The sequence below is a fragment of the Ylistrum balloti genome, unplaced genomic scaffold, assembly GCF_031769215.1.
Source record: "Ylistrum balloti isolate Yb309-2 unplaced genomic scaffold, AGI_CSIRO_Ybal_v1 Utg369636, whole genome shotgun sequence".
NCBI lineage: Eukaryota > Metazoa > Mollusca > Bivalvia > Pectinida > Pectinidae > Ylistrum > Ylistrum balloti.
Window position 1 is genome coordinate 347386 of NW_026781899.1, and position 72089 is coordinate 419474.

The following is a 72089-nucleotide window of genomic DNA, read 5'->3' on the forward strand; positions in this document are numbered from 1 at the left end:
GTTTTAGAATGAACAAAGGGCCAGAATTCTGTTTATACAAATGTAGTCAGATGACAATCTAGGTGATTCCAGTATGCAACACTAATATGTTCATAGAAGTACATAATATTGTTAATTCAACAGGATCTCCTTCAGTACAGTATTAATGAATAGTGAAACTTCTCATTTAATAAAATATTGATGTTTTGTTGGTTATCATGTATGAGACATTTGCAGTAGAATTTTTTTCAAATCACTTACAGTTTTTGAAGGTCCTAGGGGCATTGTTTAATGTTCTCTGACCAATGGCAGTTTGTGTTTCTCAGTAAGTTGAGAAAGTGATCAGTCTGTGCAGACGTGGTCCTTGGTAAAGGCACTTTACCCTAATTGCTCTAGACAGCATGCTACGAGCCTTGTGTAGGTTGTTCTATGGGATACAATATCTTAAGGAGTCCCCACCTCAAAACGACCTGGCTGTTCACGGGGCGATAAACGCAGCATACAAACAAAACTGATACAATATGTCTATATAGATTCAGGAATATCTAAATGCACCTGTAATATTTATTGGATCTTGACAAGCCTTTATTTCCATATATTATGATCACCTGTAATATTTAAGCCAATCTTTTTAAATGTTAACAAACAATCAAACACCGTTATATTTTACATTTTATTAGCTGTTATTACATCTAAAATAAGACAATGACTTACTCAGTATATCTGATAATGACTTACTCAGTATATCTGTATTCATGACTAAGATAATGACTCAGTATATCTGTATTCATGACTAAGATAATGACTCAGTATATCTGTATTCATGACTAAGATAATGACTCAGTATATCTGTATTCATGACTAAGATAATGACTTACTCAGTATATCTGTATTCAGTGTATCTGTATTCATGACTAAGACAATGACTTACTCAGTGTATCTGTATTCATGACTAAGATAATGACTTACTCAGTGTATCTATTCATGACTATGATAATGACTTACTCAGTATATCTGTATTCATGACTAAGACAATGACTTACTCAGTGTATCTGTATTCATGACTAAGACAATGACTTACTCAGTGTATCTGTATTCATGACTAAGATAATGACTCAGTATATCAGTATATCTGTACTCATGACTAAGATAATGACTTACTCAGTATATCTGTATTCATGACTAAGATAATAACTTAATCAGTATATCTGTATTGCCTGTTTATTGCTGAGGTATGTTCCTTTATGTTCCTTTGTCCAAACAACAGCTGTGTAGAGTTGAGCCAAGTCTGGATCTGGCATGGTCTTGACATGAACTTCTGGTTTTTATATATGGCTGCTAAGACTTCAAGCTTGTTAACTTTTTACAGACTTGTTGTCACAAGAAGTCTCTATCATAAGATCCTATTATGTTGTTTAGTTTAGATATTAAGTTTTCTTGTATAGGCAATAAAAATCAGTACAGATTTAACAATATACCATACTATTGTCTTTAACAATTATCTTTATAAAAAAAGATTCATTCATGATACTTAGAATACAGACTTTAGGTTTAAAAACCAATAGTGAAACTGTCTCCACATGTAGATTTCAGAATTTAAAATAACTGTATGAAATTATGTCAACATTTGTAACAGTATGGTAAAACTTAACAAATAGATAATCAGATACCAAGATACAATGATCTTGATAACAGCCTTACAAAATTCAATTCATCTACATTTTGTAGGATTCTTAAAACATTTGGTACATTTTCATTTCATAGGTGGTATAAATGTATATGAAATAGTTTCTCTCAGAAATCATACAAAACCATACACATAAATATTCACATACAACAGCAATACCTTCACAACATTGAAACTTAACAAGTATGAAATGTTTGTCATGATTTGGCTTCATCACCCTATCAAAAGTCAATAGGTTCGTGTTTAATTGATCGTACATCTAGAATGATAGGAAGACCTGATGTTGTAGCATCCTCTCCAGCAATGTTTGTGTTGTCTTGCACCAAGTTTGGTTCTGGACCCAGATCCTGCACAATTTTTTCATTTTGCTGAACGCCAGACTCAGACAAATGATAAACAGGGAGAGGTTTGACATCAGTCAAGACGACAACTGTAGCAGTATCCATTTCTGCCTCTTGGACCACTGATAGCAATCCATCTTTAGATGAATGGATTACAGGGTCTTCTACTAAATCGGGAATTTCACTGTTTATGTCCTCTTTTTCCTTTTTAACTTCGCAACCGAGGTAATTTGCAACTGCAATGTTCTCTGCCTGTCCGTTTATCAGCATAGTGTCATTCCCGAGATCTTCCATTACAGTTTTCACACAGGGATCACTCCACATTCCATCATTCTGTCCTTGGTTTTCCTGCCCTGTAGTGGATCTCATGACTGCAACATCATCACTATACACATACACCTTTTGATTTTCATTATCCCACTCTACACAGACCTCCTTAGAAGTGCCAGCTTTGATTGTCACTGGATTTGTAATGCTGTCCGATGTACCAACATTATTATCATTAGAGTTACTATTGACCTCTTGTAGCGAACCTGTACACAAGTACGAGTATCTTAATTTGGCATTCTCATCATCATCGATAATGTTCTGTTCAAGACATTCTGATGTTTCATTTGTGCGGATGTGAAGCGGATAATGGTGAAATACAACATTATCTTCACCTCCTCCAACCTCGTTTTGACATTGTCTATCAATCTCCTTCTTCACATGTGGATACCCCCTCGTAATATCAAAATTAGAGGTGTTTGTTGTGACTGTTTCTAGCTGAGGTATTGTCACATGGTTTCCTTGACTGCTGACATGGACTTGGATATCTAATGATTCTAGGTTTGGTTTTATATCTGTTGATACTTGTGATTCATAGGGTGCACTACAAGGTACAATTTTTATAGCATCACCTTCGTTGTTCCTTACAGAACTTATTCTTCCCACATCTTCTGTAACTTGTAAAGACTTTGTAATTTCATCTGAGAAACCTTCTCCAACATTTTGTCTCGTATTAGTCAATTCATAGGATACCGCCTTATTAATTTCCTTTGACACAACATATGTTTTAACATGTCCAACCTTTGGTTTGATATAAACATTACTGCGTTTTACAACAGTTTGTATGACTTCCTTGTCGGCTGGTGGCATTACCACATACACATTCTTTGAAAAGAGCTTGCCATCCTCACTTTCGTCACTATCACTTCCTAAGTCAATCTTTTCATATCTGTTTTTGGCCCTGTTTTTTTCAAACTCTGAAGAGAATTGAAGGTCTAGTTCACAGAAAGGACAGGTAACATTTTCTAAACTTCTGTCCACATTATCCTTACCAAAAAGTAAATCTCTCATACAAACTGGGCACTGCTGTGTCTTCTTGTTTTTGTCACTGCAACGAGTTTTTGCTTTGTTTCTCACTTGTCTCTGTTTTATTTTCTCCTGAAGTTTCAATAGAACAGATCCTTCTGTTTGCATTTTAACATCAGTTATGTTTGGTTTTTTCTTTAGGGAATCTGCATTTATTTCAGATTTTTTTCTTCTGAGAGGCCGTCCAGGTCCACGCTTCACAACAGGAACTTCACATTCTGCAAAAACAGAACAAAAAAAAATTAATAAGAAATTGTACAACCCTCCTCTGAGCCCAACTTGGCCATCAATTAATGTACAAAGGGCAATAACTCTGTACATAACAAAACTTGCAAACAAAGAATTTTGAAACATATACATACTTTATGTAAGGCACTTAAAGCTTCTCTTAACAGTAAATTTATGAAATCTTTTGAAGATAAAACAGGTTAACTTTATGGCATGTTCAAATGAAATATAGATCATAAATATATGGTTTTAGGAGCCTTATCCACAATCCAAGTTTATGACAATTTTAATTTAGTTAACAGTTCACCTTCAGATTTCTTGCCAATGGCTTGCATTGGATTCAACAAAGTATTGTGAGACTGGAACAAGTAAATTTTCTAGCCAATTATAGTAATTTAACCAATATGAAAGTATGGCCCACACTTTTTCATTTTCCAGAGAAGTCTTTGTGGGATTCTGAAGATAATAGATATTATGTCTCTTTAAAAGGTAGAAACTTTGAGATTAAGGATGCCCAGACAATATCTTTTTGTTCATGTGGATAAATGCCTTTTATTCAGCATTGTCTCAAAGAAGTGACCTGTAACTTGAGATGTCTCTGGAGCACATGACATGAATAAGTACTGATAACATGTAGGAATCTTATGTGTAAACTTTAAAAGGAAAAAATACAATTATTTTTTTAACATTCACTAGATAACATTGATTAGTTACAAAAATGCATGTATATTTGTAACCATATTAATTTCAAGTAGAATTAATTTCATTTTGCTCTGTTTTGTATTTTAGATCTGAACCTAAAAAATTGTATATACAAATTCATCTGATCAATGAATAATTTACCTTATTTCTGTTTAGTGTTAATGTGATAAGAGAAGTAACTCATTTGCCAGCAAAACCATTTTTCATGAATGATTTGTACTTAGAAAACATATTCAGAGAAAGAGGATCAAAATGGATATAACTTCTAGAAATGTACATCTTTTCCGATATAAAACTTGAAAAAAAATATAGACACGTACAAAACAGCACACCAAGACAAAGCATGACCAGTTCACTAAGTAATGTGAACCGCATCGTACGTAGATCACAGCTGCTAGCTGTGTTCTGGAACATAAATGCAAGCTCAAGAAGAAAAATACCCCTATTTATTAGTAAATACTATTTGTTATTTACTTTCTTCTATTTCTGAAACACGTACGTATGCTAAAGAATGATTTACTCTTTTTTTTCTTTCGTTATAATGAAAGTGCTGTAGATTGTGCAAAAACTGCTATTTTGTTTTCAGTTACCTAGGATTTCTTGCGACCGTTTTCCAGTCCGACTCCTTGTACTTGTAGACATTGCTATTACAACTGAGATTCCAGTTCTTCAAATTTGCATAATAACAATACAAAACAACGTAACAAGTTTACTACAATGTAGCGTGTGCTGATAGATGCAGATTGACAACCCGGAAATGGCGCATTGTTAGTAATTGTAAATTCGGAAAACGTGATAACAGTTCCGAAATGATGCGGCATCGATTATGTAGCGGGCATTTGGTCAAACCAGAGATATATACGTCTCTGGTCAAACCGATATCAAATGATGAATAAGTTTATTAAATTCATATTTTATGTGTTTTAATTACAGAAATAAATTATAAATAATATTACTGGTCACTTTTGGACAGAGCGCTCAGAGCTTCAACATCGTCGAAGTATGATAACAGCCAGTCTAGCGACCATGAGAGGTAGCGGCACTAGAGCCTAGAATTGTACACGTAAGTACTATGTGTAGAATTAGCAACTAGTAACTAGTAACTATTTAATAATATATTTGATTAAAGGCATATTTTTGTTTAAAAATAAAGTTGATATTTTGACAGTGTGTTAATTCAAATATCGGGCGTGGTCGATTTAACAGACAGGTGGATCCGAGAAAACCCTCTTCACACTGACGAGGAGGATATTTTTTATATATGTAGTATAATTGGATACCAACTGTTATTTCTATATAATTTATAGATTGATTTTACAGTTGTAATGAATATGTATATGTGGTTATATTATATGATTATCTTATCGTAAGATTGTGTTTGTATTGTAGTAATATGATGTATTTCATGTTACAGGTTTTTTGTTATTGTATTAATAAAACTTTGAAGAAAAAGAACTCAGCAGTTGTTTTGATGACATTAAAGACAACTTTTACCCTTTATGCAATCTTATGACACATATATGCAACATGAACACCTCCAATATGCAACATGCAATTGGCCAGATCAATACTGATTTTTCAAATTAGGAAAGTTTTTCATGTATTTTTCCTATAAAGGTGACCGAGTCCAACATTACATAATTACAGAATTGGAAGCTGCGGCAGAGTTGCATGTAAATACCTTTTTTTAGTACCTAAAACTACGAACAAGATGACGGTATGTGCCGTATTAGCCATATATATGCGTGCTGCGCCCCCGCATGGTTGCCACTGTATTGATTGTTTCTGTAGTTGAGTGCATTTAATGAAATACTGTAGATTTGACAGCAACAGTCAGTCTATCATATATATAGTTTGAACAAGCAAGAAGGAAAACAGAAATAACTACTTAGATGTATTATATTGGAGTGTATAGCTGTGTAGAACAGTCTATGAACTAAACTTTGATGTTTCAAATGATATACTTCTGTAATTTTGGTTTACTCTTTCTAAATAATTTTCATGTTATATGTACTTAATGTTACCTTTTGTGTTTGTCCTTTTAATTCCAGGCTTTCTCATTGTCGTCTTCCTTAAAATTGCTTTCTTTTTTATAGTCCTCTTTTCATGCTTTACCCCATGGTCATGTTTATTCTTTTTTGTCCCTGTAACCCGATCTTTTCTGTTAAATGCTTCATTGATCGTTTCTTTCTGTTTCCCTGCTCTGTCACCCAGTGCTTTATCATCTCGTGACTCATTTTCCGTGTTGACTCCGCCTTTCTGTGTAACTCCCTTATGACCCGTTTCCTTTCTGACTGATACGTTTTTGTCTGTTGCTTTTTCAATGGGGTAATTCTCCTTTGGGTTGATACAATGTCCATCCAAACCGACTTCTAACTTAATGTATTTCTTTTTGAAAGGTAGTCGTCTGGATGTCATAGAGATGCCTTTCACTTTTTGCATACATGACTCAGAAACCTCATCTGACACGATAGCTAGTTTGGGTTTCAGCATGGTGCCTTCACTTTTGTTCAGTTTGAACAAATCCTCTTTGGAGACCTTTTCGCCATCCAGTTTGCTTGTATACTGCCTGCGAGCAGGACCCACTTCGGAAAATTTACCACAATTCCGAGGCTCTGTGGTCTCTCTCGACTCTCCATGAAAATTCTTTTTTGCCAGAGTTGTCCCTTCTGTGTGTTTTCTTGGAGATTTATTGTTGCCCTTCATTCGATCGGTGGATAAAAGTTTCTTTTTTCTCCTCATATGTGTCGATAATGATGCTTGTCTCATTTTTCTCTGCCTTTGAACAGCTGACATCATGCTTGATTTCCTGCGCAAGTACTGAAGCTGACGTCTCTTGGCCTCGTCATGCATAGCATCTAGATCCATAAACCAACATTTTGGTTTTTTCCCGCTTTTCTGGAAGTTAAAGCGGAAACCCTTTGTGGCAAGAGGTAGCCTGAAGTTATCATCAAATCTGGTCCATGTAGAATGGGAGGTGGCATCACGAACAAAGGACAGGTTTTGCTTTGCTGGTAATTCACCACTTTCAGGGTCTTGATTTTCAGGATTTTGTGTGTTTTTACTAGCATCACTGTGGTCTATTCTAGTGTTCCCACCTGTTTGCCCTAAACTTACTTGATCTGCGCCAATTTGAGGTGAAGCAGATTGCATTATTTCATCTTCATTCTCTTCAGATTGTAATGGTTGATTTGCTTCCATACCAAGAGTATCACAATCAATTTGAATGTCGTTTTTCTGTTGATCTTTGTTGTCATGACAACTATGATCAGGATTGCTAACAAGATTATCTTCTTCATCTCCACTTTTCTGCTGTTCTTGTCGATATTCCTCTTTTATAGATTGTAACTGCGTGTCTTCACTCATCAAAAAGACGCAGCTGGTTACAGTTACATTCTCCTCGTCTTTTGATATCTTAATAGTGTCCTCCTTAGGATCTTTTTCCTCGAAGCAATTTCTTTGTCTATCAACTCCAGAATCTTCACAATCAGCTTGATCATCAGACCTTATTTCGTTCTCAGCATTTCCAGATGGCATCGGGTCATTTTCTTCAACACTTGGCTCCTTAACCGCATTGCTTGCGACAGAAGATAGTTGGGCATTGATAGTATCGCCAAGTGCTTTATCCTGTACACAGTACTCCATCTCGTTAATACCCTCGTGCATTTCTGTTGTGTCATCTTTGGTATCTTCCAGATGTCTATGACTCCTGTTTTCTTTTATGTTTCCACTTGAGCTGTTGTCTTCTAAAATAACCACTGACTGACCACTTGGAAAGTTGCCAGTAGAATGTACACCGTTACAATTATCTACGGAGTGCCGTCTTTGACCATTGTCTGTTTTTTGCGTATCAATACCTTTGTCTTCCAAGTGCCTACTGATGCCAGTGTCTTTATCGACCCTACTACGACTTTGCTCACTTTGACCTTTGTTTAAGGAAGGCCCACTTTGGTAAATGTCTATTGTGTGCCCTCTTTGATCACTGTCACCTGAAAGTTCACTTTGAATATTTTCTGTTAAAAGCTGACTTTGACAAATGTCAACAGACTGTAGATGTTCACTGTCATCAGCTAACCTTTCACTTTGACTGTTTTCTGTTGAGTGTTCATCAGCTGATTGTCTACTGTTACCCTTTTCTGCAGAGATCTCCATTTGTCTATAACCAGCTGACTGTCCATCGTCATTCATTTTTGTAGAGTGATCAGTTTGACTCTTGTCACTGGACTGTCCACCTTTTTCTGTTGTGTTCCCCATTTGACTGTCGCTGCCAACCGATTGCTCACTTTGACTGTCCTTATCACGATGTCCACTACGACCATTTATTATACTTGTTCCGCTGTCTAGTGAACGTCCACATTGACTTAAGTCTGTTAAGTGTTCAGTTTTAAAGTTCTGTCTGCTATCACTACCTTTCTGTCCATTATCAGTCGAGTCACTTTCAACTGTAACTTGCTTCTCACTCCGACGATTCTTTTTCGGTCTTCCCCTTCCCCTTTTTTGAGACTGCTTGTTATTTTGATTTTTTTCTGTTGTACGCTCACTTTGGACGTCTTCAGTTGACTGTTCACTGCGCCACTTACCTGTGGACTGTTCAACTTGAAAAACGTCCACGGATTGTCCTCTTTCAATGTCCTCAGCTAACCGTCCACTTTGATAGCCATTTGACGGTCCATTTTGTGTCGTTTCTGTCGAGTCCTCAATTTGAATATCGTTACTTGGCTGTTTATCTTCACTATTTTCTGTTACATTCCCAATATGACCTCTAATGTCTTCTGAGTGCTCGCCATAACTGTCTTTACCTCGCTGTCCACTGTGATTATTTAATGTGCAGTGCCTAACACATTTTGGATCCCTTAAATCTGTTCCTTGCTTCTCACCGTGATGATTCTTTTTCGGCCGTCCCCTTTTCTTCTTTTGAGGTTCCTTATCTGTGGTCTCTACTGCAATCCCATTATCTATGTTCTGTTTTTTCCCTGATTTTTTACTTGAGGTCAAATTAGTCTTCGCCTTTTTCCTTGGTCTTCCCCTTCTCTTCCTCTCAGGGTTATGCTGTTGTTCACGGGCAGCCAAGGGCGACTCACTTTTCATTTCCGAACTTTCAGTGTATGACTGAGATGCGTTTGTGTCTTCATCACTGTTGCCTTCTTGTTTAATTTGTTTCATGAGATGATTTAAACCCGTTTGATTCTCGGATGTGTCTTCATCTTCATCTATCTCCCCTTTGATCAATGTCATGTCTAATTTATCCAAGCTCTTTAATTTTTCGATCTCCTTCTTGGTATGCATTCGTTTGTAATGCAGCTGTAACTGACTGTGCCTTTTATATGGCTTCTTGCATAATTCACAAAAGAAAGCATAGTTCCCATGCATTGTACCCACATGAGCCAAGAGGTTTTGTTGAGATCTACCTCCATATGGACAAAGAGGACAGCGATAGGGACGGTTTGTGAGGTCATGAGTTACCATATGCGCTTGCTTATTTGACTTGCTAGCAAAGGTCCGACCACAAACTTCACAGGAGAATGGTCTTATACCATTATGTAGCTGCATATGCTTTCCAAGAGACGACTTGACCTTGAAAGTCTTTTCACAAATGTCACACTTAAATGGTCTTTCGGTAGTGTGCCTTTGGGTGTGCTTGTTCCTTGCTGATGGCGATTTGAAACATTTTCCACATAAAGGACACGGGAACTTCCTTTCTTCTGAGTGAACATGCATGTGTTTTGATAAATCTGATTTAGTTTTACAGGCTTGTTGACAACCAGGATGTGTACATGGAAATGATCTAACATCACTGTGCTTAAACTTGTGGAGATTCAGTTCATAATTTGTTTTACATCGAAAATCACACTCTTCACATGAAAGTGGTTTTAATGAAGTATGACGATAGATGTGATATTTCAGGTCACACGATCTCTTAAAAGAATGTCCACAAATTTCACAATGGAATGGACGGTCATCCACATGGCTCAAAAGATGACTTGAAACATTTCTCCTCCATTTTGTAGTGAAGTCGCAATAAGGGCATTTGTAATTTTTGACTTTTGAATGTTTAGCCTGATGACGCTGCAGGTCAATTCGAGATCTGGAAGCGTAAGGGCACAGTTCACACTTAAATGGTTTAGCTTTGGTGTGTTTTGATTCATGTTCCAAAAATGATCCTCTACTTCTAGCTTTGAAGTCACAGTATGAACAGTATATAAATGGCATGACATGTGTTTTCCTATGTTTTATCAGCTTAGGACGTTCCTGGAACACCAAGTCACAACGATCACATTTGAAATTTCCAATCACAGGGGGCCTGCCTATTCTATGTTTTTTCCTCCTCAATTTTTTCTGCCGACCATGTATACCTTTACTTTTTGCTAGTGAACTTGATGTAAGTTCTTGGTTATTGTCACGAGAAAAGGAAGTGTCTTGCTCAACTTTGATTTGTTTCAAAGCTGGTTTAGAATTACTCTTGTAATTCTTTGGAGGCATGCTTAAATGTCCTGTACTTTCACATTCTGTCGGTGATTGGGTATTGATATCAGCAACACGAAATCCAATTATTCTTTGCTGGTCTTGCTCTGACACACTGGTGTAGGAATCTTCGTTATCTGCTGATATAGAACTTGTTGAAGCTGTTGCTGTCTTGGTTGCTGTTTTCAGCGGCCTACCTCTTTTTCGTTGTGGAGCGATTTCAAAAGGAAGAGTTGATTGAAGCTTATTACTCTCTGCCGATTTTCCAAGATTAGCTAACTTCACGCTCTGTTCATCAAACACGTTACAGTTGCTTTCAAGTATATTCTCTGTAGCATTAACCCTAGATTCTCCTGTTTCTGTTCCGTCTCCTCCAACAAATACATAATCGGCTTCCTCTGTATCGTTTGCAATTTCAAACACAAAGGATTCTGACTGTCTCTTCTTTTTTGATTTTTTAGGTGTCACCCTTGCATGTGTTTTGTTCTTTTTGCGGCGTTTCTTACGAGCTGGACTTTCTCCGTAAGCTTTAATCATGGGAGACACTTCTTCAGTTGTGCCGTCTGAAAGGCTGCTACTTTGTGGTTCTGGCAAACAGACATTTTGTAGTGCTAGGTTACATTCATTGGCACTATCAACATCTGACAGGGTTGGGAGTATACTCCAACAAACATCTACTGTTTTCTCAGAATCTTTACTGCTCTGTTCACAATCAGTCTCTTTCTTGGATATCTGAACAGGGATGTGTGCTATATTGTAGATATTTGCAGATGGTGCCACACTGGTGTTGAATTGTGGTAAATTCATTGGAGTAACAGCCTCTGTTCCAGTTTTCATTGTCAATGAGTCATTTGTTGTACTATTTAACACCTGGAAAGGTTTCGTTTCCATTTCGTCGTCATCTGAGATGTTCTCGTACACAAATCCACTTATCTTCTGTGAATCATAACACTCCATGATCTGGAAAATTCATAAGAAATTTTTTATACATAGATGATGTTGTTTCTTATTTGGACAGCGATGCAAAAACTAATAAGGGGATTTAACATCCAAATTTTAGTTAATTTGAAATATATGAAACAAATATGAGAGGTGAAAAAGAAATGACCAGTTACATGAATATCATAATGAATTGAAATGAATGTGAAATTCTGTGTATAACTTACATACTCTTATTGAACTGACACAAAATCTTAACTGGTGATTTTCATTCCTAGATTTCTTTCCTTAGTGACATCACAATGCTAATGATTTGAAGAGATCATGGCGTCACATCTAAAACCTTACATCAGTCACAGGTCGGCTAGTAATATACTGTAAAATCACACATTTTCCTGTAGCTCAAATTTTGTGGTTTTACAAAACTGTGCAATCTGGTTGACAATTGGTTTTGTGATGATATCTGGATCACTAAATCCACTAATAATATAGTCCACGTCTTTTTTCTATTTATAGTTTAGTGGACCAAAATAAAACCAACTAAAAGCTTTTACACTAGTCTGTTTTGCATGTTTAAATGCTTTTACTGAGTGCAACACCTTGATATTTACTACACTTATGTATACAAGTTAAGATAGCTTAATACAGGTCACTTATTTCTAACACCTCAACCTAATGCAATGTAATATGTAGACACAGTATAGAATTGAAAAATTATAGGCTGGCCTTTCGTCAGGATGAGGTCACCTCGGCCTGCATGTTAAGATCTCATACAATTGTCTATCCAGACAAATAAGAATCATTAATATAAAAGATTAGGTATAGTTCTGTAATTGTTGTGAAATAGAGGCAAAGTCCGAGAAGGTTTACACACAGATACAGATATATCCTAAACAGGAGATTATACTGATATGAAATAACTCTTCAGGGTGGTCAAGTGTGACTTTTGACCTTAAATATCATAATCTGGTCAATTAATGAGCATTTCAAACTATTCAAAGGTGACTACAAAAACACATTCACGTGCATACTGTATTTACTGTGGGACAGCTCAGGGGCCAAAATCATACACCCTGGCTTGAATCAGGGCAGTGGGTTTAAACACAAAAGTTGTGAAGCTTTTTTTTTGTCTAATTTCTACAGAAAAATCAGGTGTGTTTGTTGCTAGGTAGCTATGTGGTCACATAATTATCCAGCAATAATCAATTTTGCTACAGATGGATACATGTATGCACACATTCAGACACTGAATGTTTAATACCACTGACCTAACCTCTGTGATTTCAATACCACTGACCTAACCTCTGTGAGTTTAATACCACTGACCTAACCTCTGTAAGTTTAATACAACTGACTTAACTTCTGTGAGTTTAATACCACTGACCTAACCACTGTAAGTTTAATACCACTGACCTAACCTCTGTAGTTTAATACCACTGACCTAACCTCTGTGAGTTTAATACCACTGACCTAACCACTGTGAGTTTAATACCACTGACCTAACCACTGTAAGTTTAATACCACTAACCTAACCTCTGTAAGTTTAATACCACTGACCTAACCTCTGTGATTTCAATACCACTGACCTAACCTCTGTAAGTTTAATACCACTGACCTAACCACTGTAAGTTTAATACCACTGACCTAACCACTGTAAGTTTAATACCACTAACCTAACCTCTGTAAGTTTAATACCACTGACCTAACCTCTGTAAGTTTAATACCACTGACCTAACCTCTGTAAGTTTAATACCACTGACCTAACCTCTGTAAGTTTAATACCACTGACCTAACCTCTGTAAGTTTAATACCACTGACCTTTAATACCACTGACCTAACCTCTGTGAGTTTGATACCACTGACCTAACCTCTGTAAGTTTAATACCACTGACCTAACCACTGTAAGTTTAATACCACTGACCTAACCTCTGTAAGTTTAATACCACTGACCTAACCTCTGTAAGTTTGATACCACTGACCTAACCACTGTAAGTTTGATACCACTGACCTAACCTCTGTGAGTTTAATACCACTGACCTAACCTCTGTGATTTCAATACCACTGACCTAACCACTGTAAGTTTAATACCACTGACCTAACCACTGTAAGTTTAATACCACTGACCTAACCTCTGTAAGTTTGATACCACTGACCTAACCACTGTGAGTTTAATACCACTGACCTAACCTCTGTGATTTCAATACCACTGACCTAACCTCTGTGAGTTTGATACCACTGACCTAACCTCTGTAAGTTTAATACCACTGACCTAACCTCTGTGAGTTTAATACCACTGACCTAACCTCTGTAAGTTTAATACCACTGACCTAACCACTGTGAGTTTAATACCACTGACCTAACCTCTGTAAGTTTAATACCACTGACCTAACCTCTGTAAGTTTAATACCACTGACCTAACCTCTGTAAGTTTAATACCACTGACCTAACCTCTGTAAGTTTAATACCACTGACCTAACCTCTGTAAGTTTAATACCACTGACCTAACCTCTGTGATTTCAATACCACTGACCTAACCACTGTAAGTTTAATACCACTGACCTAACCTCTGTAAGTTTAATACCACTGACCTAACCTCTGTAAGTTTGATACCACTGACCTAACCTCTGTGATTTCAATACCACTGACCTAACCACTGTAAGTTTAATACCACTGACCAAACCACTGTAAGTTTAATACCACTGACCTAACCACTGTAAGTTTAATACCACTGACCTAACCTCTGTAAGTTTAATACCACTGACCTAACCTCTGTAAGTTTAATACCACTGACCTAACCTCTGTAAGTTTAATACCACTGACCCAACCTCTGTAAGTTTAATACCACTGACCTAACCTCTGTAAGTTTAATACCACTGACCTAACCTCTGTGAGTTTAATACCACTGACCTAACCTCTGTAAGTTTAATACCACTGACCTAACCTCTGTGAGTTTAATACCACTGACCTAACCACTGTAAGTTTAATACCACTGACCTAACCACTGTAAGTTTGATACCACTAACCTAACCTCTGTAAGTTTAATACCACTGACCTAACCTCTGTAAGTTTAATACCACTGACCTAACCTCTGTGAGTTTAATACCACTGACCTAACCTCTGTAAGTTTAATACAATTGACTTAACCTCTGTGAGTTTGACACCACTGACTCGGACAAGTATCTCGCTTTTTTTTGTTTTTTGTTTTGTTTTTGTTTGTTTGTTTGTTTGAATATCAAACTAGCTATCATACACTTTACCTGAATTCTGTTGACTTCTTGAAGACTTTTGTCAATTTCACCAACTTCCTATGGTACAATCTGCAAATATATGACAAAAGTCAAAATGATACTACATGTACTATTAGCAATTAACTTGATTAAGTAAAATATCTCAAACTTCTTGCTATGTTAAAACACAAGAGGCCCATGGTCCTTAATGGTCACCTGAGTTCTAGAAATGCTAGAAATTATCTTGTTAACAAAGGACGATGTAAAAGCTGTGTAATGATATTAAATGATATCCCATCTGAAAGGGACCTCACGGTAAAAACATTGACTTTGTTATTGATTGTATGTATACATTTCCACGTTTGATATTGTTATGTTTATTTTAGCCCGATCTTCAGTCCATATCAAATGTCCAGCTTCACCACTTCTATGGTTTGGAAATCCCGTCACATTAGGAAATAGTTTGAAAATGAGCACGTTAATTTTGTACACACGAATATATGATGTTGAGTACAAATGACAGCGACAGTGGTGACAGAGTAAGCAAAATCGTGATCATATATGACGAAAAAAATTTACATATCCAGACTGTTGATCAACAGATAAGCCTTTCCTTTTCATAACCTCTTTATCAGCGAAAAACCAACTGTCATTGTTCAGAAGGTGATACACTTGATAAATATATACAATTATAAAAACAAATCTGTTAAAAAAAATAGTTTTACAAAATCTGTTAAAAAAAATAGTTTTACAAAATCTGTTAAAAAAAAAAAAAATAGTTTTACAAAATCTGTTAAAAAAAATAGTTTTACAAAATCTGTTAAAAAAAATAGTTTTACAAAATCTGTTAAAAAAAATAGTTTTACAAAATCTGTTAAAAAAAATAGTTTTACAAAATCTGTTAAAAAAAATAGTTTTACAAAATCTGTTAAAAAAAATAGTTTTACAAAATCTGTTAAAAAAAATAGTTTTACAAAATCTGTTAAAAAAAATAGTTTTACAAAATCTGTTAAAAAAAAGTTTTACAAAATCTGTTAAAAAAAATAGTTTTACAAAATCTGTTAAAAAAAATAGTTTTACAAAATCTGTTAAAAAAAATAGTTTTACAAAATCTGTTAAAAAAAATAGTTTTACAAAATCTGTTAAAAAAAATAGTTTTACAAAATCTGTTAAAAAAAATAGTTTTACAAAATCTGTTAAAAAAAATAGTTTTACAAAATCTGTTAAAAAAAAATAGTTTTACAAAATCTGTTAAAAAAATAGTTTTACAATGATGTCACTTTAAGGATTCTAAGCGAGACTGAATTTGATACAAAATGTATTTATCCTATAAACTTAAGATACTGCAGTCTCTCCCCAGAGGCCAAATGTGAGCATTTTTTGTCTATCATATGTGACCCTTGAGAAAAGGATTTGTGAAATTTGAGGCAACTTGACCCCATTATTCCCCCGCCCCTCAAGCCCCTCGCGATTGAGAACCACATACATCACAGTTTGGGTTAACCTTTGACCTCAGGTTTCATTACAATTGGTGCAGGAGTTGAAAATGTTACAACGATGCACAACACATGTTGTACAATGCTGGACATATGGCAATTGTAATGGGTCGCCATGAGAAATATTTCAGGCCATATAAAAATCTAGTTCATTACATGTTTATCTGCATTTTATCTTTTATAAACTGTATGGAACAAGCTCTAGGTGTTAACAAATATCTTCTAACTCATGGTCAGGGGGCGGGCTTATTACAAGACAATGAAATGTTTAGGTGATTACTAGGCATGGGGTTACTGCTATGGTAAGACCAACATCTTATCTAACACAACATTTTATCATCTTTTATAATGTCCTTACATAATTGCACTTTATACAAGTTATGGAACCTTAATGCCACACAATACTGTCTCATCCTTTACAAATATCATTTTTGTGCATACATTTGGACATTCCTGCATTTGGTTTAATATGGAAACAGTGCAAAGGAAAATGTGAAATTTTAAGCCAAACGCTAAATGAAACGCTAGTCTTTGTTTCTGTGAGTGATAATCTTCAGTAACTTGAATACATAGAAAAGTATCATTCTGATCTGTACCATAGTGAAATCACAGCTAAAATTAACTTTCCTGTTGCCTAGCTGCTAAATATAGATGTTAAACAATAGCTAATAATAAATAATAAATTTTATTTATTTTACAACAAGAAATGTATCTGTATCTGCACAGTACATGGTTCAAACTTTTTTAGGAGCTGTTTAAAGACTATTTTTGCTACTGAAATATGACAAATGCCATTTCTTAATGACAACCCTGAAGAAAGTTATCAACCAATTTTGGATGGTGGAGGAAAGCTGGGAGTTCCCAGCAAACCTGCAGTCAGTACCTGACAACTGCCCCACATTAGCCTTGAACCTGCGACCCAGGGGTTGAATTATTGAAAAAAAGTTCTAAATAAACGAACTCATGGACACTCCTTTCTTTAATGCTATTAAACTACAGAGAAGTATAATTTTGTTTACAACTTTGTATATTGATGAAAATTAAAACATAACAAAAGGAAAAAATAATGATCATTTGATAATTACATTAAATTGTAAGACATGACCTTAGATATATATCATAAAATCTATAATTAATTCATTTCAAAGAATTAATATATATATTTTTTTTCTTTAAAGATCAAATTAGAGAATTAAAAGAAAATTCAATATCATTTTAAGTTAATATATTGTGTATTTCAGTGGGGGCGTATCTATCATTAATATGTGTATTCCTTAATGGTAAAAATTTCAAACAGTTAATCATGAGTTACAATGTAATACATGATAAGACTTAGAAACAAACCACTGCATTCCTTTTTCACATCAACAAACCCACAATGTTATACAAAGTAATACAGCAAATGTGCATTACCTCATTTGATATGTTAAATTATAACTGTGTATGAAGATTGAAATTAGCAAATGCAATTTTCATATAAGTTTAATGTGTATGATAAATTTCCTGGCATATGTAGCTTAAAAGGAAAGTTACAGACGCACATAAGACAAAGAACAGTTTTAAAATCGATAGATCCTTTAAACGATACACACAGAGCAGGCTACTGCAAGCATCATCTGCATTCTAATTAATATGCGAGAGAGTGCATCCAATGTATATGAAATATAAGCCGGATAAAGCGGTCTTATTCACTTTAACACGTCGTGTATGACTGCGTTGCAGTCGGTCGACTATCATTCAGATCTAGTTGTTGATTTTTTTAAATGACGAAACATGTATTCTGTCGGTCTTCTGGTTAAACTGCATTAAGTATAAGATCGCTGTCTGTTCTATTTTTAGCTCACACTGCAGTAGCAACATTAGATTTCATTCACATAAATATATTTTGAATACCAAGAACTACTTACCTAAAAGGAGACTATCATTTAGATACACATCTTGTAAATATTGGAACAACAGTTGATTTTAGAGACCGGTACTTCCATAAAACATGACAAACACAGACAGCGGCAGTGATAATGCGAGTCCTTGCCGTCTGCCTCGTTTCCACCGTTCAATCCTGTATTTTTACGCATAAATTATGATGACAACCTATGTTTGTGCATATGAAACATGTATAGTATGCGATTCCTTGTGCTTTTATGGATGGTTGACTTTTCTTACCATGCTTATGAACAGAAAACACTACTGAGGTCCAGGTTGAGAACGGACGATGCACTGGCCAGCCGCCGAGTCCGCTGGTCATACTGTCGTTGACGGCATGCTCAGCGGTCGAAGGGAGGTAACTCGCAATAAGCTCATATTTGCTTCTAGGTTTTTTTGTTTTTTTTTTCCACTGTTATGTAAATTTTCAGATTTTAATATATCACAATATTTACATTACCATATACAAAGATAAAACAAGGAACATAGATATAAAATAACGTTTCTGTCGTTGTGTTTGGTTCTTCACAGGAAAAAATGTTTTGTATAAAACTTTGACGTAGTTTTAACGACAGACGTCCAAACATTAGAATATCAGTATGTAAACCTTATCGTCATGAAAACTTTATCGGCGTCTTTCAAAAACGTAATAATTAGAGACAGATTTACTTAACGAAATAATGTATACACGTTGTGTATCATTTTGAGAATTCTTGATGGCAAGAATTTAAATACAGTAAAACAATGCACATAAGGTCATTTTGTGACACAAGTTTGAATAATGACGACACTGGGCTGGCTTTGTTTCCTGATATTTCGTATCGATTTCATAAAATTCTTATGAGAAGAAAATTAACATTCCAGAGAAATTCACAAAATATGTCTTGATACCTACTTACTGCTAAGCGACTCATCAAACGGTATTGAAGATTGCTCAGTATACAAATTAAAACGTGTTTATCAAAGACGAAGAATAGGAATTGAGTGAAATAACATTAGAGACTTTAATGGTATATATTTTTTATCAACTAAAGTCATACTATTGGGCCACTACTGACCCTATTATAGTGCTATCACACTGAAATGCCATAAACTGGACAGATTCTGGGTGATGCTGGTCGATAGCATGCATAAAGCGATATATACCTTTGTAAGTAATAGCTTGTGGATAGGACCTAAAGCCTTTCTCATAGTGTACTCAACACAGAAACTAAAGTCAGGCAATATCAAGGCTCGAAAAGGAATTAAATAACGATGATAAAATAAGAAAAAAAAGTTTTTTCTGTAACCAGTAAAGAGATAAATGTGCCAATCGCTACCACGAGCTTCACTTGTCCGACATTTGTAGAAACAGAGACGAGAAAATCACATCTTTATTAAGTTAGAAATGCGATCCGTGTACAGGTTTTACTACTATTCTAAACAGGAGTCATTACAATGTCTCTCAGATTTACAGCTCAATATATAGCACATTGACAAAGAATACCTGTGTTCTAATCCATCTAGGGAAAATCAAAAGATGGCAAACGATGTACGATCGTAGGCATTGTCAAACTCGAAAATTTTGGACTGAATACTATTTATTTATTTGTTTATTTGTTTATTTTTATTTTATTTATTTATTTATTTGTTTTTTTTTGTTTATTTACCTTTTTCCTTCAGTAGAAATTACCTTTCTTTTGATGATTTTTTTAGAAATTACATACAATTAACGTTTTTAAGAAAAAATACTTTTTTCCGCCGTCGCTCTGAGATGCACCATACAATGTACATCTCTGATACAACAATCAGTAAACGAGAGTTCCACATTTCATATGCAAGGTTAAAACATCGATTTTTACAGGAGTTATTTCCCTTGGTGCATAGTTCACTCAGTAATACGTGTTCAAAATCATATTTCTAATAAAATCAATGAGACTTTATCAAGACTAAAATATTGAAAATCAACGGAAAATTAATTAAACATTCAAATGTAAAACTATTTTGTATATAGGACATTGACAGTAACGTATCATAAACCTCCTTTTTTGTTATAAAATGGCAGCGTTGCGGGTAGACACGTAAAGTTGGGTATCGATGCTGTACACTATATAAGCCATAGTTTTTATTTTCTCGTGTAGATTGTCTGTTTGCTTGATTGTCTGTTTGTTGTTTGTGATTTTTTTTACCACTAGTAAGAACATATTGAACAAATAATACTTACGTTACTTCATTTTCTCTCTTTCCTTTTTTATGCGGTAAATCCAAAATTATTCCTAAGTTTTAACATATTTGATCAAGACACATTAGTATGTATATAGTATGTACATTAATAACAAGTAACAATACCAGTTCAACAAAAAAATATTTAGAAAATCTATTAACATTATGTGAATGAAAAACAGTGTCGGATTCCAAAGTTTTACACAATGGGGAAATAAAAAAAAAAATTTCATTTTCAAAATGCATCATTCAAATTGTGTTTCATGCATAACATTTGAATTAATTTAATAAATTGATCAATTAATTAATATACGGAAACATTTCTCTATATTGATTATAGCATTTTTAGAAAGAGTGAAATTTTTAATATCGATTAAAAAGTTTGTATAGATCGCCCATATGTAAATATATCGCTTTCTGAATGTACCAAATGCTCATATCTGTTATCATACCTTGTGCTGAGAAGTTAATTTACAAATGTGTGTATGGCAGTACGGTGGCCGAGTGGTTAAGGCGTTGGACTTAAGTTCCAATGGAGTTATCTCCGCGTGGGTTCGAACCCCACCCGTACTAGTGTTTTTTACCAAAGAAAATTAAACAAAAACTTCTCTGTATGATATTAGCCCTCAAGCCGTATATATTCTTTTCATATGTAGAATAGAAATAGTTTTCACGTTAACAGTAGACTATAAAAATCTATGTGTCGGTCTCCGTTCATTTCTAGTATTATTTACCGACTATGATCTGTGTGTTCGTCCCTGGTCTGACCTTGTAACATGGATTATGATTTGTATGGCCATCCTTGGACAGGCCAAGTGACGCGGACTAGAATTTTTGTGACCGTTCCTGGTATGACCCAGTAACACGGACTGTTCTGTGTGATCGCCACTGGTCTGATCCAGTAACGCGGACTGATATGTGTGACCATCACTGGTCTGACCTAGTAACACAGTCTGATCTGTGTGACCGTCACTGATCTGACCCAGTAACACAGACTGATCTGTGTGACCGTCACTGGTCTGACCTAGTAGCACGGACTGATCTGTGTGACCGTCACTGATCTGACCCAGTAACACAGACTGATATGTGTGACCATCACTGGTCTGACCTAGTAACACAGTCTGATCTGTGTGGCCGTCCCTGCTCTGGCCCAGTAACACAGACTGATCTGTGTGACCGTCACTGGTCTGATCCAGTAACACAGACTGATCTGTGTGACCGTCACTGGTCTGACCCAGTAACACAGACTGATCTGTGTGACCGTCACTGGTCTGACCCAGTAACACAGACTGATCTGTGTGACCGTCACTGGTCTTACCCAGTAACACGGACTGATCTGTGTGGCCGTCCCTAGTCTGTGTGACCATCACTGGTCTGACCCAGTAACACAAACTGATCTGTGTGACCTTCACTGGTCTGATCCAGTAACACGGACTGATCTGTGTGGCCGTCCCTAGTCTGTGTGACCATCACTGGTCTGACCCAGTAACACAAACTGATCTGTGTGACCATCACTTGTCTGATCCAGTAACGCGGACTGATCTGTGTGACCATCACTGGTCTGACCTAGTAACACAGTCTGATCTGTGTGACCGTCACTGGTCTGACCCAGTAACACAGACTGATCTGTGTGACCGTCACTGGTCTGACCTAGTAGCACGGACTGATCTGTGTGACCGTCACTGGTCTGACCCAGTAACACAGACTGATCTGTGTGGCCGTCCCTGCTCTGGCCCAGTAACACAGACTGATCTGTGTGACCGTCACTGGTCTGATCCAGTAACACAGACTGATCTGTGTGACCGTCACTGGTCTGACCCAGTAACACAGACTGATCTGTGTGACCGTCACTGGTCTGACCCAGTAACACGGACTGATATGTGTGGCCGTCCCTAGTCTGTGTGACCATCACTGGTCTGACCCAGTAACGCGGACTGATCTGTGTGACCATCACTGGTCTGACCTAGTAACACAGTCTGATCTGTGTGACCGTCACTGGTCTGACCCAGTAACACAGACTGATCTGTGTGACCGTCACTGGTCTGACCTAGTAGCACGGACTGATCTGTGTGACCGTCACTGGTCTGACCCAGTAACACAGACTGATATGTGTGACCATCACTGGTCTGTGTGACCATCACTGGTCTGACCTAGTAACACGGACTGATCTGTGTGGCCGTCCCTGCTCTGGCCTAGTAACACAGACTGATCTGTGTGGCCGTCACTGGTCTGACCTAGTAACACGGACTGATCTGTGTGGCCGTCCCTGCTCTGGCCCAGTAACACAGTCTGATCTGTGTGGCCGTCACTGGTCAGATCCAGTAACACAGACTGATCTGTGTGACCGTCACTGGTCTGACCCAGTAACACAGACTGATCTGTGTGACCGTCACTGGTCTGACCCAGTAACACGGACTGATCTGTGTGGCCGTCACTGGTCTGATCCAGTAACACAGACTGATCTGTGTGACCGTCACTGGTCTGATCCAGTAACACAGACTGATCTGTGTGACCGTCACTGGTCTGATCCAGTAACACAGACTGATCTGTGTGACCGTCACTGGTCTGATCCAGTAACACAGACTGATCTGTGTGACCGTCACTGGTCTGATCCAGTAACACAGACTGATCTGTGTGACCGTCACTGGTCTGACCCAGTAACACAGACTGATCTGTGTGACCGTCACTGGTCTGACCCAGTAACACGGACTGATCTGTGTGGCCGTCCCTAGTCTGTGTGACCATCACTGGTCTGACCCAGTAACACAAACTGATCTGTGTGACCAACACTTGTCTGACCCAGTAACTTGGACTTAGCTAGTCCCGTTTTCAGAATCAAAGACGTTGAAAAAATTGAGGGAGTGCAGAGGAGGGCGACAAAACAGCTTCCAGGACTAAAAAACTTAACTGATGAAGATAGACTTAAGGATCTAGGATTGCCAACACTCGCATTTCGCAGCTTAAAAGGAGACATGATTGAGGCATACAAGATAATGAGTGTTACATACGAAAAGTATACAACAGCATTCTTACACCATGGAATGGTGTTACAAAAAGAAGTAGTTCAAGGACAAACTCGAACAAAATCTATCCGCAAAGAGCCAAAACTAGTCTTTGACATTTTTTTTTCTCCCATAGAGTATGGAAAGTTTGGAACAAACGAAAACGTATTCAAATCCGTCTGGATAGATTATGGAAACAGCAGGAAATGTACTACAACTGTGTGGCCGTCCCTAGTCTGTGTGACCATCACTGATCTGATCCAGTAACACGGACTGATCTGTGTGGCCGTCCCTAGTTTGTGTGACCATCACTGGTCTGACCCAGTAACACGGACTGATCTGTGTGACCGTCACTGGTCTGACCTAGTAACACGGACTGATCTGTGTGAACGTCACTGGTCTGTGTGACCATCACTGATCTGATCCAGTAACACGGACTGATCTGTGTGGCCGTCCCTAGTCTGTGTGACCATCACTGGTCTGACCCAGTAACACAGACTGATCTGTGTGACCGTCACTGGTCTGACCTAGTAACAGGGACTGATCTGTGTGGCCGTCCCTGGTCTGTGTGACCATCACTGGTCTGACCCAGTAACACGGACTGATCTGTGTGGCCGTCCCTGGTCTGTGTAACCGTCACTGGTCTGACCCAGTAACACCGTCTACTCCAGTAACATTGACTCTGTTACCCGCCTCCACCCCTTTTCTCCGTACTAGGACTATAATATGAAAGATGTACCGCGGTGCTCTCTGCCACTAATTTAATATCGCAATTTGATGACGTAGCTCTTATTTATGCCCATAAATCACTCTTGACTTGACAAGCACGCTAGATTACACATGCGTCTGCCCGTAAAACTGACTATTATCGTCATCGCGTTTGCTAGCATATACATAGAGATATACGTAAAATTAAAGACCGTTCTTATTCCCTGCACTATCCCGTAGAGATACGTTTATATGTAGCCCAGTTTTTGACCCGTGCGTACGTAGTGGAAACTGGAGATTGCGTATACAAATATTGACTGGTTCCGACGGCCTTGTCCGAAACCTTTTTCCAAACGACCTGATAAAGCCAGGAAGCCATTGATATGTGTTAGGTAGATTTGCACCGTGTCCAAGTCCGGACGATATGTAACCCAGCGCATATAGATAAATCATCACTAGAGGTAAGATATATATACACATATATCTACTTTCTATTGTGTGGACGTCGAGCAGTGTTTTCTTGTATCTTCAGGTTTTTGTAATAGTTTAATTATCAATACGGAATTATATCACCGTTTAAACACAGGTAGGTAGTACTTCAAAACCATTAATTGACTTCTATAATCTATTACGTAAAATTTAGTAACATTTTTTTTCTCTTTGCAAACACAGGTGTGTCTGCTTATATTTCCGCAAAAAAACCACCCTTTATATCACATTTCCTAAATATGAAATTAAGATCATGTGAAAAACACGATAACAAAACATTTTCTAGCATGACTAAACCAATTTTTAAACCATTTAAAATTTCCAAATAATAGTAAACAAAGTCAGTAAAGCGGATAGAAGCGCTGTAGTGCACGCTCCGGTAGAGACAATTAAAATGGGTTTATCAACTAGGTTATGCAAATTAGATGTCCCCTTTCTTGACACCAGAGGGAAGTACAACTGTAACCGACAATAGAACAAGGTATATTGATAAGGCTACCGACCTCGAAATGAGATTACACACTACTACGCTGGAATGTCAAATATTGGGAGCACTTAAAAATACGCTTACCAAGTGATGGAGGTGAGAGGTGGTGATCCCTTGTGAATGAGGTAAGGGGTGACGGTCCACGGTAATTAAGGTAAGGGGGAATTTGGTTAATGTTGAAAAACAATTCCAAGTGATGGAGGTAGGGGTGAAGGTCACTTGCGACAATTCCAGGTGATGTTTAAGGTTAGAGGTGACGGTCATTTGTGATGAAGGTGAGAGGTGACGGTCCCTAATGATTGAGGTAAGGGATGACGGTCCTTGGTTATTGAGGTAATTTCCATAAGATGAAGGTGAGAGGAGATGATGATTTTTTAGTTATGGAGGTGAGAGATGACGGTCCCTAGTTATAAGATGAAAAGTGACGGTTCCTGGTGATGGAGGTGAAAGGTGAAGGTTCTCTAGTTATGGAGTCCCTCGTGGAGGTGAGAGGTGGCAGTTTCTAATGATGGAAGTGGGAATTGAGGGTCCCTGTTTACGGAGGTGAGAGGTGGCGTTCTGTAGTGGTGGAGGTGAGAGTTAGTCCTTGGTGTTTAAGGTTAGAGGTGGCGGTCTCTCGTTCCAGAGGTGACACGCCTCGGTTATATTGAATGATGAAAGAATGATAAAGCAGATAGTTCACATCACTGTTGTTAACATACTGGTGTTTTTTTTTTCGATTATTCGATCGAACCAATCAACAATGACTCTTATAAATATATTAGCGGAACGCTATTTCGTTCATGTTGTTTGACGATGATTCATGAACGGCCAATTCGGTGTTCAAAAATATCGGAAATTTACGACCAATTTCCTACAAAAATCTCAATACTTCTTTTTGAACCGTGACCCATAGACGTTAGCCGTTATTAGAGCAGGACGACGGCTTTATGTATTGTGTACATTCGAGTCACGTGGATGGAACAAAGTTTAAAAGATTATTTACAAAATTGACCGCATTAATAGGTCGCAGTACACGGTCCATAGTATACCTTTACTAAACTGTGGGCACACAGACAGGATAGGATGAACAAGATTTATGCTTAAGAAGTTAGCGAACGTAAAAAAATTTTAATAATAATAATGATAATGATGATGATAATAACTTTTTGTATTAACACGTAATTGATAATTATATTACCACTATGGATTTTGATATGCCTCGTGAGAATTTAAGGCAGACGGGGAATTCATTATTTTATTCAAAATGTTGTGGTACTTTTTATTTCTTATTATCGCGGGGAAAATATCGTCATTAAATTCGCGATTTAAAATAATATTTATCGTTGTCAAATAAATAAATAAATAAATAAGAATTTCAAGTCAAGTGATTTTATGTTTGTTTATCAATTTTCAGGTGATCCAACATGGAAGAGAAACAGGTATTGTTTATGGTAGTGCTGGGTATTGTCGCCTTGTATCTAGGTAACCGTATCCTAGCCGGAACTGGTCACTCATATAGAGAGCGGATTCTCGCACTGGCCGAACCTGACCGTGATTTGATCGCTCATACCAAGGAGTTCGGTGAACCGGAAGTGATAAAGGTCAAGTAGTAATATACTGCGATAATTGTAATAATTGTTGAATATTTCAAGAAATGTATGGGTCGACTAAAAGATCGTTGATATAGTAACATGCAAGTTAAACATAATGTTTATACAACTGAAAGAAATTAAATAATCAGAACTCAGCCGTTAGTCATTAGACTGGTTAGTTTAATTAGTCATTAACACATTTTTATTAATTAATCAATTAATTAGTTAAATCATTAAATCAGTTGATTAATTCATTTATCTATTTAAAAAATTTCCGAAGACTGACTGACTACTTCTGTAATTTTCATTGTCTTCTTGTGATCTGTAAATCCTTGTAAAGAAAACATATTTTGCATTTAATTCTGCTCTCCCAAGTACTTAATATTTTATTTTTGTTTTAATTCTTGGTTAAGTTGGCAAAGTTTCGAACAATATGCTTCCCTTTTCAGTAGATATCGTAAATAAGTTGTGTTTCTCTCACGACAGCTAGTAATACAGAGGAAGCCAACCGTCTCCTATTCGTTTTTCATTTTTATGCTTGGATATCATCTGCCACTGGCATATGGAATACTTTTTTGATATCCTTGACTTCTGGCAAAAATAAACTTTCATTGTTCATAGCGGGAAACTATTTGTAAACGCTGTCGTAGATGAATGGAATACCTCTTTAATCGGCCAGTATGATACCCACAAAAGCGATAATGACAGTCTCAAGTTTCTGTGTTTGGTTAAGTTTATGTAAACATGTATGTAATACATACAAATGATGCCTACTCATTGTTGACCTCTGACAATTTAACCTTTACCCCAATACATGCATTACCAGTTTACTAGTGTATCAAATTTCAATCCATTATCTAACGTTTTAAACAGTTTAACAATTATTGACACGTAAATATATCTCATTTCGTTTGAAATCAGGAAAGGTAGCACAGTTTTTTGAAAGACAAATTTATGCATAACACTTTGTAAATTTGACGTTTACATTCGCTGTGAGATGTGTGCGGTACAACCAAAAGGGTTGGCGTCTGTTTCAACTGTCAGAGTTATATCGCCATTGTTTAAAAACCAATAACATATTTCGTGTGATGACATATATATCAGCTGAACTAGATCATTGCTTTCACAAAGAAACTTGGATAATTTTACCAACAAATGAAAAACGAACATAAAATAGCTAAAATTTCTGCAGTCTGATTAAATGGTCGAAATAAATTAAGAACATACGCATTCACACGGGAATCTATTACTGAGGGAAAATGCATGATTACGCGAAATTATCGCGCCCCGCGTTATTACGCGATGATGTCGTGTTATTACGGGAAGCTTATATCGTGAAACTATCCTCTTTATATAAGTGTCCATCTTCTTTTGTGAAGTACAAAAATGAAGACTATATAAAATTCACACAAAAGAATGGCATCGTTGGATAGAATTAAGTAGAATTAGATTGTTTCATATGATGAATAAACCTACATCATACAGCTATTTCGTCCTTCAGGGACTCGTCAGTATTGTTAAGGGCCTGAATTTGAAAACTTGGAAGTGACTCTAAAAAATTCAAAGAGATCGAAAAAAATATGCAAGTGTAGATGGAGCGATTCTTCACTAAAACCAAAATTAAATCAATTTAATTGTTATTATCATTTTTGTTTACATAGCTGATGAATTCAGTATAAGGCCAAGCCCATGTGTATGAATTAAACGTGGTATTTAGGTTACGGCAAACGACGCGGACTTCGTCCACCAGCAGTTTCTACCATCTGCAGTCTCAAAGATTGTACAAAAGACATTCAAGTAAATAACTTCACTAAATACAAATTAAGAATTAGCTACAGTGAAGCCAAATTAGAGAGTAAACTGCATCATTTAGCCTTTTCCGGACCACGATAGTTTAGCGAGATTTCATTTAGCACTCGTCATTTCTCAAGCTGCAATTTCTAATCAAAGTAACACTTAAACTATATTTGGAACGATTGCATTTAAGAAAAAGGTACAACCTTTTGGATATATACATGGAAACCGTTACATCGTTTTAACTTCATTCGCGTGATGATACGAACAAAATGAAAATCAATGAAATTAGCCTTACCGGCTCTTGTATTGGAGTGATATCGTCTGCTCATATCACGCCGTTAGATAAAGAAACTGTGTTTGCTCACAATCTGTCAATATGATAGCCAATGTCAATCAATGAGTCGAAATACACACACAGTTCAAAGTTACATCATTGATCAATGTTATGAGATGTTAAGGTATAAATTGTCGGACATACTGACCAGAAAGAATCCTCGATTTTTCTTCAACCTTGCATTAATATCGTAATGTTGCCCATTTAAAGTACTTTTTTGTATACTAGGAAGTATAATCATTCTCTTACTTTTTCAAAATGAAATGCTTTGTCCAGAATTCTCCCATACCACCCGCTCTTTGATGTTTATGGAACTGAAACCCGTCATTTATATTCACCCGATGAACAATGATTTTAATTTGTCTCCGAAGTCATTGCACATGTTACAGTTAACAATTCAGCTTCCACCCTGAAACAGTATCCCATACATTTACAATAATATCATACATTTTCGTTGGACTATAAATTTCGTGGTTTTCATTGATGAATCTTGCTCACGAAATCGACTAGTACTAAAATCCATGTCAATTTTTATCTGTTTATCATTTCGTGGACAAATAAATTGAATTTAGTACATACGATATGACCGAAAATAAGTTCCCCAGGAGAATTAATAATTTTGCAGTAGGTATTCAAGAGTTAATGTCTTATGTGACCCCAAAGTAATAATGGTAAAATATCTATCTTTCTAGTATAGGTCACCGAAGATGTGTATGTTGCCATTGGTTATGCATTAGCCAATTCCATTCTGCTGGAGGGTCCAAATGGCTTAGTCGTTGTGGATGTCACTGAAAGTACCCAGTCAGGGGCCAAGATTATGGCAGCCTTTCGGAACATCTCGGACAAACCAATTAAAGCCATAGTATATACACATAGCCACGCAGATCACACCATTGGAGCATCGGTAAGCTATGAAAGATCAAGTAATTATTTCCGCTGTAGTTGGCACGGTTGACATTTTGAGAACGTGTCATTATTCGATTTAGCCGATGTTTACTCTTCCGCAACGTTGTTGTGTATATTTTGGGGTGTTCTATTGTTATGTTTTGATTCATACAACACCCCAATAAAATATTACTGCATGAATCACATGTATATGCATAATTGTTACTAGAACAAAAAATCATTCCGCAGTGATGTCTTCAACGTCACATACTTCCTTAAGTGAAAACTATAATGCATTTGGCAGGTTTTTATACAGATTTAGTGTTTGGAACTCTTCCTCTTTGTCACCTGAGCATGTTTTATCCGCCTCTACGGATTCGTACATTTGATATGGTGAGGAATTGCGTTTTATTTAAAGTTAGAGATCATTTTCGAAACAAAAAGACACCTACAGTAATACTTATCATTTCTAGTCATTTATTGAGGATGTGAACAATCCTCCAGATATCTGGGCCCACAAGAAGGTTATACCCCAGATGAAGAGGGCCTTTTCGACTGTGAATGCCGCCACTTATACCAGATCCATGAGGCAATTCGGAGCTTTACTTCCGGAATCTGTGAATGCCGGGATTGGGTTGAAACTTAAGTATGATACCAACAGTTTTGGACTTGTCTATCCAAACAAATTTGTCTCCAAAGCTGTCACGGACGTCACAATGGCAGGTTCGTGAAACACATATAAAATATGTTCATTATGACCGCGGTAGAAAAGCCAGCAAACAAGAGTACAGAATTAGCTAAAGGAAATGTGAAAGAAAATCAACTAGAATGCTAATTAACAACCGTATTTTCGCATTTTAAAATGTATTGAAACCTAAAGCAGTTGGAAGGTTATTATCAAATTGAACAAACCTATTGAAATAAATTCTGCTGTTGTAATTTTGAAATTGGTACTTTATTTGCTTATGCCTTATACAGATGAATTACATTACCTAGACCGCCCGCTCCTGCTTGTGTCGTATAAAACATTAATGATGTCACGAAACGGTCAAACATTCCATAAAAAAAAATTGTGTAACCCACTTTTGAAACTATGAAATTTTGAATGCTATTTACAAAAAAAAAAAAAAAAAAAGAGAGAGAGAGAGAGAGAGAGAGAAAGGCAGAATGAAATTTATTAAAATTTATTAAAATTTATAAATATAATCCTACCCACTATGTATTGTGTGTTTTTGGTGTCTCTGTTTGTAATGCTAGTCTATATCCATCATTTCCAGGTATCCCAGTACAGATCATCCATATCCCCGGAGAGACAGATGATCAAATCGGAGTCTGGATCGCTGACAGGAAAATCTTTTTATGTGCCGACGATGTGTACCGAGCATTTCCGAACTTATACGCCATTCGGGGAACCATGTCCCGTGATCTCATGCAATGGGTGAACTCCTTGGATATTATGATAGAGTTAGGTCCGGAGTACTTGATTCCGAGCCACACTCGACCCCTCCAGGGCAAGCGCTACATCCGGGAGACACTAATCGCTTATCGGGACGCAATTCAGTATGTGCATGACCAGACTGTGCGCTACATTAATCAGGGATTCACAAAAGAGGAAATTGTGGAACTTGTCAAATTGCCCCCGCGGCTGGCCGCTCATCCTTTCCTTCAGGAGTTCTACGGCACCGTAGCCTGGTCGGTAAAGGGTGTGTTCACATCGTACATCGGCTGGTTTAGTGGGGATGCAGTTGACCTTACACCATTCACACGAAAAACCAAAGCCGAGAAAATGGTTCGTTTAGTGGGCGCAAACAAATTATTGGACTCTGCAAAAGCCGCATATAAGGAAAAAGACTACCAGTGGGCGCTTGAATTATCTTCGCACGTGCTTCATGTAAATAAAGACAATACAGAAGCACGCGACATAAAAATAGATTCTCTGTCGTCACTTGGTGCGCAACAGACGAGTGCAAATGGTAGAAATTATTATCTGACATCTGCGTTTGAGGAAGCGTCAGAAATTGATTTAAAAAAACAGAGAGATATTCTCAGAGTAAACGCCATGAAAACTTTTCCAGTTACTCAAATGTTAAATGCACTTCCTGTCCGATTCAAACCGGAAGAGTGTTCTTCCATGTCTGAAAAGCTATATTTTGAATTCACAGACACGAAACAACATGTTCTAGTTACCATACGTAATTCAATTGCCATAATTACCAATAGTCCTTCTAGCATTTATGACGTCAAAGTGTCATTGACAGAGGCTGTGTTCAAAGAAATCGTATCTAGTCGAGCTAGGGCTTTAACGGCCTATAGTGTTGGAGAACTTGTCGTTGAAGGCGGGCTCATGAAATTCAGGAATATTATGGGATGTTTTGAAAGAGACTGATGCAAAATCCAGAACAAACACATACTCAGCTGCATGAAATGTATCCTATAATGTTAATCTTTGCTTAACGCTATCTGTGAAATTTATTTCCTAAACTATTCTAACGTTCATTATAAAATTAATTTTCGCGACACTGTAATTAGAGAATTTCAAATATGTGACGAAAATGCTACTGCTTGTAATTCATGGTCTATGTTTGGAGTTTAAACCTCAGGATCGGACAAAAGGAACTTTATTGCCAAAACCACTGACGATGAAACGAACGAGAAATAATTTTATTAATTGGTTTCGGTACTTCACGTTTCGCGGGATATCCACAAGTTTGAAGTAAAAGAAGGATATAATTTCCAACAGAGTTATCGAACGAACAACAATCTATTTTTAGGAATATTTCATTCTATAGGGAGTGGGTGCTGACCTCGAAAATGGTGAAAAATAGAAACCATGGAAAATAGTTTTACTTATCATTGTATGAATGTATGCGAGTATAATTTATTTAATATTGTATGTTTGTGTTTGCATGGATGTGTGGTATCTGTAATAATGAAAGCAATAAACTGTGATAATGAAATTAAAAATACCATGAAATGTTCTCAAATTATTACTTAATAAATAGCGCAGTCGTCCGGCGCCCGGCAGTAGCTCTTCAAGCACAAGAAATAGTTCATTAAGAGTTATCGCCCTTCCCATATATGTTACCAACGAGAATCGTGTGCTACTGAAACCGGAAACTGTAGAAATTCTCGCACAACCATCAATTTTATATAGAGATAAAGCGACTGGGTGACCGAGAATATTTCAAATTCGATCTAAATGTAGTTTTTAGAATATATGTTACATGGAATTGAATGTTTTAATTATCAAATATTCCAGTAAGTGCAATTTTTATATACCTTTACAACAGACTTGCATGGACACCCAAACACATCAAAACTAATAATACCGATAGACCTTAATAATGGACGTAAACACGTTAAAAAAGGAAATCAATTACAAATTGAAAAGTTAGGAAATAGTTACTTAAGTAAATAAATAAATAAATAAGTAAATAAACAACAAAATGATACATGTTCCCTACTCTAATTATAAAGCTTCATTTTCAGACTTTGCTTTTTCAAATCATCTCAAATACAAATTGAAAATTCCAATGAAAATAAATTTTGGAAACAAACTTTATATTGAATTTAAATAAAAATTTAGATATATAGATAGAAATATATAAACATATAAATAGAAGTAAATATTTCTATCTCCATATTCGCTTGATAAATATAGAATATTTCGAATCGTGATCGGCTTTAGGGAAAAGTCTCGTTTACAGTAACATCGTTAAATATTAATTTGCACACGTGGTTTATTGAAAATATTTGAACCTACAACAACGTTATAACATCAAATAATTATTGTCCTGTTTAAATCTTTATACCGTGGATATTTGGTGAAAATAGATAATCAAATAAAACATTAGGCTGCGAATAAGAACAGAGACCGATTCACAATTTCACAATGGTTTCATAACGATAATATCTACATCAGGTTCACCCGATACAGGTCCTAGTTTAAAGTGCTACACTGATTCCCAGGTATGGAATATTCGGAATATTGAATTTCCTTTCAACAAAACTGAAGTAAACAGAACGATGCCGTTTTTGGTGTGATTCTATTGAATGCGGTATTAGACAATATCTTAATCTATGATTTTAGAAAAAAATTGTTGCGGATGATAATAAAAGCGAGATTCTATGATTGTTAATCTTTCGAAGACAATGTCAGTGGTTTTCACTTGTAAGCGGTCGTTAAGAAGGCAGAGACCTCCTGGCGAAGTTACAAGGTGTTTCCATTAATATACTGTAGTATATAGTAGTAGTAGTATACTGAATTCCAAAATTGAAAAAAAAAACTGGTCATTAAACGAAATAATTCGCCCAGAAATGAATGTTATGTTACCCTCGTCAACTTATTATTCGTGAATTAACAAAAAAAATATATATACACTTATGTATATGCTCATTAGCAATGATCTTTATATCTAGTCTGAAGCCAGAAAACAGTGTCTACAGTAACTTTTAAATGTACTCTACTTCTGGCTTAATACATTTAATAAAGTAGGCTGTACATTAAGGCTAGTTTGTCAGTAGAACCGGGTGGCCGGGTGGCGCAGTGGTAACGAACTTGCCTTTCGACCGGGGTTCGATTCCTGGAACGGACGTGGAAAGGTAAGGGGTCACCTGCTCGACCACGTGGGTTTTCCCCGGGTACTCCGGTTTCCTCCCAAAATAAGACCCCTCGCGCGATTACATCTGGGCCAACAAGAGTGATTAGTATAAGTTGACATAACTTGTTCCGCAATCGTTGTAAAATAAATAGTTTACATACATACGCATCATTTTGGAATATTCAGATTCTTTCATCGTCTTTAGCCCATGACAAGTTAATGATAAATTATAAATGAAATTACAAGAATGTACAATTTGGTAAAATTAAAGTCGTAGACTTCCGGGAAGGGATTTTGCTGTGCTACGATATGTACAATGAACAGTATCCTACGGAACCCCAAATTCTCCTGCAAATGTTCAGCAAAAAACTACGCAACCTGTTTTTTCTGTCTTTATTTCTTAAACCATTGATTCCTTATCAATCATTTAAGCAGCCTATAGGTGAAATATGATGACTGTTTATGCCACGACCTTTTGTACAATGAAACATTTCTTTACCTCTTTTCCATGATGTTCATCATCAATGTCTCTCCCAGACTGCATTGCGGTGTCCTATAAGTAATTTTGCCTATAAGTAACAACTCTGGTAGAGGTTGATGCCTTAGGCCTTGTATCCCACTGTGTCCCAGAAATCACACAGTTCTTGCTTTACGTTAACAACAATGTAATTACGGGGTGTAGAAAATTGTAAGGCGGAAAAATTGGTGACATTGTTGTACTCCGGCCATTGAAGGATGGGAGAAGTTCCACCTTTGTTCGGATTTCCAGTTTTCACAAAATTAGACCAGTATTTAGCTAAAGAATCCGCCATTACTTTTTCATCCGCATCCAATGTCATATTTTTGAAAACAGGCTGAAACATATACGGGATCTCTGACCCATGGCAAACATGACCTTTGCAGCACGTGAAATTAGGGCCCCAACCATCGAAGGAAAACGCGTGGTCGAAAACGTAATTGAAAACAACATTTTTGTTTTGGTTCAGAGCAACCCTTGAGAAATTTCGTTTCGAGCAACTGAAAATAAAATCTGTACTAGCGTGTTGCAGGTCCTCTCTTTCGTCTTTTATGTGGACAGGAGGATACATCTCCAAAACTTTAGTGATATGGTTAGGTCCGAAAGTTCCGAGAAGTGCTGCAGAGTACATGGGGACAGTCAAGTTTTTCGTCCACGCTTCATAGACGTATATTCGGGTCTCCTCTGATGTTGTACCTATTAGTATGGGTATATCTGCAATGATGCCGCGATTCATCGCCTCTAGCGGCTGATAAGGAACGACAACTCCGTCTACGAATGGTCCAAGAGGCTCAAAGAAGTCTAGAAGTTTTATAGATGTTGGGTCTTTGCGAATATTGTGTTGCACTGTTGCAATGTCATCTGCAGACTTGTTGGCCATGCAGTTCACGTCACCTCGGGGACAGCCAAGTCCATCAGCCAAGAGGTCGCCAAGGTACAAGGCTTCGACTCGTGTTTTATATGGGATTGAAAATGGAGAGCTCTCTAGAATGACGCTTCGGAAATACTGGGAACTGTCCTGAGTCATCATGTGTATAACCGCTGATTGTGCGCCTGCGCTCTGCCCACTTAGTGTTACCTGGTTCAAACAGAAAACGGGTTTCAGTAGCGCGTTTTCTGGACACTATCAAATCAGATCAGAGGAACTCTGTGGCCATAGTTCCAAAAGATAGAAACGCAGTGAGTCGATCTGACCGATGTTCAAATAGCTTAAGATTTAAATTTTTTACTAACTTGACAGAATTAACAAAACATTTTTAATCATAGATCTTATTTGATATTAAATCGTACCTGATTTGGATCGCCGCCGAAGTCTCGGATGTTATCCTTGACCCACTTTAGCGCCAATCGCTGGTCCAGTATCCCATAGTTGCCCCGGGCACCCGGTGCCATGTTTGATGTGGCGGTTACTAGGAACCCTAGACTACCTGTATCAGATAAAGTGCTCTTTGTCATCATCATCTGCGAGATACGTGATTTTTGAATGAAAAGCGCAGAGACAAGAGAGATGATACTTAATACTGTATATCTCCATCTGTGACAACTGATATTCATCGCTTGCGTCAGGGTTCAAATTCTTAACATGCCACTGTATCCTAAATACTGGCTATCAAGTGCAAGTTATTACACAATTATAAACATATTAAGAGGTCACTGTCATCCATTAAATCGATCTTTTTCTCTGCCCACTTTCAATTACGAGGTTATAATAGCTATCAAAAACTAGTGGGCCAATTGGAAGTTTCGTTAAGGTAAATGACTGCTATTGCCTTGCATGCGATAAAATAGGGCCTGAACAGTCCTATATATCTACCATGTAATATAAAACACTAGCTTAACTAGCCTGTAGCCTACTTTTATAATACCGATTATCTGCCCTTACTGAGCCTGTAGCCTACTTTTATAATACCGAATATCTGCCCTTACCTAGCATGTAACCTACTGGTATAATACAGATTGTCTGCCCTTACCTAGCGCGTAGCCTACTTTTATAATACCGATTATTTGCCCTTACCTAGCGTGTAGCCTACTGGTATAATACAGATTGTCTGCCCTTACCTAGCACGTGCAATAGTCTTTCGACGGTCATCTTTATTAACCGAGTCTATGGCCTTCTAGTGAAATACCGATTATCTGCAATTAATATATTTACGATTAAATGCAATTAATATATTTATGATTATCTGCCATACCTAGCCTGTAGTCTAGTGTAACCACGATTATCTCCCCTTTCGCAGCCAGTACGGAGCCGTCAAACAGCACAGCGTTGGAGCTCATATGGACAAAATTGCCTCCGTGGAGGTACACGAGGACAGGATATTTTGATGAGGAACTGTTTGCGGTAACTGGAGCAAACACGTTTAAGTACAAACAATCCTCAGATACCTTGGTATATAAACAAAAATATCTATATATAAGTCAACTATTGATTTGGAAAAATAGGAGTAACAATTATTCATTATTTACTGCACAAGATAAGAGGGACGATGCGAAAGGATTTTCATTGGGTTCATATTTTAAGATAGATAAATTATACTTCACGTGGTTATCTGTTTGAAGTGTGATCAACCTGTAATGGTCACTTTAGATTGCTACATTGTAGATTAATATTATCCGAGGGGTTAACATGAAAGTGTTCACGTTTGGCTGTAAATCGAACCACGGTCGTCTTGATAAAAGCCTTATGCGTTACCGACCATCAATTCTAATTCTCATTCATACTATGTGCTTTCATCTGACAAGGTTCCTCAAAGGTATTTTCTTCATTTGAAATTCCTCAGTTTTTCCTGTCTTGAATCAATGTGGCATAATATCTACCTCATGTGGATATGTTTAAAACAAATTGGAAACACAATTTACTTCAGTTGGACAAACGAAAGCTGGGTTCATATCAAAACATCCTTTCTGTGGACATCCGGGCTTTGTCTTGGTTGCGTCATACACACTTGGTGACCATGGTGACCGCGCTACTGGATCCGCCCATCTATATTTTAGACCAATGGATGACGTTTTAACTTACTGTATCAAACTTCTAGATTTTTTTAACTGTAGGAATTACTTTACATAATTACATATGTTTAGAACGTGTAATACAAATAATAAAAAGACACATGAATCTGTATCACGGAATTCAGTCATATTGCAAATGAGGTTCTTTGCCAAACGTAAGATCCTTTTGCCGCAGAAGGACGCAATGGCACAGCAAAGGCAATGGTAATATCTCCAGAAAGAACGTTAGGAGTCATGAGTCACATTAAAAATAGCTATATATAAAAATTAGAAAAAAATGCGGCTTTTGTAAATTAAACATTAACAACAACAAAAATTTAAGTCGCGGTTTATTGATATTTAAATGCATATATCAATTGTATTGTGACTCAATGACATAAAAAAACCGAGGGATTTTCTTTTACGATTATTCTTGATAAGAAGATATGTACACACTGTTTTTCGATATTCCAAATAACAGGATTAACATGCTCCAGACTTACCTTAATTTGCCTGTAGGTGACTCTGCGTAAGGAATGCCGAGGAACTTGAGATTAGTATCCGTTTTCACGCCTTTTAGTTTACCGAGCCGAGTTTGAATAACGACATTGGTATCGGAACTAGATACGCCGATAACGAACATCAAAACGGCTAGGTGGATTTTCATTTTTTCTCGATGAAAATGTAAATAAACACAACCTACTACATCAACTTACCCGATTGTTCAGTACATGATTGAACTCCGTACCCAAACACGGGTCTCTTATCTGGCGCACGTGACTGTCCATGTAAATATTGGTTATCACCTTGATACGGACGAATTCTTGGACTCGTAAATAATATTTGAAACTTCTTGAGCATTAGATACGAGTTACACGTCGTTCATTTGACCAAAGTTGTGTTCTTATCATGAGTATCAAGAAATGATGATGACATCTTAAAGTGACATTTCATTTCGGAGAGTACTAAATTTATACATTAAAAGGCAAAACTAATCGATAATAAAGTGTATTATCATCTTCTGTTTAACATGTTGATTTAAAGATTCTGTCGGCAAAAGAAATTCCCGAAACTGGGTTCTTGGCCAATACATATTGTTTATATGATTTCAGATTTAAAATCTATAATATATCATATAAGCTTTATTTATTTTACAACATTTGCTCTCAAACTCTCTTTTGTGCCCTGATGTAAGCGTTCGAGGAGTTCTACTGTGGGAGGAAACGGAGAACCGGGAAAAACCTATGTGGTCGAGTTGGTAACCCAATACCTTTTCACATCGGTTCCGGGAATCGAACTCCGGATGGTTAGGTGAAAGGCGAGTACGCCACCTGATTGTACATTATGCAGTTAACTTCATTTTATTTCCTAGGCTTTAAATTCTGAATTTGTATGGAAAGGTGTTATTCATTTGTGTGTCTTTGTAAAATCTTATTGTATCTAATTTTGAACCTGTATTAAAAGGGGTTTTCATTTATCTTTTGTAAACTATTTCGGCACATTTTCCTCGGGACGTTTTACGTTTTGACATGTTTTTTAAATGAAGTTTTGAATAGATATTTAAGTTTTAAGTCAAATCATAGTTACTTAAACAATAATGACAGTTCAGTTGCGGCAAAAACATTCATTCACTTCATAGTTATTTTATGGTGACCTAAAAGATAAGTCTGTAGTTTCTTAAACTTCATAAACCTACATTGGTTTATTATTGAAGATAATTAACAGTTTATTTTTTTCGAGATTTACGGTATAAAAGAAACATTCGCAGGGACAGTAACCTATCACTCGCAAAAATTCCTCAAATGCTAAAAACAAGCAAGTCAGTGTTAAGATGGCAATGCTTTGAACAGTAGACCCTGGTACTTTAGCTAGTGACTCAGGTTGTGCCTTGATGACCCGTACTGTGTTCAATACTAGTGTACTGCACGGAACCGCCAGACATGATTCAGGTATTGGAAACAATGTCAATAAGCCTACCCTATATAGAACACATATGGTATTATGACGCTTCACGCGACGTCGCGTATGTAGGTCAAAATAAATTGATAATGACAGGACGTGGGTTGTGGAAATCCACGGATTGTGTCATTTACTGTCGAAGGAATGGTGTTGGTCTGATCTTATTTATCTGATGTAAATAGGCAAATCGTAATAATTGGAACTAATTACTATCACTTAAGTACTGTTTTACATTACTGGTATATGCATTGGTAATATTTTTTTGAAAGAAAGAAAGGAAAAAGAAAAAATGAACAAAAAATCCTGATATTGTAAAGATTGCCATTTCCGATTTGTTTCTTTTCATAACTAGTTTAATTCCGTCAAGTAGTGACACATTACCCCCACCCACTTTAAATTATCTTTTTTCCTCGCCTCGTAGGCAACAAAATTTAGGCTCTTAGCATCAGTGAGGAGTCCTACATAGTCAAAACTGTGTGGTGCAGTTCAGTTTATAGTTTGGCTTTACTGTATCTAATTCCAAATTTGTATCAAAAGACGCTGTTCACTTGTGTTTTTGTATAATGTTCGGTGAATTTTTTGGTAGCTTAAGATCCCATTCATCAGTGTGTTGGATCCACTTGGCACGAAGGAGTTGTATTATGTAGTTTTTTTCATACGGATTTTTCAATGAGCAGTGTTGTTTTTGTTACAGGCATTTGTGGATTTTCGTTCTCTTAATATATGTCAGTTCTGAATTCTTCCGAGATCTGAATGCTAGCATGGATGGGTGAGAACATATACATTTACTGGAAGCTGTTTGCATTGATCTAAATCCCCTAATACGTCTTTTACGAGTTGGATGATCTAAAATCACTTTCTGGTTTCTGCATTTTAATGTCCTAGCACAATAACACGGTACAAAACTATGCGGAAGTGTTCTTCTTAACATAATTGTCTTTAACTCCCCAACGTAACGAAAAAAGATCACATGTGCTATTTTTAGTGACTACGTTGTTTGTACATGAATGGGTAATAGCTAAAGCATTGCCAATTATATATTTCATCATACAATCCGTACTGACGAGTCTATATATATGATTACCGTGTATTAGGTGTCAGTATCTCTGTATATACCTTATGTAGTGTTCTATAAATGTATATACCTTATTTAGTGTTTTATAAGTATATATACCCTATGTAGTGTTTTATAAGTATATATACCCTATGTAGTGTTTTATAAGTATAGATACCCTATGTAGTGTTTTATAAGTATATATACCCTATGTAGTGTTTTATAAGTATATATATCCTATGTAGTGTTTTATAAGTATATATACCCTATGTAGTGTTTTATAAGTATATATACCCTATGTAGTGTTTTATAAGTATATATACCCTATGTAGTGTTTTATAAGTATATATAACCTATGTAGTGATTATAAGTATCTTTAATGGGTTCAGGTTTTTATGTTTTTTATATTATTTCTTGTGTATGAAATATAGTGAAGCGTTGTTTATATGTTAAATTTGAAAACAGGTTTCATGGTTGTCTATCTTGTGAGGTCTCTTTCATTTTGCTTGTTTTCTACATCATTCAATGATAACCATTTTATTTCTCGTTTTTGATTTTGTATACATTTGTACATTTTTACTACTGCTCTTTCAATTGGTAAGCTTGTCTTCAATAAACATGGATATCATTTTTTTTCATTTGCATTTTAATTAAATAAATAAATAAACAAATAAATAAATAAATAAATCTGGGAATACAACCTTCACCCATAAACAAACAAAAGTCAATCAATAATGATATATTTGAAATTCAGATACAATTGTTTCTCCTCGTCTTTATCATGTATAATGCAGTTTTAAATTGATGATCTACCTATGGTATAAACTTTACCATCTTTTACTACATTTGTTTTAAAAGTTGTTATTTACTAGTGTAAGCTGAAAACAATCATTTGAAACAATGTACAATATTACAATACGTACTTGAATATACCGGAGAAAATTTGTCCTTCAACAACACTTAAGTAGCTGAATAAGTGAATGACGTCATACTGTTATTAAAGCATTGAATGCAATCGGCAATCGTCATTACATGAAATGGGACTTTGTTATTTACATATTCAGCATGCTAATCAAATAATGGTTATCGAAGTGGGCCGTTGATTGTACAGTGTAAATATACTCTTCCTTCAATCAACATTACAAGCCTAGTTTTTGCTTAAGAGAGGAGTATCAAATTCTATGCGGAAATTAAAACCCCAAATAGACCAAAGAAACTACACTTTATTAATTGTATTAAGCCACTTGAATCTATTAGGGGAAGTTACCATACTATTTATATTGTGTGACTCTATCGTTTGTATATATTTTCCACATGAATGGACAACAGTCTAAACATTGCCAACTATATATTTCATCATGCACTTTATACCGACGCGTCTTTATACAACTGTACTGTGTATATATAGATCAAGTGGTTTTATAAGTATCGGTTACATATGTAAGGAAAGGTACACACAATAACAACAAAGAGATTAGAGTTTTTGAGGTTACATAAGTTCATTTTAATCCCATGTTTATGTAATGAAAAGGAACATAATCTATCTCAGAACAGATGTAAACTATGTCAGAACAGATGTAAACTATGTCAGAACAGATGTAAACTATGTCATAACAGATGTAAACTATGTCAGAACAGATGTAAACTATGTCAGAACAGATGTAAACTATGTCAGAACAGATGTAAGCTATGTCAGAACAGATGTAAACTATGTCATAACAGATGTAAACTATGTCAGAACAGATGTAAACTATGTCAGAACAGATGTAAGCTATGTCAGAACAGATGTAAACTATGTCAGAACAGATGTAAACTATGTCGGAACAGATGTAAACTATGTCAGAACAGATGTAAACTATGTCAGAACAGATGTAAACTATGTCAGAACAGATGTAAACTATGTCAGAACAGATGTAAACTATGTCAGAACAGATGTAAACTATGTCAGAACAGTTGTAAACTATGTCAGAACAGATGTAAACTATGTCAGAACAGTTATAAACTATGTCAGAACAGATGTAAACTATGTCAGAACAGACGTAAACTATGTCAGAACAGATGTAAACTATGTCAGAACAGATGTAAACTATGTCAGAACAGTTATAAACTATGTCAGAACAGATGTAAACTATGTCAGAACAGCTGTAAACTATGTCAGAACAGTTATAAACTATGTCAGAACAGATGTAAACTATGTCAGAACAGATGTAAACTATGTCAGAACAGATGTAAACTATGTCAGAACAGTTATAAACTATGTCAGAACAGATGTAAACTATGTCAGAACAGTTATAAACTATGTCAGAACAGTTATATACTTTGTCAGAACAGATGTAAACTATGTCAGAACAGATGTAAACTATGTCAGAACAGTTATAAACTATGTCAGAACAGTTATATACTTTGTCAGAACAGTTATATACTTTGTCAGAACAGATGTAAACTATGTCAGAACAGATGTAAACTATGTCAGAACAGTTATAAACTATGTCAGAACAGTTATAAACTATGTCAGAACAGATGTAAACTATGTCAGAACAGATATATACTATGTCAGAACAGTTATAAACTATGTCAGAACAGATGTAAACTATGTCAGAACAGTTATAAACTATGTCAGAACAGATGTAAACTATGTCAGAACAGATGTAAACTATGTCAGAACAGTTATAAACTATGTCAGAACAGATGTAAACTATGTCAGAACAGATGTAAACTATGTCAGAACAGTTATATACTATGTCAGAACAGATGTAAACTATGTCAGAACAGTTATAAACTATGTCAGAACAGATGTAAACTATGTCAGAACAGTTATAAACTATGTCAGAACAGATGTAAACTATGTCAGAACAGATGTAAACTATGTCAGAACAGCTATAAACTATGTCAGAACAGTTATAAACTATGTCAGAACTGATGTAAACTATGTCAGAACAGATGTAAACTATGTCAGAACAGATGTAAACTTTGTCAGAACAGATGTAAACTATGTCAGAACAGATGTAAATTATGTCAGAACAGTTATAAACTATGTCAGAACAGATGTAAACTATGTCAGAACAGATGTAAACTATGTCAGAACAGTTATAAACTATGTCAGAACAGTTATAAACTATGTCAGAACAGATGTAAACTATGTCAGAACAGATGTAAACTATGTCAGAACAGATGTAAACTATGTCAGAACAGATGTAAACTATGTCAGAACAGTTATAAACTATGTCAGAACAGATGTAAACTATGTCAGAACAGTTATAAACTATGTCAGAACAGATGTAAACTATGTCAGAACAGTTATATATATATATATATTATACATAACTTTATGCTTTTATGCGTTTTTCATCCGAAATGTTTTGTTTTTTTTTTTTTGTGTATTTTATTTTCGAACGTTGTAAGTGTGTACGTTAGTCCATTTGTATGAGTACGTTTACAATTGATAAGTTTTATAGGAGGTAATTCATTTACAAATAAAAAAATGTATCATACTTCTTCAAACAAATTGACACTAGTTATTCCATTTTTTCCTGAATTACGTGTTTTTGATCATTATTCTTTTGTTCATTTGATATTTCAATTAAATGAAATTTACATCAAACTGCATCTCAATATCTTTCTGTATAAAAGTTTATGATAGACTTTATAAATCTAAACGCAAGTGATATCTCCCCTCATTTTTTTCTGCTGATCTGTTATAATCCTTACAACATTTATTTTTTGCTGTGCATTGTCATCACAGCATGGTCCCTTGTAATGTTCGTTTGGCCTGTAAACAGGATAGATATAACGACATGCGTAACACGCCAAGCCCGTCAAAATCAGTGACGCACAAGGATTACTGGAATTAGAATTAACTTTCATTTCTTATCGCTCTCGTTTGTTACAAAACGTAACCATTTACGAAAACCTGGGCATTGAGTATGTTATGCCTAGTTTAATAGATAATTCATTTCCACATGCATCTATTCCACTCGACTTTCCTGTCTAGTGTCTAGACATATCCTGCTTACTGGCCATTTGATATGCTATTCTCCAGGTTAATAGGTTCTTTATAATTTACGTGTGTGGCTCTTAAGGACATTTGTCTCACAGTGTGTCGATTTCATTCTAAAATTAGACAGGAAGAAGTAGGAAAATTGTAGCGAAGCAATTAGATAAAAAAAATCGCGATGAACTAATTAACCGAAGAATATCAATAATATTTCTTAAAGAATATTGATTTTTGAAGGAAATTGCAATTCCTTGTCATTGATCGCGTTTGATGTGCCGCAGGAGAATTGTGGCAAAATTTTTAATAAATTAAAAAAAAAAGAAGATAAAAATAGAGTGAAATTTAAGGCAAGTGAAGATTATTCAAATTTACCAATTGTAATATAAACATATAAACTCTTATTTTCATTTTTCTCGTTCTTTGGGTTAAGTTACGAAACTTATGTGTATAGTAGCAATTGGATGGTCGTTAATGAACCGTTCTAGGATATTTCTTTCCATGTTAAATTTATGCCCCACTGAAATTTGAGGTCTCAGAACGAGGATATCTCTATCCTTCACATGTTAATCTATTCTAAATACCCTATGGACATTGCTTTGAGTTTCGTAATTAATGTTTTTTCCCAGATTAACTACAATCTTATTCTGTTCTGAAAGTGATAGTCTTTTTACTATTAATTATATAAATATTTTGGCCCTGCATGCTCTTCCATTATTACATAAAATTCAGTATTATGTAAATATCCGGAATGACATATTATAAAACGTTTTGGTGATGGTTTTAGTTTCGAGGGTACACTTATTCAACGCATTCATCTGTCACCAAATGATTAACATGTTGAAACTGACATCAAGTCTCAATTAAATGTCGCTTTAGAGAAAACTGTTTTTTCCGTGAAAATTAATGTCAACGAAATGTATTTTCATGGAAATCTATTAAATTTTGGCCCCACGAAAATATATGACTATTCAGTATGTGATATCACAACACATCGATTAATTTTCATGTTGCAGTAGCATTTATTGATAACGAATAAAAAAGTATTACACCATCAACTTATTTCTGATCATTTTATTACAAATTGAATATGAACATACATTTTCACAGGAAATAAGTTTAATATTTGTATTCTCACAATTATTCATAAATTATCATACTAGGTTTTCATAAACTTATCCCAAAAATCGAACCGAGTCACCGTTTTGAAAAAAAATATATATAAAGGAAAGAAAAACAACAAAATGATATAGTTTTCCTGGTGTGTTATGATCCATAGGCCAGATAGATATGTCATTGTAGATAAACTCATTGCACCCTAATACTCCTGTCAAACAGTCGATATCGAATACAAACTAGTAAATCTCGAGTTCATGAGTGTAAATTAAACATCACACTCCATTTGATAGATAGGATGTGTTAATACAAATACCCAGCCCATGTTTTGTTCTTTGAATCAAGTTCCTTTAAATAACAGTTAAAAGCATTATTTTAAAGTGACAATACCATAAAAGGTAAATACAGTTTGAGTAGTACCGATAATAACAGGGAGTATCCGGTGTGCAGATATTGACAGATTCCGGAAGTTCGACTCTGATAACACGGGTGTATACTAATGCGAACAGATATGTCAAACGATTGAATTCCTATGACGGATTTTGAATTTTTGAATTGTATATATTTACATAATGAAATATTATATCATGGCAGAAAAAATGTATGTGTGACGTTGTTCTTTGGCGCGATGCCTCATGACGAACCATTTTGGCGTTTTGCCAACTGACGACACACCCTCATACTATTGCATGTTTACAGTTCGTGCATGCTCGAGTAAACAAATTGTATAATAAATGACGTATGTGTCTATATTAAAACAAGCGTGCTTTGTTTAATTCAGGTATATATACTGCGGTAGAGCATTGGGATTTTAGAATACACCAGAACTTGAATGACTTAACATACAGACAAAAGCATAAGATATATTTGATCAACATTGTGCTTTAAAGAGGAGTACTGCTTTCTATCGCTTAACTATCATCGACAGTCGGGCATCTATTATTATGTGTAAAGATCTTGATTCGAATACAAAAGAAGAGTTCACTTGGTCATCGCTGCCTTATCCAATGGAGAAACCGGAAATGATTCGCCACCCTCGACTTACATCTATAAAAACTCACGCCAAAAAGAGGTCGTCTTCTGCTGGAAACCCACGAGAATCTAGCAAAACCTCGTCTCTTAGCATGGGGAAAACAGAGAGGAGTTCGTCACTGACGTCATTAGTGACGCCAACTAATAACGACGTAAACAAGACTTCCACCTGTAGTGGCTGTGGTGGGAGAAAACATGGAGACAGCCGTATACTGAAAGGAAACGACATCCAATCTTTCTACACAGTCTGGAAGATCCGCGACACAGGGAAGAAACTAATTGATAACCATCGTTTTGACCTTCCGTCTACACTCACGAGAAATGATTCTCATCGTACGTGTGGCTGTATGACGAGAACCCATAAGAAGCACACTGATAATATGTGCTGTAAACCAAAATACTGTGTATGTCTGGAGATGACATAACCTGTTACTGCGAAATATTGTTTCCTTGGCAGAATGAAAATCCGATATCTAATTCAGAAACGTTTTATATGATCAACGTTCTGAGTGCCGAAACTACGATCGCAAAGGAAAAATGGCGAGGAACTGAGGAATGCATTGATTTAACAGGTTGACGGTGAACAATTCAGGAGCTGTCCATTCCTGCGGAGAACATATGCAGACTTTTAACCAGATGTTCTTCCGTACAACTGAAATGACGAGAAACTGATAATAGTGTTCATAAAGGAGATCTCCGTTTAGCATAGACAGTGAACAGTTTGGCAGCTGTCAGTCCCTGCGGAGCCCGATACAAACTTTTCATCTGATGTTCTTCCGTGCAATTTACTTTCCAAATGCTTAAGCTAGTCAAACATTTTATTTTGAAAATAGCATTGCATAAAGATGATGTTGTGTTTTAAAATAGTCTGATAAAGTACGTGTGCTATAGGACGATTGCTATATTGACAGAGCTACAATTTTGTGAGGGTCGTTTCAAATGGACAATCAGAATGCATTTAACTATGGATTAACCTGTATACTTGTGTTCGTAGTGATAAAGAGGACCAGACGGTCCAAAGGGCCAATAATAATGTTATGTATCTATTCATGTAAGTTTGAATATGTCCATATATATTGTGAATTCTATATTGTCATAACTACGCAGTTCCGTTGATTATATACATTATTCCTGCAATTGTTGTATGTTGTTGCCTATCACTGTTGTTAAATATTATTCAATGTTGTGATATCAAATAAATACATATACGAAAGATGACACCAAGTGTTTGTGGGTTAATTTAGTTACCTGGCACCAAGACGTCATATCTGCGTTCAATTTGCCAATACTGTCATTGAAGTAAGTTTCACTTTTAATGGCAACTGTGTCTTACAAAGTTACTCATCATCTGACGAAACCAATCGTTGTTAACCTTATAACCTTGGTTATTGCTTTTAAGCTCATAAGCTAACGAATCAACAAAAATAAAACTCACACGAAAATTAATGATGAAACAGTAATCAAAAGCATAAGCTTACCTGTAAACGAAAATAAAATCAACACGAAAGTTAATATTCAAACAGTATTGTAATTAACAGCAGAAACTTACCTGTCAACGGAAATAAAATCAACACAAAAATTAATTATTAAACTGTATTGTAATTAACAGCATAAACTTACCTGTCAACAGAAATAAAATCGACACAAAAATTAATTATTAAACAGTATTGTAATTAACAGCATAAACTTACCTGTCAACGGAAATAAAATCAACACAAAAATTAATAATTAAACAGTATTGTAATTAACAGCATAAACTTACCTGTAAACGAAAATAAAATCAACACGAAAGTTAATATTCAAACTGTATTGTAATTAACAGCATAAACTTACCTGTCAACAGAAATAAAATCAACACAAAAATTAATTATTAAACAGTATTGTAATTAACAGGATAAACTTACCTGTCAACAGAAATAAAATCAACACAAAAATTATTTATTAAACAGTATTGTAATTAACAGGATAAACTTACCTGTCAACAGAAATAAAATCAACACAAAAATTATTTATTAAACAGTATTGTAATTAACAGGATAAACTTACCTGTCAACAGAAATAAAATCAACACAAAAATTATTTATTAAACAGTATTGTAATTAACAGCATAAACTTACCTGTCAACAGAAATAAAATCAACACAAAAATTAATTATTAAACAGTATTGTAATTAACAGCAGAAACTTACACATGAACGAATATAAAATCGACAAAAAATGAATTGTCTAAAAGCAATGTAATTAGAAATGACAAAAACCTTCTTACAATTTAAACCTGTGTCCAACCTAAAACCAACTTGTCTCGACGTTTTGATTTTCTCTTACCAATGCTCGTAGAAGTCAAAATTGAAAAATACTTCAAAACCTCGTTTCATAAAATTTCATGAAATTAAAATTCATTTCAGAATCTATATATGCATAAACTAGGTTTATCTTGATACCAGTAACACTTTCCATGTTTTATCTTATTTTTTTTCCCTGAATATCTAACTAGTTCCGATATCATATTTTGGTCCGGTGAGCCCAATTTCAGACTATTACGACAAATACCCACATCACCAATAACGTTCATGTATTGATTGGAAACACCTTCAAATAACAGAGTACTTATATATATCTATATATATATATATATAAGTTTTATTTTTGTAAATATATATATATAGATATTTACGGAAGTTTACTTAAAGACTTACGTGTTGGTAGATAATTCACAGTTACGTGAAATAGTTGATCTATTTATGGAATCCGGGGTTTATTTATAGACTTACGCACTAATATGTAATTCACAGTTTTTTTCAACACTATTTTCACATTTTCAAAAGTGCGATGTATGCGTGAAAGCACAAACATTGAATTTACTAACCAATACATATTGATACAAGATATTGTTTACATCTTGTACATTGTTTACTTCAATGATAACGCTTTCAGATAAACCCACGTGATCCTGACAAGGTAGTCTAAGTTGCCATGGTACAGATCACGTGTATGTAAATGTAAGTGCCTAACAATCAACAACTCTCAGTCTTTTCATAAAGTCAATTTAATGAAGCGCACATCATCATGGTTTAATATATGTGTCGAAAAAGACCTTGAAATGGAATTTTTTATTTTGAATTGACAACAACATTACTGACATGAAAACTCCAATGATTGTAAGGACGATTCAAAATTTGCAACTTACTATTTTTTTTTGTCTCTAACACCATTCGTCTTTCTTCAGATAAGTAGTTTCAAAAAGAAAATATATAGGAATATTTATATATATAGTCCGCACGTGTTTTGGAATATGTAGACTTATGTGATATACACGAAAATAGGTATACGCATGCTTGTGCGCGTGCATTCTGGAGACCACGACAACACGTTTCTTCTATCAGAATGTTATCTTGATATATATCTGTAGATTGGAATGAGCTTAACATGACATATATGTCACATAGGTACATTATTGTGTTGTAAACCTCTTACTGTAAGTGGATCAAGGGAGACCAATCAGACACGGCTGCATATGTCTTCGGTTATTTTAGAAAACCTGTTTTAAACAATGACAAAAAACGACTTCCATATGAATCATATACAACAAAGACAAAAATAACTTGTTTTCATTAAGTTAACTATAAAGTAAAAAAAAAACAAAGAAATGAAATGATAAAGAAATGTTTGTTGCTTATAAGCTATATCACGTTCATTAACAGATCGCGTGACAGATAACTTTTTTATTGATTAATATATAATTACGGTCTGTTCAAATATCAGTAACAATCACACCAAAGGCTACATCATAAATATTATTTTCTTCCTGAGCGTTCGTGATGGAAAAACGGTTCGAGATCACTTGTATGGTTTTTTATGATACTCTTTGTAATCCTCTTGGTTTGACGGTTCGTCATTACATCGGACAGATCACTAACGCGGACTTCTATCACCAGACGCATACGTTTCCTGTGTGACAAATCGTAACTAACGTTCTTCGTTGGGCACGAGAAAATGTCCATTCAGAATTATGCGTAACACATCAGTTTATGACGTGTCATTGCTTTTTATTGGACGAAAAGTTGACGATATGACAGTTCAATTGGAAAGTGTCTTCAAGTAATTGTTTGTATTGTTTCAGAGAACTCTAAAGACACTTTTTGAGGAACGCTCATTGTGACTGAAATATTACAAAAACGTCACCATCTAGATATCATCAAAAGAAGGGAAAAGTAAAAAAAAAATGACTGACTTCAACTTGACTGCAGCGGAAGCAATTTTCAATTCCCAACTTTGGTCGCCACTTTTGATTTTAAATATCGTTTTAGGGAGTGTGGCTGTCAGTTGTAGTTTGATAGTAATACTCGTGTCCCGTCGTACATCACTAGGAGATGGTGCCACACTTATCTTTGTTCGTTGCCTATGTGTCACGGATATTTTGATAGGTGTGTGTGCAGTGTCAAAAGCTTTGCTACTGATGAATATTGACGTTCTCTCTGTGGACTGTTTTCTTCCGGAAAGCTTATTCATCACCGCTGTTACAGCATCTGTGCTTTTTCTATTGTGGCTAAATCTCGACTGTTTTCTTCATCTGAACAAACCAGAGAATTTGCGTCTTCACATAGCTAAAGGTAACATTATAAGTGGTATGGTGGTAGTTTGGAACGCTGCTTTCATTCTGGGATTTCTTCCTCAAATGGGATGGAACGCAATGGAACGCGTATGTCTTTTTTTATTTTATTATAATCATTTTTATCTGTTGATGGTCGTCTTGCTTTGGTCTCTTATTGTTCTCGGATGTTATTGGGTGCAGGCTTTGACGTCTCGATTGACCACTAAAATAAAGACTAGCCGTCACTTTTTAACCACCAACAGTAAAGTTTACTTTAAGTATGGAGGACTGACCGGAACGGTCCATATACAACTGTGTTCCATGTGTGCCTGCTGTGTGCCATGTATCGGCTATGTTGTATATTGTTTCATCAGGTATGGAAACCCAGATAATTTCATCTGGGTTAATGGGTATCTACCTTATGCATTAATGATATTCACGTTTCGTTCCGTTATATGTTCCTTCATTAACGGATATAAGACATCACAGATTCGCAACCTCATGAGAAGAGTCACACGAAGTGTCGCCAACAGTGTGCTTAGGCATCATTTTTCAAATTACCGCCGACGTGCTGTTCGGGGACGTAGAGTCCTCAGGACACCAAACGTTCCTCAACCAGAATGCTGGACCGTCCAACGACAAATTAACAACATCATTGATGAAAACAACCGTCCATGCCCTGTTTGTTCCAGTGACGGCCAGCGGAGTATCGACTCTTCAACAAGCAACTCAGTGTCTACTGCCTGTCTCCACTGCCATAGAAAGCATTGTCTCTGTAATGTTTTTGCTTCGGCAGATCATGCTTTAGATAAAGACATGGATGGATATGGTCGATATAGAATATTGAGACGAAATAAACTCGAAAACTTACCATTTTCCTCATCGGCACACCAAGGACATCAAAATTTAGGTGAGAACAATAAGGCATTTGACAAAAGTGTTGCACAAGATAATATTTCCTCATGTCATCCTCCCATGCCTGTTAGAAAAACTAGATCTTACTCCGAGGATCTCACACGCAGACATAACGAAAGATTTTATTCCACATTTTCCATTAAAAGATCACCTACTGCAAATAAATCACCAAATCGTGTGAAAGAAAATAGCACACCGCCAAGTGCAAGGACCAATTTACCATCACAGCTAAAGGAAACAATTGGACACATCTCCGTAAAGGAAGTACCAGACACAACAAAGGAAAATGCAAATAAATTTGAGTCACCAAACCCAACAGATTCTTCCCAAATTACCAGTCGTCAGTTGCGTCCTCCCTTGATAAGAAACGTAGCTTCATGTCCAACAACCTGTATACCGCGGGCACCATCCGATCCTCAAGACCTTGCCGGCGCAGTAGGTTTAACCAGAAGAAGCGGAACGATAAGCTATTTTAAACGTTGGACGCTCCGACAGGCTATGAAAATAAGACATTATTCTTATGATGGTAGTGGCGACAGACAGAAAGTTTCAAGCAGCCAGGATGGTTATTCTGATTCATTTGACAATTCAAAGTTGATATTGAACGAGTCAGGCTTAACAGAACAGACAGCACTATGAAAAGTGAAGTTACTGTGAGATTTTTTAATCGAGGGGATCAACTTTTTACTATTTTACCGAATGAAATAAAGTCACAAAAACTAATAGAGAAATTTGTTTCATTTCGTCATTTCCTTGGAAATAACATTCATTTTCCTAAGATTTTCATAAAACCACCAAAATTTGATTTATCGAAAAGCATACGTTTTACAGTAACGCAATATATATCGTAAAACGGTTGAATGACTAAATCAGTATTCATTATTTAAGTTCGGGTTACATTTCTGACACCTTTTTCTAAATATAGCCTTTATTTCGAATTCAATTCTTCAGGTGAATACTGTAAACGTACCTATTTTCAGCGCAATCTCGATTTTACCGCTGATGATTAATTTGCAATTATAATACATAAACATACAACTACAATTGATGTGCAATACTTTGAACGAGAAAAAAAGCTAATTTGAATTACCGCGATAATAGAAGTTTACAGTAATTCAAGACAGGGAGCAGACATTTTGGCGGATCTTCTTTCGGCGTCTCCATGGTTTTGATGATAACATTGTATTGGTCGTCTGAGGAATGGTTGTGAGTATGATCAGCTTTATATAATACAGTACAGTATCTAAACGTAATGGTACAGATCAATACAGCTTTATACACTACAGTACAGTATCTAAACGTAATGATACAGATCAATACAGCTTTATACACTACAGTACAGTATCTAAACGTAGTGATACAGTTAGATCAATACAGCTCTATACACTACAGTACAGTATCTAAACGTAGTGATACAGATCAATACAGCTTTATACACTACAGTACAGTATCTAAACGTAGTGATACAGTTAGATCAATACAGCTTTATACACTACAGTACAGTATCTAAACGTAGTGATACAGATCAATACAGCTTTATACACTACAGTACAGTATCTAAACGTAGTGATACAGTTAGATCAATACAGCTTTATACACTACAGTACAGTATCTAAACGTAGTGATACAGTTAGATCAATACAGCTTTATACACTACAGTACAGTATCTAAACGTAGTGATACAGTTAGATCAATACAGCTTTATACACTACAGTACAGTATCTAAACGTAGTGATACAGTCAGATCAATACAGCTTTATACACTACAGTACAGTATCTAAACGTAATGATACAGTTAGATCAATACAGCTTTATACACTACAGTACAGTATCTAAACGTAGTGATACAGTTAGATCAATACAGCTTTATACACTACAGTACAGTATCTAAACGTAGTGATACAGTTAGATCAATACAGCTTTCTCTGGTAGTCTGTATACATCAATGCATAGTGTATGTGCGTTGCATTCAGTCGCGATTAAGGGAATTAACACAAAACATGACACTTTCCGTTCATGTACCTGTTTTAATAACGGGTTCCCGTTACACTGTTGTTACATCAATTTTTAAATATTCAAATCGTTTTTTTCTGTCAGGTTGGTCATGAAATGAGATCCACGTGCGCATATTTCATGATTCAATATCTAGCATGGTTAAGATAAGTCTGTAGAAATTATTTTTGGAAGGATTTTCTTTTTTGCTATTTTTCTCGGATGGGGTTAATTAGTGAAAGACAAAAGTCTTGAAATCAGGATTTGGTAGCGAAAACTAATGGCAGTTTTAAGATATCCGTGAAAAACACAACAGTTACCTTTTAGGCTTTTAATGAAACCTCGAATAATGGAACCATCGACTTCATGATTTTGTTTTTAAGATGGCCAGTTTCGTCTCATTTAATCATTCTTAAGTGAAATCTGGATTTCTATATTAAGCCAAACACAACATTGTTGTGTATTATCAAAATTGATCAATTCTTTCTTAAATCTTATGGAAATGAAGTTTTGTGTTTGCATTTCCTGAGAATTAAATCAGTACCATTGCGCGTTGTGTGTTTGCATGTGTACTTAAAAAATCCTGTGACGCGTCCGCCTTCTTCTCACAAAATATTTATCACACTCTCTCAACATATATATCTTTTATTGTATCAAAATTGTGTATAAAACAACACAATATATTCTATAAATCAGTTGATGCATGTTGATTCCACACTATTTGGGTTTTTTTTTAACATTCTTGGAGTTTTTCACTGAAATGGTTTTCACAAAGATGGTAAAACGATATTCTGAAAGCAAGCATGAATTATTGTTTCAGAACTCGTGAAAATAGCGTTACAGCAGCCGAATTCATACATTCGATTCACTTATCAGCGACGATATCTTAAAATATCGATTTTTGTCGCGTTTGTATCAAATTATGGTATTTAAATGAATTTTCTTAAAATCTGTTTCCATAAATTGATTACGTTTTATAGATATGTTTTTAAAAGAATCCATTATTCAAATAGTGACGCGGTTCGAAATATACACATATACTTGACGTTGTTCTAATATTATCAAAATTTATAAATGAAAATTACAAAATTTCTTGAATTATGGGGCTAGTTCACCTCCCCATTTAAATCTGATATTCCTGCCGATCATTTTGGATTTTCCTCAGTCGCCTCATGATCATTTCACTTTACATTTGAGATTATTTTAACGCTCTGAAATACAAGAATACATTGATAAATTGAACACAATACAATCACATGCACAACGATAAAGTGTAATTAACATCATCAACATTAATTATAGCAATTATGGATAGGTTACATATATATGCTTGTAAAAAAAATATGGCAACATGCCAAATATCGCAATGTGATTTACATATCTAAATGATATCGTCCATTCGGAACTTCTCGGATGTGGTTCAGATTAAAGGAGTTTCGACTCTCTATCAAGACAAGACCAATTTTAATAAAAGAAAGGTCGAGCACCCAAACACTAAATCAAAAGTCGTAGTACAAAGCAAGTTAAACGTGAGAGATTCAATATTTCGGCTGTCTCTCTTTATAGGCTATCAGGTATCTCTGTTAATTGAATAAAGACATCGAATGGAATCGAGAATGCTCATTTTCTTCCGGTAATGCTTCTACTACATTGAAGCAAGTTTTAAGTGCTATCAACTGCTTAGGCTACATAATCGTTTTACAACGATAAATCTGTTTCATTCGTATTTCTTCTCGATTTACTAGGCTATATTTGGAATAAATGCTAACTTAGCTTGCAATAGATTAAATAACAAAATAATGGCAGACAATGCTATGGATAAAGATTACGGAATGGTGTTGGATATAGGCACTTGTATCAAACCATTGTCATTCTAAACAAATAATCACACATATAACAATACGAAATATAAATAAATAAATAAAATAACTGAATAATTATGGAAATTCCACTGTAAATTGACATATTTTAGAGTCAACATTACCTTAGTATAATCCGCTGAATAAGATTGTGATAAATGCAGTTTATGAATTTTGTTTGAGTAGCAATCAATGTGAATGTACAAGTTCATTATTATGCCAATTTGCCAAAAGATGATGGTGAGCTCTGATATAAATGCACCAAATCGAGTATATAGAATAGGGATATTTGATAACATTTGATTTCAGTGAATTATTATTGAGATTAAGAGAATGTATAAAAAATCGATATCTACGTTGTGTTTACCCTCTGAGGTATTTATGAACTACACAAAATTTAGGTCATCTCAATTAGTTACGGCCCTTTAAAAAAACTATTGAGGTAGGGAACCGTATTGCGTAGACTTCTCCATGTTTTGACATGGATGAGAATTCATGAAACGTTTACGGGAATGTTACCATCAGGTACTGAATAGTTCATTGTACTATAATCAGAAAAATGAAGAAAATAAAACACATACCCGTCAGTTATACATTAAAGACAGAGGTAGTGACCTTTAAACGTAAATAAAACCTTTTAGACATATAGGTACTTGCAAAGGGGTATGTGAAAAATACAAAGACTTAACTGTAAAATCATATTTTTGTTCGGCTGAGCTTTCGTGGTTTCACTAAAAAAAATGCAAGTTCGTTCGCATTTGATTTTGTGAATGCAAGTTTTCGTGAAATCCGCAAGCATCTTAATGGACGCCACTTTATCTGTTTTTCGTTTCGCGGACATATAAATTCGTGGAATAAGAGTAACCATGAATCCAACGAAATAACCGCCCACGAAAATCAATGACTTTACAGTAATTTGGTTCAAGATACTATTATACAATTGATAATATCTTACTATAAGTTTGATAAGCTAGAACAAACTCCAATGTAAAATAAACATTGCGAGATATATATGAGTGTTGTTTTTGGCTTTGAATAGACATACCCAATTAAAAAATATCAATTTTGTTTTTTGTATCTTTAATTATTGATAATTTAAGAGGATATAGTTTGAATCTTACTTGATGGAAATTTCGCAGAGAAACATGCTATAGTTTGGGACCTCTTGAGAATTGTATTCATGATAATAAACAGTTACAACAGTATTTCCGTTGCCTTTGACCGCGTGACAGCATATAATTAGTTCTAAGATTTCCGATACCATTTTCAATATACGCCAATTTTGCTTTATCATATATCAGAACATTGTTATATTGCATCCTGTGAGTCTATGAACCGTATCATTGAAATCGGCTCATTGAGCGCATGTATTTGTCCAGGTTGCCAGCGCAAGCAGTTGACCTACTTGCATTTGTTAACAACGCAAAATTTCACACTATCAGGATACACCGAAGGAAAAATCAATATATTTTCGATATGAAGTAATTGACGACATACAATATAATCTTAATGGCGGCGAGACGATTAAAACTTCAGTATGACATATTTTTTTGAATAAGGCGATTATGTAAAATGTCACAAAATAAGACATAAATCTCTCCAAAACGATCACCCAGTTTCTTTAGTTATGAGCATCCTTGGCAGTAAACGAATGAATGTTTAAAAAAAAAAGGAAATGAAAAAAATTGTCTATTCAGAGCCAGTGGTATACAACTTTCGCAGGACAACATTTCATGAAATACTAGATAAGTGGAACTACATCATTACTAAGAAAAGGTTAATTACGTATGCATTTAAAGCCAAGTCTCTCTATAACGGCCACTTAATGGAACACCAGTGGCCGCTCTATAGAGTAAAAGTTTCGGCGCATCTCACACTTCGCCTGATTCACTCATTTGTCAAAATCGAAATATGTATATTTTCTGTAATTTATTGGCGATTTCAACAGAGGGCGAAAATTAAAAGATTTATGCAAGGGTGAAATCCCCACGCTTTTATGATAGATCAAGAGGTGACCTTTATTATTTCTTGAACTTATGCGGCGCCTGTGACAATATGACTATGTAAAGAATGTTTTAAAAATCAAAGTAGGAAAACACTGTTAAAGGTTGGAAGCCTAAAAATCTCCTATATAATATGTTCATATTAAGGTTCAAGAAAGTCAATATTATATAAAGTAGCTGTTTGATTAAAATGTTGGTTCCCATATTGATAAAGTTAGACTTGCTAGCATGTATTGAAATATTTGTTGCTTCTCCAGTTGTTTCGAACTTTAGTAAAAAAAACAACAACAAACATTGAGGTAGCTATCAATGTGAGAAATCAGAACAAATCCTTCTCGCCATATCCTTGATAAGCTGTACTACAGTCTGTGGCGAAACATACATCCATTCCGAATCTGTGAAAAATACGTCACTATTGTACCAACTACTATACTGCACTCCCACCCAGTCGGCAAGCTCCTCAAAATGTCTGTTTCTAAACAGGAAGTAGGAAGTTGGAAATAGTTCAATAAGACCTGATTCTGGTCTCATCAGAATCACGTGACCAAGTCCTGCTCCGTGAACTCCTATTAGAATATCCGTATGATATATCAGTTTCACTTGATCTTTGACACTTAAATCGTCCAATTGAACCGCTTTCAGATTTTCAAACGGAATCGATGATCTTATTTTATCGATTATTTCCTTTTCGTTGGCAAGTTTGCGTTTGATTTTCCCGCTTGGATTTCGAGCATGCGCAACGTAATTTCGTCTTAAGATAAGCGTTATGTTGAGATTTTCTCGACCAAAAGAACAAGGTTTTTTTGGAGGTATAACAAATCCATTTGCACGGTAAAGTGTCGCTTGTAACTCAGAAATAAAAGGCAGAGACTCCATTTGTGTTGTGATCGGACCACTGTAGGTGTCTAATCCAAATACTAAATTCCTAAAATTCCAGTCTCGAGTTTTTATATCTTTAACTCTTTGAACAGTTCCAAACACCATACTCCATAAATCATCTAACTTACCCCTTGGATGTACATCCAACAGAAAGACACATGTCTGACTAGGATCACGCGAAAACATTCTAGCTGTCAAAAAGGCGTTGTACATTTCAATCATTGTCCAGTAAACGTTTGCATAATCTTTTCTTTCAATAACGATGGCGAACGACTCTAGAGATAGTCGTTCAGTATTATCGATATATTTGTGTGGTTGTGTGAATTTAATAGCTTTAATGAAATGTTCATACGTTGATTTTATATTTAATTGCGGCAAGTTTGCATCACCACATGGAACTTGGATGAATCCTTTTTTAACTGCCACAAACTCACTATCCTCTGGCTGACCCAAGACCTTTTCAACATCGTCCCCACCAGTTTGCTTTGCGTCCATGAAAAGGCCAGAAATTTTTCCATCGCGAAGAAGAAGGACCCGCCTGTTAATGATATTAAAGTTTCCTTCGCATTGCTTTATCCACAACCGATCTACACCGTCGTCAGATGTGAAGTAATCTGGATGACTGGAGCCCTTAACGGCCGTAAGAATAGTCTTGGTGAGGTCAGAGCTTTTATCAGGTTTATACCTTATAAACGTTTCATGGATTCCGATGACAAACACACAAAGGAGGATCCATATAAGTATCTGGGTCCGATTAGATACTGGTCGTCTTCGAAAAAAATTCAGACGAAATCGCCCAATCCTTAACATGATAAATGTCCCAAGTCAGTCATCCGTAACCTGTTGAAATACACATATTTTCATTAGCAGTTGTTTGGATTATGATCATAAAATTGCACCATATACATGAAATTTCATATTTGATTTAAATATATTTCATTGCACACAAGTAGCAATAGAATTGGGCAGAAGTTTTACAATTTATATAAGTTTTGAAGAGAGAGAGAGGGAGAGGAGGGGGGAGAGAGAGAGAGAGAGAGAGAGAGAGAGAGAGAGAGAGAGAGAGAGAGAGAGAGAGAGAGAGAGAGAGAGAGAGAGAGAGAGAGAGAGAGAGAGAGAGAGAGAGAGAGAGAGAGAGAGAGAGAGAGAGAGAGAGAGAGAGAGAGAGAGAGAGAGAGAGAGAGAGAGAGAGAGAGAGAGAGAGAGAGAGAGAGAGAGAGAGAGAGAGGTGCATAACACGTACTTTGTATGTTTAGAATACTTTGTATACATGGAGATCATGCAAAATTTCCTATACCAGCCATATCAATTGAAAATATACCTGTTGATGAATGTTACGTGTTGTTTTTCATGAAGAAAAAAAGTAAATTATCTTTTTCTGAAGCTTTATGGTTTTAATTTTCAATTTCACTCCGAGGTGAAGCAAAAGAGGTCACACAAACTTGTTTCATAAAGGATATTTACAATTCATGACCGAAATCGGAAACGAATTCAAATACAATATAGGACATTGCACCCAATAAGCAACTCTTTCGAATACAAATGCATTTGTGTAAATACCACATACTACACGCATTTGCATCAAGAATGTGAAAAATAATTCGTTATATCACGTCTTGTGAGTTGAGCAGCTAATTTTGATCGATTGTCGCAATTAGTGCTGTCTCATTCATCACGTACTAACCTGATACTATCCCAAGTCTTCGCAAATATTGTTTTATCTTTTGCATTGTTGTAAAAAATAAACAAAAACCGAAGAAAAAAATTTCAGCAAGTTATAGTTAATTCAATATTTTATTTCATCTTTTTAAATCGGTTCCCAAAAGATTAGAACAACTAGACATCAGTATGAGTAAACAGAGCAATTGGCCAACTTATCGATTTAATTGTAGTAGTACCACATGGCGATGGAATTCTCCTGGAGGTAATTTAGAATGTTTCTGTCAATGCAGCTGTGTGAAATTTAATAGTGCATTGGGTGAAACCATTAAACCGATGAAAAAAAAAAAAAGAAAAAAATCATATCTGTTATCTTTGGTATGCAGCCAGATACTAATCAGTGGATTTTTTTTTATATCGGAAACCAGTTTTTTTAGGGTTTTCTTTTATTCGTGTAGTTATTTTTGCGAATTAGTCGAATTGTATCTTAACATTTCTAAAATTTCTAAAGTCTTTTGGTTGTATGAAATTGAAATCGATAAGTCTACATGTAGATGTAAGACGAAATATAACTGTTCCGTAATAGTGAAATGTATTCTTGATGATGATGATATATGTATAAAGTATCTGTAAACAAATACACGTAAAGCTTAAGGCTAGTGTGTCCGAAGTCGGGCCTCACTGTGGGAGTGTGGACGTCTCTCTATGTGTCAGGAGCCATCGTTTATATCATTACATGCCTTTCTCATATACTGTGCTTGAATGCATCCAGATGTTATTTCTACTGGTACATGTACAAGTAGCCGCTATATACATATCTTATTAAGCTGCACTGCAACCATTCTTTTTATGACAGCTGACCGTGCACAAATGATTAAGTAACCAGCTGTGCATAAATTGCTGAGAGTGCGTTCTGTAACAGCATTAATTTTCGTGGGTGTGTGTTGTGGGGGTGGAGTGGGTGAGTTTTAATTGATTTCGTGAGCACTTGTCATAAAAAATCATATATCCACAAAATATTGAAATAATATTAAGCAGATTTACCTCTAAATACCCGCGAATTTAAATGTCCAGAAAATGTGGAACCGCGAAAATTAAGCTCTACGAAAATGTATTGTTTCACAGAAATTTAGTATCTGGCGGATGATAATGTGATGATATTGGAAGAGTATACATGTATTATTCAAACTACATCAAATTACTTCATCACTTCACATTAGCTTTGGTATAAAATAACATATAATGATTCACCACCTCCCTTTGTAATAGGATAAATTCGAGTTTGATATTATCTGATATTGGTTTAGACCGAGGAGTAGCAAAGCGTGGCATTATCCCCAGCGCTCTGCTGTCGGAACACATATCCAAACAGACATACATCTACTTCATAGTAAGTTGATTTTTTGACGCAGATACTCAGTGTCTTTTATTGTTGCTACTCAACATGTGCTGAGATCAAATTTAAGGCCAGAAAAAAGTTGCAAGTTTGTTTCAGTGGTAACAGAAATAAGCCTAACAATCAAAGCACACCAAGAGCTGATGTGTGTACAAAGTTTCGTTGAAATCCGAAGACTTGTAGTTCGGAAAATCTTGTAAACAGCGAATTCTGTATTTCTGAACTGATATCCATAGCAACAGAAATTTTTTTTAAAAAAATCACATTATTAGCAAAAGCCACAACTATGCCACTGCCATGAAATGTATAAAAGTGTCTTCGGTTGAACGGCTTTCAAGCTCAAGTCCTCACGGACGGACGTACTGCTACTACAGCGGATCCGTCATACTGTGATATGTGTTTATAAAATGTATCATTTTACATACCTTTTTCGACTTCTGTGAATACTATGAGTAGTTATAAACGAAATCATCCGGGCTGACATGCATCTCCATTATGACATAAGAGATTCCAGTATTTCAGTAAAAAATTTATTATCCAGGAGCTGAGAGGTAAGTGGTCAACACCCTATGCCTATGTGTATGTTGCTTTGTAAATGTTTATTCATGTGCCCTGAACTTCTATTTTTCCCTATTCTCAGGCCAAGCTATGTTAAAGTGTCGATACATGTTGCGTTAATCACTTACTTCATGGTATATATATATATATATATAGACTTGAGGACCAGAACCGAAAAACTACATTACGGAAAAAAACTATTCCTAAACTTATTATCAGCATCCTTGCTGCCTCCTGTCCGAAATATACGTCAGGTTTGTTTATATAGAACAGCTGCCTCTCTCTGATCTCGGCGTGTCATTATCTCTCTTATAACCATAAAAACAAATAGATGTTATCACAAGTTGCGCGTGATCTTTAGTGGCCAGTAAGGTTTACTCTAAAAAAAACCTCCATGTAAATATGTATATATTTACTCCACATAGACTCCCCAAGGTTACATTACATATCCCAATGAACAACATCAAAATGTACAAGACACACCATGATAATCATTTCAATGAATTTTACAGTGGAACCTGTAGACAACGGTTGTGAGGGTGGGGGTGGGGGTTGGGTTGATAGTGAGCTCAAAAAACATATATGTAATGCCTTGTAAACATGGACACCAGATCATCGATTTTATACCCGCGAACAAGCCCAAACCGAAACAACCGCGAAATAAAAGCCCCACGAAATTTAAGAAATATACAGTACTTGTCACAACTGTTCTTAGGTTTTGTTATTTTCATTTCATATTCTTCCATCGCTATTATCTTTCTTTTTGATTTCCCGTTTCTAATGTTTAAATTCATCAGATTTTGTATCGTCGCTTTAACATAAAACAACTGCAAACACCAACTCACTTAAAAGTACAAGTGGTATACTGAATAGTTAGAACTCTCAGCGGGCAAATTATTTTCGCGTAATTCGCAGTTAACCAGCAAATATTTTTTCTGTGGAAGAGAGCGGGACGCCAAATTTAATCCTCTGCAACTGGCCCTACCTCGAAAACTGCGAAATATTAGCCCCTTGAAATTAAACAAACACAGTAGCCTCTTTATTCTATCTTATATAACAACAACACAACACTCTTATGCACCTTTCTATGGGTAGAGTAAAGGTTAATGGAACTTTTCGTTTCAAGGGTCGTCTGATTTTCCGTCTCGTCTCTCTACTCCATGCAAAAACTACAAATGAATTCAATTTTTTTTTACTGGTGTACATTATTTATAGCTGTCTCTCTTAAATGTTTTGGTCATATTACGATTGTTATAAGAAATTTTGATATTCACCAAAATGTGTGTTGAGTTCGGTTAATTGTGATCATTTACCGAATTACTTCAGGATTGATTGTCTATTTTGTTGCTCGCATGGACTGATGAAGAGAAGTGAACCTCGTGCAAATGAAGTGAACTGCGAACCGCTGAAACATTATGCCTTCTACGGACACTGCACTACATGACAGTGATAGTTTGCTTCATTGTTGTACTTATGTACGATAAGTACATTTTGTATGTAATTAAATATCTTTTTAACAAGTATTGACAATTCAATTGATTTGAAGAATCTGAAGAAATGGTCACTATTAGTCAGTTTGTTTATTCAACTTAAATCTTACCTTTAGAACTGACCTTCACCTCTTCTTATTTTGATGATCCACAATTTATCTTTAATTTCCTCATCGTATTGGATGTAGTGTGAAAGAATGGATTTTTCATATCTCTATCAGATACACAACGTAATACACAACTGTGCTGCTTGCTTTGTTGCTTTAAGTCTGACTGGGAGCCGTTGTGTATAGGCTTGTTGCTACGATAGCTGCGCTCCATTATTCACACCAACCGAGAATCAAGGGAGGCTAGTCTCACCATCTCCGACAAACAAAATGTCGTCAACATTGAACATCATTCCCGATGATATCGGACTTAATAATACTTCTAACGTATCGTTGAAGAAAAAAATTAAAAGCTAACGGTTTCGTATCGTGGTCGTACTTTCAACAACTGTCCTTTTAAACAGGAGACGATTATACAGTTTAAATTAGTACCCATGTTTCACAAAACAGCGGAAGAATGACAAGCCTCACATCCAAACGGGTCGAGGAATCCCACTTTACATGTCAGATAGGGTATGCTTTTGTTCTGCAATATTATATGTATGTTGTATTTGTTCTGTACCATCTTTTGGTTGAATAATAACCATGATAATAAACATGACTAGATAACAACACTATTATACAACACCCATTCTGGAGTTTCGTCGTACATGTTAATAACAATTTTACCGACCCGAGTTTGCCTGTTGTAATGCTTAAAAAGATTTAATAATGTTATTAGGTCTTTTTACTATTTAGTACGCTATATATACATAATAAATTTGTCAACAACGTATCATCATCATCCTCATTTTAGGAGCATTTGTGTGTAATAGTATGTGACAACTATTTCATTATCAAAGGCAATTAGGGTGAATGAATTATATTTTTAATAATAAATCATTTTTGAAGATTATTTGTCAATAAATCATAGTATGTGTATGAAGTGTGTACATTCTGATACCTTGAACTATATGTAAGTGAGATATAAAAAAATTATATGGCCATATAAGGACTTTGAAATTTTGAGTAAAATGTTACACAAATTTGCATCTGATCTTGGCTGAGGCAATATCTTTTAGTACTAAAAAATTACTTAATTAACATCAACAGTGGGATTTTGTCCCCATGAGCTTTTGTCCTAGTGGGCTTTTGTCCTAGTGGGCTTTTGTCCTATGGGCTATTGTCCTAGTGGGCTTTTTTCCTAGTGCGCTTTTGTCCTACAAGGTTGAATCTGTTTATGGTTTTTTTTCCTCTTTGCATTTTTGCTAATAATTAAAAATATAAAAACAAAAACAAAACAAAGTTCAAGTGGTGTGATAGTTTTCTACAGAGCAGAATTAATGAAATAAAAATAAACACAGTCGCCATGCAGGGTTAGCTCAGTTGGTAGAGCATAGGCTCCACGACCAGAAGGGTGCAGAGGGTTGTGGGTTTGAATCCCGGCAGCAGCAATTTCTTTCCCGTGAAAATTCACCTCTCACCTGTTTCAAGTGGGAATGAAGTGGTAAACCCCAAAGAAACAAACAAAACAAGTTTGCTTTTACAGTCATATAAAGTCTTTATAAAATGGCCACCAAGATACATCACTGATATAATGGTTACTTTCTAAACTGGCATTAAATTCTTAAAAATATTTTTTTTTTATGTATATCATGTTAATGTTTTTTTTTTTCATCAAGAATATTAATACCTTATTGGAAGATTTTAAGATTTTATTTCAACTGTTTAACCATAACAGTAAACACTCATATTATCACAGACCATGCACAAAGTAAAACTTTGTAAAAGAGCAGAAACATGTCCAGATAATTTCATTTCCCTTCAGTCAATAAATATCCGAAAATGGTCAGTCCGAAATCAAGCTTGTTTATAAATACACATATTAACATGCGGCTTATTAGCACATGAGAGAGAATTATAAAACTTAATCTAGCAAAATTTTGAGTGAAAAAATACTACTGATGTTCATTGAAATATTGTACACGTGAGTCTGTGAATATTTATGTACTTTTGAGCAGACATAAAAATGCTTTCCTCTAGAAGGACACCGCAGGATCTCCGCGTTAAGTTGCACCATTGTAGCCAAGATTTTCACTTCTCAGACTTCGTCTGTGGTTTGGGAAACGGTATGAACACAACACCTCCCTCTAATCGCTCTGGGTAGCGAGAATCGGTGTTGCAAGTTCCCCAGCCGCAGCGTTTCACCATTGTCGGAGTATGTCGGAGTAACGAAACGTAAACAAAGAGGCTAATACTACACGCGATCTGATTGGTTAAACCGCGCTGTCAATCAAAAGCTGTCGATCGGCCAATTAGCCTCGATCCGAGGAATTTCAGGCATGCGTGTAATTTCCAATTGGCCCTAAAGACTAAATGCCCAAAAATAAAAACCGGATGGATAACTATCCATATGGATACTCCTTAACGAAATGGTATAAAGTCGGTCAACGAAATTGTCCTGTAAAACATCAGTAGCATTTCAGAAAACCAGTCACCGAAACATATATTTGTAAACAACTGATACGAAGACCATTACATAGAAATTGACCTACGTTCCAGAGGAGTAAGCGTTTTCTGCTTCATGGTCAACACCTGCCATTTAAATCTTGGTAAAACCAAATAATAAGAGTTAGGTTCTCAAGAGAAAGCTAAGGTTAAAAAAACGAAACAGTCGAGTATACTTACGGACGTCGCCTCACTCAAACTAAATCCAACACGGACAAAATAATTTTCCTGATAGCAACCAGAAATTGATAAATATCTGCTAAAGAGATGTTCATGGCATAATACACTCACCTCATCCAAAGCAGTCAAGCATATACTGCAGACTAGTTCTAGTGTATTGCATCTTTATGGGGACGTTGGCGTTTAAAAAATCTTCTGTGTATTGGCTTGGCTCTCCATTTGCTGCGTGTTACTGTGGCTCAGGAGCCGAGTTTTTTTCTCGCACGAAGCGCGCGTGTGTGTCGAGAGAACGTTGGGTGTCACTCGTCTGGATAACGCATCAACTGGCATGTACAACAAGTTTAAGGTGTCCTGAAGTATCGTCTGTGACGTACACGGCTATAAATAGTGCTTTGGCCCCAGACCAGTTGTCAGATGTAGTACCTACTAATTATGAAAAGTTAATGACGTTTGTTTGGTGTGGAGGGGGAGGGGAGGGGAGGGGGAGGGGGAGGGGAAGAGTGCCTTGAGACAGGCCTGTGAATACACGTTTGATCTTGGCAGCAAGCTTTAGCATGCCGACGCTGACTTGATGACCATCGTTAGTTACATGGATTGCGCTAAAACCATATCTAAATTCTAAATAGCAATTACGGCAATTCAAATAAATTTGATAAATGAAGAAGTTATAACATTAACCTGATGGTAGCAACTATGTTAATTTAGACAGTTATTGTTAACAAAGCCCAATATTACAGTTTCTACTGAAATAATTTATCATACTGCAGAATTATCATTTTTAACAAGATCAAATTTTCGCGGTTTAAGCAAAAACTTTAAGCAAAACGGAGGTAGGTTTCATTAAGTCATGAAACAGGCCATAATTTTATCTGTGAGTTAGGTTTTCACTTTAAATCATTAAATATTTTTTCTATCCGTACTCAAAAATTGCAAAACAGATTATCTTCCTCGAGAATAACACGTACAGTGTTTGAATTTCAGGAGAAGATTTTTTTTTTCAAAATATCGATTTGAATCGCAGAATGATATTTAGCATTTAAAGTTCGTTACATTGTATTACTAATATCATGCCTTTAAATGTACTGCTTGGCCAGTTGCCAAACTCTAAATTCCTTTCAACGAACTATGTAACTAATTTGATTTCTTGTAATGTACAATTCAGCCAAAGGTGTAGCTCTGCAATTGTTAATTTTGATCATGTAGCATGGCATTGTGTCAATTTTCCTCGCACCTCTAGCACTTTATTTGTTAATGGATTTTGTTTTCAATTTAATTTGATTTCTCCGTAGTGTCTTCGTTGAATATTCCTGGCTTACCATAAGACATGTTGTTACAATGATGTTTGGTAAGGTATATGTAGTTCGTGGGCGATATCTAAATATATCTGTATGATCCAAAATATCTCATTTTATTTAAAATAAACAAACACACATGACGGGAAGGAAAGATTCTTCTAACGTTGTTACCCCTTCGGGGGTTCTCAAGGTGAGATCGCGATAGTTTGCACGGTTCGACCGTTGGTCTGTGTAACCACATATAAAGATGCGTGACTCGACGCCACCCTGTCTTTGGCAGTTTGCATTCCTTAGGAAACTGTGAAACTGACCTATGCTGATATGTTGTGTCCTTATGACTCTTACTTTACCATGATTGTACTGGTTAGTGTACGACGGGCTTTTCGGATGTTGATCAGTGGGGTAGCCACAGCTACTACAAGGAGGCACCGTCTCAATCATTCTGATCTCCCAGAGTTACTTCCCTTTGTTTCACTCTGTCAGTTTAGCGATAACCTTGACCAAGGGGGCGAAAATGGCTTCAATGTTACAGTGGCTGTTTATAGTGTGATAAAAACTCAACAATGAAAACAATGTTATCCAGGTGAGGTTATGAACAGGTGAAAAGGTGTTTACGCGGGGAATGTTTTCTGTGAGTGACACGATAATAGTATATGTTTTTGCAAAAAAAAATTCAAATATGTATAAACAAAACAGAAATATTGAATATGTAACTTAGGAATCGAATTTTGGACAAAAATTGTACTGATAACTTTAATCAACACTCTTAAAAATCGTCATTATAATTCAAAATCGACGACACAACGGCAAAATAAGAGAATAAGAGATCATTGCACGAAGACCTTCTGAAATAAATTTATAAGACCAGATGTTCTAGAAGGGAACGCGTCTTCTACTTCATCGACGGCATTTGCCATCTTGGCCAACCCAAGTAATATGATGTTTTCAAACTGATTTTAAATAATCCACCAGGCAAACTAAAAAGAACCGATCTCACTTAACTTGCACAGGGAAACATTTCCAGATGACATAATGACGATTTTGAATTTTCCAATAATATTTTTCAGCATGTCTTTGTTAAAATAAAGTATTGTTTATATATGGGGAAGTTTAATGGTTATTAAAGAAATCTCGCAGAGAAATATTGCAGTTCTTTGTACGATAAGAAGCTGAACGTGCTTGATGCTCGTTAGCTTTTCTGTTGGTTCTGTTGTAGTTACATCGTTCATATTTGATAACGTGACATTATTTTCTTGGATTGACCAATGTTTACATACCGCATGTCGTCGATGAAGCGGAAGACGCTTACTCTCCCGGAACTCCCGGGCCCGTATTCATTAAACATTTCCATCCTCAAGCATAGATTTTGTGCTCAAGCAGACTTTTTTATTATTCACATGAATCATATAAAATAATACAAATGTCAAATATAAACATTGAATATAACTTTGATTTAAAGCTCTTTCAAATTTTTTTTTGTAAATTTTGGCAAAATCAGTCTTATTTATTAATTATTAACTTAAACAATACAAAAGACTTGATCACAATATTCATGCTTGCGCATGAGAACGGTTTCATGAATACGGGCCCAGACTGGTCTTTTCTTGTACTTTTTCAGTAGTCTTCTTGTAAATCTTCCTTTTGTGTATATGTTACCTTAAATATTTTTATTGAATTTGAATTTTGATTGTGTTTATGTTCATAAGTATTTTCCTGTTGTTTTTGCATCGTTTTAAAGTGTTTCTTTTGTCTCAGCAGTCGGCAGTAGGAGGCATGATTTCGCTCTCACGTGTTTGCCAACGGTTTGTTAGAAGGTGCTGTCAACCAGGAATTCTCAAGATGAGTTCACTAACACTCAAAGACAATATGAAACACTGTATGGAAACATCATAAGATATTAAATTCAAGTTTTCTGATATCGTGGAAATCATGCAGAGGTCACAAAAAAACAAAACAAAAAAACAAAAAAAAAACAGCTTATCTGTACTCAAAATGTGATCTTATAAAATTGATAAATATTCTTAAATTACAATTACTCGAAATAAAAAAAAAATACTCATTTTCCTAAAACCATTAAGAATGCGATAATATTTCCCAAAGTTTTTTGATCACCGCTTTATGTTTTGTTTGTGTTGACGACTTTTTCTTTAGAGATGTGATTAAAATTACCATTTAATGGTGTGTCGTTAAATATCGTTTAAAACTCTCGTTTAACAGAATATCTCTTTGCACTTGTAAAAAGGATAGGTATTCTGTCATACTCATGAAATATATTTGATATTAAACGGGAAATATTAAATGAGATCATCTATAAACTACATTTTATTAATGTATCTTATCATTATACAAGACACTTTACCTTAATTGATCTGGACGGGATGTGAGGGGCCTTCCGTATGTTGTTCAGTGAGGTGGTCACCACCTACTACAAGGAGACATCGCCTCAAAGTGACTCTAGATATTCAAAGGGCGATAAGTCAACAAAACAAAAGTCAAACTTTATTATACCCTTAGAGGAAAGATTTATATACTAGATGAAAAATATATATTCTTATAAAATATTTCCGTTTAGCTCGAACAATTTCTTAAATTAAGAAAAATAATCATCTAATCATGATCAATATCATCGATGTGAATAACTGAGTAGGGGATAATAAAAACTGGTTCACTTTTCATTTTTATTCAATTTTGTCAGTATATCAATAATTCTGACAAAAGATAATATGATATAGCTAGATATGAACAGTCACAATATCTCCTACAATATCAATGAATTATATCGTCGGGCTGATATAACTTAAATTTTACATTCGTACCATACAAAATAAGGCTTCAGATATTGACAACGCTATTCGTTAAAATGGAAATTGTACATATAAGTATATCAGTATGACAACTGAAATAAACACCATTGTACCAGAACCCCAAAAAAGGCATTTCTTTGAAATCAAATAGCAACTGGCCCTGATAAACAAAAAAATGCATTCCCCCAGCTAAATACCACCGTCAGCGAGTGCAAAAATATATATCTGTAATCCGGCGTCTTGGCCTAGTGTTCTTTTTGTTGTTAATGAATTTCACATATATAGAATTAGAACTTGATATCACACAAAACATAAATATCATTCATAAATATTAAAAGCCAAAATGAAGCATCATTTTTCAAAAAAAAAAAAAAAAAAGAAAATTGAAATAGTTGAAAATTAATTCTTGTTAAAAATAACTACTGCTACCTTTTTTTTGGGGGGGGGGGATAATATGATGTTAAGTTGGAGCTTGTGGTAAACGTTTTCCCTTTACGATTTTCTAGGGAGAATATATTTGACACAAAACAAATTCGCTTACTGTTTAGAGCAAAAATAATGTTCCTTACATGTTTAACACAGCGGGAAAAATCAATAAAAACCAATAATAAATCAATCTTTTTATTGAATTATCAGAAAAATTTTCAAAGATTTCAGTGCAATATTTGTGCATTACATTTATTTTGAATGGCTGACATATTTCCTTTCTGTCGTGGGAATTTTGAAATCGAACAGCCTCCGTCCAATGTTTTCCGCTAACCGTGCCAGTTAAAAAAAGTTGACGCTAAACAATACCAATCGC

At 35.6% G+C, this 72089-nt stretch overlaps 7 protein-coding genes and 1 non-coding gene across 8 annotated transcripts; 2 read left to right on the forward strand and 6 right to left on the reverse strand.

Moving 5' to 3' along the window:
• Positions 1 to 1108: 1108 nt before the first annotated feature.
• On the reverse strand, positions 1109 to 11709 carry LOC132553272 (uncharacterized). The gene is made up of 2 exons (XM_060217510.1): positions 6315 to 11709; positions 1109 to 3578 (listed from the first exon to the last, which is right to left on the reverse strand). Exons 1-2 carry the CDS (start codon positions 11707 to 11709, stop codon positions 1888 to 1890), a joined length of 7086 nt encoding a protein of 2361 aa, XP_060073493.1. The 3' UTR covers positions 1109 to 1887.
• A 9320-nt stretch (positions 11710 to 21029) lies between these two features.
• Trnal-uaa (transfer RNA leucine (anticodon UAA)) lies at positions 21030 to 21112 on the forward strand. The gene has a single exon. It is a non-coding gene; the product is annotated as a tRNA-Leu (tRNA).
• A 164-nt stretch (positions 21113 to 21276) lies between these two features.
• LOC132553285 (uncharacterized) lies at positions 21277 to 21906 on the reverse strand. The gene has a single exon (XM_060217519.1). The coding sequence runs from the start codon at positions 21904 to 21906 to the stop codon at positions 21277 to 21279; it is 630 nt and encodes a 209-aa protein (XP_060073502.1).
• An 86-nt stretch (positions 21907 to 21992) lies between these two features.
• On the reverse strand, positions 21993 to 22490 carry LOC132553295 (uncharacterized). Its single transcript, XM_060217530.1, has one exon. The coding sequence runs from the start codon at positions 22488 to 22490 to the stop codon at positions 21993 to 21995; it is 498 nt and encodes a 165-aa protein (XP_060073513.1).
• A 167-nt stretch (positions 22491 to 22657) lies between these two features.
• LOC132553307 (uncharacterized) lies at positions 22658 to 23284 on the reverse strand. The gene has a single exon (XM_060217541.1). It carries the CDS (start codon positions 23282 to 23284, stop codon positions 22658 to 22660), a length of 627 nt encoding a protein of 208 aa, XP_060073524.1.
• A 3347-nt stretch (positions 23285 to 26631) lies between these two features.
• LOC132553509 (linear primary-alkylsulfatase-like) lies at positions 26632 to 32698 on the forward strand. Its single transcript, XM_060217761.1, has 4 exons — positions 26632 to 26808; positions 29628 to 29834; positions 30289 to 30538; positions 31093 to 32698. The coding sequence occupies exons 1-4, from the start codon at positions 26632 to 26634 to the stop codon at positions 32199 to 32201; spliced, it is 1743 nt and encodes a 580-aa protein (XP_060073744.1). The 3' UTR covers positions 32202 to 32698.
• A 2320-nt stretch (positions 32699 to 35018) lies between these two features.
• LOC132552923 (crystal protein-like) lies at positions 35019 to 38588 on the reverse strand. Its single transcript, XM_060217127.1, has 5 exons — positions 38425 to 38588; positions 37793 to 37916; positions 37126 to 37318; positions 36224 to 36360; positions 35019 to 36011 (listed from the first exon to the last, which is right to left on the reverse strand). The coding sequence occupies exons 1-5, from the start codon at positions 38586 to 38588 to the stop codon at positions 35019 to 35021; spliced, it is 1611 nt and encodes a 536-aa protein (XP_060073110.1).
• Positions 38589 to 58032: 19444 nt separating this feature from the next.
• LOC132553315 (uncharacterized) lies at positions 58033 to 60121 on the reverse strand. The gene has a single exon (XM_060217553.1). It carries the CDS (start codon positions 60119 to 60121, stop codon positions 58739 to 58741), a length of 1383 nt encoding a protein of 460 aa, XP_060073536.1. The 3' UTR covers positions 58033 to 58738.
• Positions 60122 to 72089: the final 11968 nt, after the last annotated feature.

Bases quoted from the DNA above. Each gene is read 5' to 3' on its own strand.
- LOC132553509 (XM_060217761.1), top strand. From the start codon at position 26,632: ATGGAAGAGAAACAGGTATTGTTTATGGTAGTGCTGGGTATTGTCGCC. The intron at 29,835-30,288 runs GTAAGCTATGAA...TATCATTTCTAG, and splicing joins ATCACACCATTGGAGCATCG to TCATTTATTGAGGATGTGAA. The intron at 30,539-31,092 runs GTTCGTGAAACA...CATCATTTCCAG, and splicing joins CACGGACGTCACAATGGCAG to GTATCCCAGTACAGATCATC.
- LOC132552923 (XM_060217127.1), bottom strand. From the start codon at position 38,588: ATGAAAATCCACCTAGCCGTTTTGATGTTCGTTATCGGCGTATCTAGT. The intron at 37,319-37,792 runs GTAAATTGTGTT...TTATATACCAAG, and splicing joins CTTTCGTTTGTCCAACTGAA to GTATCTGAGGATTGTTTGTA. The intron at 36,012-36,223 runs GTACGATTTAAT...TGTTTGAACCAG, and splicing joins TCGGCGGCGATCCAAATCAG to GTAACACTAAGTGGGCAGAG.
- LOC132553285 (XM_060217519.1), bottom strand. From the start codon at position 21,906: ATGGTCACACAGACTAGGGACGGCCACACAGATCAGTCCGTGTTACTG.
- LOC132553295 (XM_060217530.1), bottom strand. From the start codon at position 22,490: ATGGTCACACAGATCAGTCCGCGTTACTGGGTCAGACCAGTGATGGTC.
- LOC132553272 (XM_060217510.1), bottom strand. From the start codon at position 11,709: ATGGAGTGTTATGATTCACAGAAGATAAGTGGATTTGTGTACGAGAAC. The intron at 3,579-6,314 runs GTAACATTAAGT...CTGTTTTTGCAG, and splicing joins TAAAAGGACAAACACAAAAG to AATGTGAAGTTCCTGTTGTG.
- LOC132553307 (XM_060217541.1), bottom strand. From the start codon at position 23,284: ATGGTCACACAGACTAGGGACGGCCACACAGATCAGTCCGTGTTACTG.
- LOC132553315 (XM_060217553.1), bottom strand. From the start codon at position 60,121: ATGTTAAGGATTGGGCGATTTCGTCTGAATTTTTTTCGAAGACGACCA.